The sequence below is a fragment of the Leucoraja erinacea genome, chromosome 8, assembly GCF_028641065.1.
Source record: "Leucoraja erinacea ecotype New England chromosome 8, Leri_hhj_1, whole genome shotgun sequence".
NCBI classification, from domain to species: Eukaryota; Metazoa; Chordata; class Chondrichthyes; order Rajiformes; family Rajidae; genus Leucoraja; species Leucoraja erinaceus.
In genome coordinates, this window is record NC_073384.1 from 67,898,933 (window position 1) to 67,971,021 (window position 72,089).

Here is a 72,089-nt window from a genome sequence, read left to right on the forward strand (position 1 = left end):
GACAGGCCCTTAAGGCTGCAACACTACCGCTGCGCCACCGTGCCGCTTTCGTGATCTAATTGCCCTTTGGCCTGTTGTTCTACTAAATACAATTGTATCTATTTAATACAATTAATGTGGCATTACCCACCAATACTCCACTTACTCACCGTAATGTATCTCACTTAACCTACAGCACGCTTTAAAAACCAACTCCAACATTGTCATTAAACCCATTTCTACACCTCACTATCTCCATCGTAAGTGACAGACTACTGACCGACATCTACTACAAACCCAATGACTCCCATGGCTATCTGGACTACACTTCTTCCCACCCTGCTTCCTATAAGGACTCTACCCCTACTCCCAATTCCTCCGTCTACACCGCATCTGCACCCAGGATGTGGTGTTCTATACCAGGGCATCGGAGATGTCCTCATTCTTCAGGGAACGGGGGTTTCCCTCTTCAGCTATAGATGAGGCTCTCACCAGGGTCTCTTCTATATCCTGTGACTCTGCTCTCACTCCCCAACCCCCCCCCCCCACCCACCCCTACGCGTAACAAGGGCAGGGTCCCCCTTGTCATCACCTTCCACCCTATCAGCCGTCACGTACAACAGATAATTCTCCGACATTTTCACCACAATAGATAATAGGTGCAGGAGTAAGTCATTTGGCCCTTCGAGCCAGGACCGCCATTCAATGTGATCATGGCTGATCATCCCCAATCAGTACCCCGTTCCTGCCTTCTCCCCATATCCCCTTACTCCGCTATTTTTAAGAGCCCTATCTTAAAATCAGTCGACCTTTCAGGTTAATGATTGAAAAAGTGAGAAAAACAAGTTGCAGAGAGAATATAAGAGATTTATTAGTGACAGGTGGAGATCAAAGTTGCTGATGCAACAACTACTTTCATACTGGCGGTTTTAGAAGGACGTGCAAAGAAAACTAAACAAATTGAAAGAAAAGTATAGCCTTGCCAGTGGAGGGAAAAGAAGAGAGGAGATATCTGACAATATTACATTTTATCCCATGAGCTGCAAAGTACCTTGATGGAATATTATACATTGTTCATCAAGCTTGGATTGACCATTGTTGGAGTCTAAAGACACGGAGGTTAGAGGGAGAGAGAAAAGGATAGAAAATTTAAAGTGAGAGGCGACTGAAAAGTCGGTTGCACTTGTAGCCTGAATGGCGGTGTTTCGCAAAGTAGTCACCCAAACTGCTATCGATTTTTGAATGTAGTCAACCACATTATGAGCCTCAAATGCCACGTTTTAGTTTTACTGTAGTTTAGTTTATTGTCACGTGTACCAAGGTGCAGTGAAGAACTTTTGTTGCGTGCTATCCAGACAGCAGAAAGACAATGCATGGTTACAATCGATCCATTTACAGTGGAAAATGGAATAACGTTTAGTGCAAGGTAAAGCTAGCAAAGTCCGATCAAGTATGGGCTGAGAGTCACCAAAGAGGTAGATAGTAGTTCAGCACTGCTCTCTGGTTGTGGTGGGATGATTAATTGGAAGAAGTGCAAATTAATTTCTGCTTCATCTGGGAGGTTCATTTGAGTCCTCTGATTATAACGAGGTAAAAGGGCAGCTGTTTGATCATACTTTTCATTATTAATCTGTTCTGTTTTACGTGGTTGCTTTGCTCTCTCAGCTACTACAACTAATTTGTTCCATGGTGATCAGTTGCTTTTTGGGCAATAATGAGCGTAATATACACTCACATTAATTGCGTTTTGCTCATGAAATTCTAAATTATTTAGTGAAATCACTAGTTGGATACGATTTGTTTTTGATAATCTCACATTACTCAACACTTGTTCAAGTGACTGTCAATTCTGTCCCTAGAGCGTACACTGGTAGCCTGCAATGCACTGCACCACAGCCCCGATTTGTTAACAGTGCTTAAGCCCCCCTCAAAACATTTTTGTGTACATAAACGCTTGTACTTAATGTCGTCTCGTTGGAGCGCTCATGAATTCAGCCTGATGCATGCATATTAGAAACCTGCAAAAGCAGAAACAAATCCAGCCGATTGCCAGTTGTGTTAGTTAGTTCCGAGTCCAATGTTTCTATTTAGCAATCCCTCTCACATCCACCAGGGCACATGTTTCAGCTGCCACTATAAGACAGATTCAGATTCGAACTTTATTGTCATTGTGCACTGTACAGTAAAGAGACAACGAAATGCAGTGGTCCCACCCACCAGGCCTTTTCTGCGACGATTTTAACCATTACCTGATCTCCATCCTTCGACATTTTAACTTCAATTAACTCATTCTTGGGTTCATGTACACTTTTTACTATTTCTTAGAGGGACCTGCTAAGTTTTTTCACTTCCATTACAGATAGGGTTGCCAACTGTTCCGTATTAGCCAGGACATCCCGTATTATTGGTCAAAAATTGTTTGTCCTGACTGCTCCTTTGCATATTACATCAAACACCTTGATTTCATCAAAACAAGCTTTTCCAAAATAATTTATAAACTCAAAATTAGTCATCTGTGAGTCTTGAGCAATATCTTTAAAACCTTCAGAAATACATCTTTATTAAGATTACATTGTTTGAGATTATTCCCCAGTTGTTCCAATCCATCCCCCAAAAATAACAAATTAAAATTTCTATACTCATCACAAATTCCCCAAATTAAAATTTCTTTCTGAAATGTTGGCATCTCATATACGGAATCGAGACACTCAGAAACACTTTAACCTGGATTCCACGTGGCCAGTATGGAACCTGGGTCTGTCTTTAAAATCAATTGAAAATGAAAGAATTAGGAAGAAAACAAGCAGACAAAACACAGATAAGACAAAACAAAACTGCATCTTTGCACCTCTCCTTCATTAAAACCTTTGTAAGAGCCAGTTAATTTCCACTTTGAAAGCTTCTAGCAAATGTCCTAAAAACAAAAGACGAATGGATTGGAGCGCCCCCCTGATACAAATTTCTTAAATGGACACTACCTCTTAAGACACAAGAGATAGAAACATAGAAGGTAGGTGCAGGAGGAGGCCATTCGGCCTTTCGAGCCAGCACCGCCATTCAATATGATCATGTCTGATCATCCAGAATCAGTACGCCGTTCCTGCTTTTTCCCCATAACCCTTGATTCCATTAGCCCTAAGAGAAATATCTAACTCTCTCTTGAATACATCCAGTGAATTGGCCTCCACTGCCTTCTGTGGCAGAGAATTCCACAGATTCATAACTCTCTGGGTGAAAACGTTTTTCCTTATCTCAGTCCTAAATGGCCTACTCCTTATTCTTAAACTGTGACCCCTGGTTCTGGACTCCCTAAACACATGGAACATGTTTCCTGCATCTAGCCTGTCTAATCCCTTAATAATATCATATGTTTCAATAAGATTCCCTCTCATCCTTTTAAATTCCAGTGAATATAAGCCCAGTCGATCTATTCTTTCATCATCCATCAGTCCTGCAATCCCGGGAATTAACCTGGCGAACCAACGCTGAACTGCCTCAAAAGCAAGAATGTCCTTCCTCAAATTATAGGACCAAAACTGCACACAAGACTCCAAATGCAGTCTCATCAGGGCCCTGTACAATTGCAGTAGGACCTCCTTGCTCCTATACTCAAATCCCCTCGCTATGAAGGCCAACATGCCATTTGCTTTCTCCACTGCCTGCTGTACCTGCATGCTTACTTTCAGAGACTGATGTACAAGGACACTTAGGTCTTGTTGCACCTCCCCTTTTCCTAATCTGACACCATTCAGATTATAATTTACCTTCTTGTTCTTGCCACCAAAGTGGATAATTTCACATTTGTCCACATAATTCTGCTTCTGCCATGCATCTGCCCGCTCACCCAACCTATCCAAATCACCCTGCAGCCTCATAGCATCCTCCTCGCAGCTCACTGCCATCCAGTTTTGTGTCATCCGCAAACTTGGAGATGTTAAATTTAATTCCTTCGTCTAAATTGTTAATATATACTGTAAATAACGGGTCCCAGCACTGAGCCTTGTGGCACCTCACTAGTCACTGCCTGCCATTCTGAAAAGGACCCGTTAATTCCTACTCTTTGCTTCCTGTCTGCCAACCAGTTCTGTATCCATGTCAATACCCTAACCCCCATTACCATGTGCTCAGATTTTGCACACTAATCCCATGTGCGGGACCATGTCAAAGGCTTTTTTGAAAGTCCAGATACACCACATCCACTGGCTCTCCCTTATCCATTCTACTTGTTACATCCTCAAAAAAAATTCAGAAGATTAATCAAGCATGATTTCCCCTTCATAAATCCATGTAGACTTTGACCGATCCTGTCACTGCTTTCCAAATGCGCTGCTATAACATCTTCCCCAATACCGATGTCAGGCTAACTGGTCTATAAATCCCTGAAAGGGCCCCTTTAATCCCTACTCTTTGTTTCCTGTCTGCTAACCACTTCTCTATCCATGTCAGCACTCTACCCCCAACTCCATGTGCCCTAATTTTGCCCACTAATATCCTATGTGGGACCTTATCAAATGCTTTCTGAAAGTCTAGGTACACTACATCCACTGGCTCTCCCTTGTCCATTTCCCTAGTTACATTTTCAAAAAATTCCAGAAGATTAGTCAAGCATGATTTCCCCTTCGTAAATCCATGCTGACTCGGATATCTTTTATAATTGACTCCAGCATCTTCCCCACCACCAATGTCAGGCTAACTGGTCTATAAATCCCTGTTTTCTCTCTCCTTACCTTCTTAAAAAGTGGGGTTACATCAGCTACTCTCCAATCCACAGGAACTGATCCAGAGTCTATAGAACATTGTAAAATGATCATCTATGCATCCACAATTTCTAGGGTCACCTCCTTGAGTGCTCTGGGATGCAGACCATCAGGCCCTGGGGATTTATCTGCCATCAGGTCCAACAGTTTACCCAACACCATTTCCTGACTAATGTGAATTTCCTTCAGTTCCTCCCTAGTATTTCTGGGAGATTGTTTGTGTCTTTCTTGGTGAAGATAGAACCAAAGTACTTGTTTAACTGGTCTGCCATTTTCTTATTTCCCATAATACTACAAATATCTTTCACATAGAGGAGCAGAATCATTCAGTCACATCCTATCCCACCTGGACTCGAGGATTCATTCAACATTCTCCCAGCCCAAACTAACAATGAATTTAACAATTGTTGAACTCTCTGACCATGCTTTTTCTCTCCTCCTTTCATGCAAATCAAAATTATCCAGCAAGTTGTCACAACACATGCCATATGCTGTCCCTCACAGACATTCACACACTTATAACATTCTGGTTGCCCATATCACCTATATCGCTGGTAATCCTTCAATGTGCGCAATGATATGCTGGACATGTTTTACAATACTGTGGCTGCAAGTGTCATTTTCCACGCTGTTGTCTGCTGGGGCAACAACATCAGTGCTAAAAACAGCAAGAAGTTGGACAAGCTGGTAAAACAAGCTAGCTCAGTGCTGGGGGTGGGTGGGGGGAGAGTGGACTCTGTGGTGGATGTGCTTGAGAGGCCTATGAGGTGTAAGGTGCAGGTCATACTCGACAACGCCGGGCACCCCCTCGATGAAATTATGGAGAGTCAAAAGAGCACACGGAACAACAACCGGCTCCTCTCCCTGTGCTGTAGAACGGAGCGGTTCAGGAGATCCTTCACCCCTGCAGCCATTAGATTTTATAATACTAACCGCTAGGCTGTATGGGAATGCTTTTACAACTTTAATAGTTATTTATTGGGTCTTTATAAGTATTTATTGCTTTCAGGTATTGTCCATATTGTATTTTATGTATTTTTTGTCTGCTTTCGTTCTGAATGTGTGTGGTTGTTGGTTGTTGGCTTCTGGACATCTGAATTTCGCTGAGGGGATCAATAAAGTATTTATTATTATTATTATTATTATTATTATTAATTCGTCACCTGTCAAACTGACTACTGAGCTATCAGAGCTAATGGGACTGCAGCTCATCTCTTTACATCTATGTCATTGGACGGGGATAGTCCATAATCCTCATCATACCCATCTCTATGTATCTCATTGTCTAATCTTCCCCAGTTAATGTCGTCTCTGTCCATTGACGAGGCAGTAGGCCACACAGCCGCAACCATCCTCCCGCAAATTTACTTTGTTCCTCCTTCAATGCACAATCTAACGCTGTTATTTTTAACTTTTGGTGTTGGTTCTTTGCCGTGGCGTGAGTATAATGACTCCATTTTCATATTCACGCTTCTCTTGTCCCTGCCACCAAGCTTTTTTCTCATTGTGGGGCGCTTCCAGATCGGATCTGTTCGCTATCATTTTCCTGTTTCTTTTTAATTTTAATTGTACTCTGGATCCCTCAGGCCTCCATTTCATGTCAACACCTTTCTTATCAGTAGCCATCCTCAGTACGTCAAGTGCCCTACTGATGCTTTAGACCAGTGGGCGGTACTCGTCAGCAGCGGCCTCTGCAGTCCGTCTGTTTTTTTATTATTTTTGTCTCGTTTCTATGTAGTTTTTATTTATTTTTTTTGTCGGGGTATGTGTGTGTGGTGGGGTGGGGGGGGGGGGGGGGGGGGTAACTTTAAAATCTTTCCCATGCACGGGAGACCCGACCTTTTCTTTGTCGGGTCTCCGTTGTCGTTGGGGCTGCAACGTGGAGCGGCCTCCAACAGGAACGACCTGGGGCTCCAGTCGTGGAGCTGCGGTCCTACTCACCTTCGTGGAGCTGGCCGAGTCCGAGCGGGTGGAACTGTGGTGGCGCGCTGCTGCGACCCGACCCCCGGAGATTCGGAGGCTGCAGCTGCAGGTCTGGCGGACGGCAACACCGGGAGCCCGCGGGTCCCTGGTGGGAGACCGCTTTTCGGGGCTTCCGCAGCGGCGACTTCTCCCGCCCGAGTTGCGGGGTTGAAGAGCACCTGGAGCGGGGCCTTACATCACCGCCCCGCGCGGCTTGGAATGGCCGCGGAACTCTGCGAGCGCACGCCGGGGCTCTAACACCAAGACCCGGTGCGCGACCTTGCATCACCCAGCGTGGCTTTAATGGCCGCGGGACAATCACCATAGCCAGCCGGGGGCTTTGACTTTGACTCTGACATCGGGGGGGGAGTGCAGGGGAGAGATAAGTTTTTTTGCCTTCCATCACAGCGATGTGATGGATGTATGTGTAAATTGTGTTGTGTCTCGGGTCTTTTTCGTTTTGTAATGTATGGCTGCAGAAACGACCATTCGTTTGGACCTCAATGGGGTCCAAATGACAAATAAATTGTATTGTATTGTATTGTATTGTATTTTTAAACCACCTTTGAGTTTCTCACCAACACAAGCTGTCCTTGTGGCTTACGTCACCGCACCAGAACCTGATATCTTACTAACTTGCTGTGTTGGTGCCTGCCATCTTATGTTACCTTTGAAACCGTACCTAATGTCTTACGCCTGGCCGCGTTACTACCTGCCATCTTATGTTACCTTGGCAACATCAGAATCAAAACCAGAATCAGATTTTATTCGCCAAGTATGTTTTACAACATACGCGGAATTTAATTGGCCAGGTCAGTCATACAATTAAAAGCAACAGATCACTCAAAACACATTTTAACATGAACATCCACCACAGTGACCCCTACCCATTCCTCACTGTGATGGACGGCGAAATAAAGTTCAAGTTCTTTCCTTTAGTTCTTCCTCGGTTGTGGACCCCGAACCCCATTGACGGGATGATCTTGACTCCCGTAGCCTGCGGCGTTCGGGCCCTCCACGTTGAGGCGATCCGCTCCCGCATCGGGGCGTTGTCAGCTCCCCCCGCTGGACAATCGAACCTCGTGTCGGGGCTGGACGAACCTTCTGCAGCGTTGGATCTCCCGGCTAGCCTCACCCGAGACAGCGAGCCCTAAGTCCACAGTGGTCACGGTGGGAGCTCACGGCAGTCCAAGGAGGCTTCCAGCTCCATTGATCAGCCGCAGATCCCGGAGAATGTGATCCGAAAAATTATCACATCTCCGGGAAGGTAAGAACCTGAAAAAAAAGTTTCCCCCCTCCCCCCCTCCCCCCACACAAAACAAACCGAGCAACATTAAAACACACTTGCAACAAACGCTAAAAATTTAAAAAGATGAAAAAAGAACAGATGGCTGGCGGGGCAGCCATCTCCCCCGGTTCCCCAGGGGGGACACACCTAATGTCTTACGCCCCACCGCATTAGCACCTGTTATGTTACGTTACTTTTATGACAGCACCTAATATCTTATGCCAGCCACCGCGTTAGTACCCAACGTCTTCCACTATCACCGATCTCGTCCAGTGAAGTCACTGCATTTTTCCTTTTTTATTTCTTTTCCTCTACATTGTTCTTATGATACTACATCTTACAGTCGCCCGACAACAATACAGCATTTGGGTGGTAATATTAAACATATTCACCCGATTAGGAGCCACATACTGCCGTTCGTCCTGTGTAGAATCCTGCCGACTACGCCATTTGTAGGAGGGATTGTGTGCTATACCCGTACCATGTATGGTTTTACTGTACAGCCATAAAACAGCTTGTCGATCTGTGGTGAGTTTATTGAACAAGTCGGTTTATTGAAGGCCTTGACAGTGCGCAACATTAAACACTCTGAGAGAACCCAAAGTGTTGCAAAGATTCACAATACCTACAGCATTTTTATATTCTCACGACCCAACTTGTGGATTTGAGATGTCATCATCGATCAATGTCTCTGTAACCTTTCATGTTTGTCTTTCCCCAGACTTATCTCCAACCTTATGTTTCCTGTTATTGAGGCCATGCTGCAAGATGCACTGAGCGATGTCCACTGGAATATGTTCCATGCAAGTTCCAATGATGTCAGTGAGTTCGCGGAAGGGTTAGCATCTTTCCTAATCAAAAACCCTAGGTGGACAGGTCCATTCGTGTTGCCTTGAATGCTCGCACCGCTGCCTACAATTCGAGCCTGGCATCCAGAAATATGGACGTCTACAAGGTAGAGTCCTACCGACTGCGATGGGCAGTGAAGGACGCAAAAAGGAGGTACAGGGACAAGATGGAGTCACAGATGGAGCAGCAGGACACCAGACGCCTTTGGTAGGGGCTACAGACTGTAACCAACTGCCGGAGCAGCCCCCCCTCAACCGGAAGTGCCGGCACCTCCCTAGCTGATGGCCTGAACTCTTTCTACGCGTGCCGGCTAACGACAACACAGCCCGCGCGCTGGCTAGCAAGGCTGGAGGGAGGTCCTCCGCTGGGGATGGATACACATTCTCGTTGTCCGAGCACGACGTGAGGAGGGCTCTGACACGTGTGAACATGAGGAAAGCTGGAGGCCCAGAAGGCATCTCGGGGCGAGTACGTAAGTCTTGTGCTACTCAGCTAGCTCCGGTGCTCACTACAATATTCAACCTCTCCCTGGACAAGTCCGTGGTCCCTGCCTGCTTCAAAAGATCCATCATTGTATCAAAGAATGCCTCCCCAGCTTGTCTGAATGACTACCATCCTCTGGCCCTCACCTCAGTGGCCATGAAATGCTTCGAGAGGCTGGTCAAGAACCACATCTGCGCCTGCCTCCCTCGCACCATGGACCCGTTGCAGTTCGCATACCGTCCAAACAGATCCACGGACGATGCGGTCTCCCAGGTTCTGCACACCACTCTCTCCCACCTTGACAGCCAGAAGGGGGGCTACGTGAGGATGCTGTTCATTGAGCAGTTCAGCCTTCAACACAATAGTCCCCACCAGACTTGCTCAGAAGCAGCTGGAATTGGGTCTGAACACCCCCCCTGTGTGCCTGGGTCCTGGACTTTCTCACTGCCAGGCCCCAGGTAGTCAAGATGGGAGGAAATACATCGAAGTCCCTCACCGCGAGCACAGGATTCCCCCAGGGTTGCGTCCTCAACCCCCTACTGTACTCTCTGTACACACATGACTGTGTGGCCAGGTTCAGCTCCAACTCTATAATCGAGTTTGCTGATGACACAGTGGTGGTGATCCTGATCTCAGACAACAATGAGAAGGCCTACCGAGTGGAGGTGGCTGATCTGGCACTCATTCGAGGACGTACATGAGGTGAGAAGGAGTTTCTTCCCCCCGAGTGAAAGACCTCGTGAGTCTTTTTAAGATTGCTGTTTGTGTACGAGACTGTTTTGTTTTTTTTTTTTTTTCCAAGTGTATGATCAAGATTTTAACCGAGTTCCCACATGTGTGTATAAGTTTGCCGTTTACTTCTCATTTCCGCGTTGTGTTAAGTTCCACCCCCGAGTTACCAAGTTCCTCTCCCGAGTTACTCTTGTTTCAAATAAGTTCCCACTTCGGACCCAAACTCATCGTTTCATACGGCCTTCCTCCCGTATTAGTGGAGTTGTAAAACAAGTATTAATAATTGTATTACGAAATAGGACATACGGGGTGAATTCAGTAGGTCAGGCAGCGTATGGGGAAAGAGGAATAGTCAGGGTTTCGGCTCTTCTGCTTCCTCGTCAAATTGGGAAACTACTGTTGGAAGGAACTGCAGAGGTTGCTCCCAGTTTGCACAGAGCTTGCCTTCCCAGTAACGAGACTGGGGCTGTTCTAGAAATTATAAAAGTACAGTAAGTGACGCCATATATATGAGCGGCTCCTGATGAAGTTTCTATCATGGGGACGCCGGCAACCTCAATAGAAGGTTAAGGGGGGACTTGATAGAGGTCTTTAAAATGATGAGAGGGATAGACAGAGTTGATGTGGATCAGCTTTTCCCTTTGAGAATAGGGAAGATTCAAACAAGAGGACATGACTTCAGAATTAAGGGACAGAAGTTTAGGGGTAACATGAGGGGGAACTTCTTTACTCAGAGAGTGGTAGCGGTGTGGAATGAGCTTACAGTGGAAGTGGTGGAGCAGGTTCGTTGGTATCATTTAAAAATAAATTGGATAGGCATATGGATGAGAAGGGAATGGAGGGTTATGGTATGAGTGCAGGCAGGTGGGACTAAGGGGAAAAAGTTGTTCGGCACGGACTTGTCGGGCCGAGATGGCCTGTTTCCGTTCTGTAATTGTTATATGGTTATATGGTTAATAGTCTTAATATTTGACTGACTTACGGAGATGCCCATGGAGGGGAGCACAGATTACATAGTGGCCACTTTATAAGCTTGAGCCTGTTCTCGCTCCCCTTTATAGGCTACTTTCCTCAGTGGGCCAACCAGTGAGTGAGACACTCATTTCCCAGAGCCTGCTGATCATCATTTGCTCTCCAATCTCTATTTTCTCCATGAGGAACTGCAAACCCATCTTTCAGGGTAGCCCATGAGTTTCCATATGCACATTTCAGCAGCATCTGCACATCCCTCGGCAGAGGGATTTAAATGCTGCACATCTGATTGCTGCACAACCAATTAAGAAATGCACTTGTTTTCTTCAAGGGATCTGGAGCTTCTGCAACCATGGCTCTAGCTTCAGCTGGGGCCCAGGGTTTCAACACAGGGACTTCTCCTATCATAATACGGGGGACTTTATCAGAGACTCGGGCTTAGACTCTTCCTTAACATTCAACACCTGGAGCTTTGTTTGCTCATCCTTCTTGATATCTATTTTATTTCTTCTCAATCGTGAATCTGGCCCCCTCCCATTGGTAACATCTGCTTCTTCTGGACTAGCCGGAGGAGCTGTGACTCCTTTAACGGTAAACCGATCCATCCGAGCCACCAGAGGTGGAAACAGAGCCTCAGCAACTGATGGGGCTGCAGCCTGTTCTTCCTCTATATACGCCGGGTTATAGGGAGGTTGGCGCTGGCGTAATGCGGCCGCCATCATCAACAGATCATTAAAATCATCCTCTACAGGGTGCCTTCTCTACAGGGTGTCGGGGATATTTTGCTTTCACTTGCTTTGTTATTATAGGCACAGTTCCATCATTTCCCTCTTTCTGCTTAACACGTTTCTCCTCCCCTAGGGGATTTTCCCCATCCCCGCCTATTTCCTTATTATTTTCATCCATTTTAACATATTCAGCACTCCAACTATCACTGATAATTCTACCTTTGCAAATACTAATTGTGCTCCCATCTCGCCAAAACCATTTTTTCAGAGATAAGTAGGACAGAGAAGGCTTATAACTTGCCCCCACCGGCCAATCTCCATTTGATCGATCAGCTAGACTACCACAAGATAATTACCGGACATTGGTCATCGCCGTTTATTTTTTATTACCACATCTGCTGGCGATCCCGGTGAAACAACTCCAGTCCCGTCCCGATCCCCTGGGAAACTGAAGGGAGCGACAATCAACTGCCACGGATACAAATGATGTCATACACAAGAAAGGGCAGATACTGATTGACAAAAAGTGAACACACGGTGGTGGAGTTACACAAAGACACAGCAGAAATTTGGAAATGTCATCCCGTCACCCATTCCTTCTCTCCAGAGATGCTGCCTGCCTGCTGAGTTAAAGAGTTCCCACGGTAGACACGAGATAATAAGATAAACGCACGGGCCACTACGTTCTTAAAACAAGTTTAAATGTTTCAATTTTTAACTTCAGCAGTACATTTTACTAGTGGAAAACTTTAAACATGTTTGAATTTTTCGGGAATTGATGGGGTCAGTTTATTTAAAAAGGCCATTAATTTCTGGGTATAGTGATAAAGACCAGATGTAATCTCAAAGTTGTAGCAAACCTAAATAGAACTGCAAACAACTATCCCCTCCCAATGGATAATGAAGCCTACATTTCAGCAGAGTGTATTTGTTTGAATAATTTTAATTAAGCTGTGATGTGAAAGCTAAATATATTGTTACATCTATTTACCTTCCTAACGTCCTATGTTGGACATTTTTTCAAGCATATCTCCCCAGTATTGTGAGCTCTGGGGGGTTTTCAGAGCAACCCCGCTCTATGATCTTTGATGGAGAAGTGGCGGGGTGGCGGGGGCGCGCACGGCGAGACGTGGCGGTGGCGCGCACGGCGAAGCGGGGAGGGGGCTTGGCGTGGCGGGGACGCGCACGGCGAGGGGTGGCGGGGGGCGCGCACGGCGAAGCGTGGAGGGGCTAGGTGTGGCGGGGGCGCGCACGGCGAGGTGGCGGGGGGCGCGCACGGCGAGGTGGCGGGGGGCGCGCACGGCGAGGTGGCGGGGGCGGGGGCGCGCACGGCGCGGAGGGGCGAGGCGGAGCCGGGCCGCCATGTTGGCGGTGGCTTCATATTCATGGAGATATTCGAGGGCAGCGTTAAAGAGTTGCTGAGGGCGGCTTCCGGAGATAAAAACAGGACAAAGTCGAAGTTAGTTGTCACGGAGCGGTGGGTGCAGCCGTCGGCCGTGAGGAGATGAAAGAAATGTCAGCGTAAGTGAGGGCTGGGCGAGGGCGCGCTGTTGGGATGGCGGCGTAGATACTGAGACTGAGGCCTCGGCGCCGAACCGACTCCCCCCCTTCACCTCCAGGCTCCCGCTCCCTCTCGCCGTCTCCACCCGAAACGTCGCCCATTCCCTTTCTCCAGTGAAGCTGCCTGTCCCGCTGAGTGAGCTACTCCAGCCCGTGGCCGCCCAGCCTCTCCCTCCCTGTCTGACACACACACACACACACTAAATGCCGGAGTCACTCAGCGGGACAGGCGGCGTCTCTGGACAGAAGGAACGGGTGGATAGTTCGGGTCGAGACCCTTCTTCAGACTGAGAGTCGAGGGAGTGGGAGACTGGAGATATGGAAGGGCAAGGTGCGAAAACGATAGATCAAAGCAGACGGCGATCAAGGAAATGTGGACTGGTTCGATGTTGGCTGAGTGAGGGGAAGGTGACATGGAGGCATACAGACAGTAACATCGATCAGGAGGAGAGTGAAACTAGTCGGAGAACCATTGTGGGGTGAAAGGGAAAGCACAAGGGTTAGTTGAAATTAGAGAAATCAATATTCACACTGAAGACAGACACAAAATGCTGGAGTAACTCAGCGGGACGGGCAGCATCTCTGGAAAGAAGGAATGGGTGATAGTTCGGGTCGAGACCCTTCTTCAGACTGATGGGTTGTAAGCTGCCTCCCTATTAGACCCTGGGCAGGTATCGTTGATGGGCAAACCTTCCGTTGGAAGTTAGGCCTCTGCCTCCAGCGGCTTCAATTGATAGGCCTTGACCTCCCATCCCAGCGCTTCCCTTCCCTTCCATGTTCACACAGGGAAGTCCCTAATATTCTTTGCAGCATTCTCGACTTGTGTGTGGCGTCAATTAAAAATAAATAATATCAGCTGCGGAGAGAACTGGTAATATAATGTTTTAAACCATGTTAATGCAGCATTCAATACACTGTTTACTGTGCTGATTAGTAATTGCTTTACTTATGAGGAATTATCTTTAACATTATGATTTTGTTTGGAGTTGTTAAACTATTTGATTTGTAAACTGCTTGTGTTGGGAACATCTTTGGAACGTTTTTTTAAGTGAATTTTGTTTGCATGGGAATCATATCTGTTACTTCCAAATCTCTTTTTGATCGAAACACTTTATATAACTGCAGACTTTTGATGTCCAGTGGCGGAGTTCTGTCTCCTGAATCTTTGACTACACTGCTAAACTCGGGGTTAGTATACTTTATTTCCAGGAAGCATTCGTAGTTTAAAGGATGGGATATATTTGAAAAATACCTTAAATGTTTCTGACCAGAAACGTTCTGCTGTTTCCATTCAAGTAGTTAACATAAATTTGTTTTGGCCATTGATCAATTTGCAATGTTTTTGTTCATTGTTTGAACAAGTGTTAAAAGTTTTCTTCTGCACTCACTGCCTGAATTGTGTGCATGTAGTGAAAGTATTATCTCAATTTACTTTTCAACTTTAATTTCAATAATTTTAAAATTCCATGATTTGTGCTGTATGTGATTGCTTAGTGACTCTTTGATGCATACGAGTGTTTTACCTATACCCAAATGCCTGCAATATTTGCCCTTTGAAATAGTTTGATTGGCAGAAAAAGTAGTTAAGTGGGATTGTATTCATTTACAGTGCCCTCCATAATGTTTGGGACAAAGACCTATCATTTATTTATTTGCCTCTGTACATCACAATTTGAGATTTGTAATAGAAAAAAATCATGTGATTAAAGTGCACATTGTCAGATTTTAACACGGGCCAATTTTATACATTTTGGTTTTACTACGAAGAAATTACAGCTGTGTTTATACATAGTTCCCCCATTTCAGGGCACCATAATGTTTTGGACACAGCAATGTCATGTAAATGAAAGTAGTCATGTTTAGTATTTTGTTAAATATCCTTTGCATGCAATGACTGCTTGAAGTCTGCTATCCATGGACATCACCAGTTGCTGGGTGTCTTCTCTGGTGATGCTCTGCATTGCCTGTATTGCAGCCATCTTTAGCTTATGCTTGTTTTGGGGACTAGTCCCCTTCAGTTTTCTCTTCAGCAAATAAAAGGCATGCACAATTGGGTTCAGATTGGGTGATTGACTTGGCCACTCAAGAATTTACCATTTTTTAGCTTTGAAAAACTCCTTTGTTGCTTTAGAAGTGTTTGGGTTCATTGTCTTGCTTTAGAATGGACTGCCGGCCAATGAGTTTTGAGGCATTTGTTTGAACTAATGCTAATTGTTTGAGCAAATAGGATGTGTCTATACACTTCAGAATTCATTATGCTACTACCATCAGCAGTTGTATCATCAATGAAGATATGCGAGCCTGTTCCTTCAGCAGACATACATGCAGGGCCCGAAATTAACGGTTGCCCGGGTGCCAATGGCAACCTTAAGTCCCGCCGGGCAACCTAAAAGCCGTGCCATTTTGCCCGGCTTGGCAAGCACCTGGGACAACTATTGTTCAACTTTGAGCGGGCCTCCGTCTCTCTTTCTTTGTCACTCTCCTTCTCCGCCAGCCATTCGTATCCGTGTCCAGGCCGCCGGTTTTCCTCTCTCCGCCTGCTCCTCATTCGTCGGCACATGCGAACTGCCACGTCCTGCACATCCTCCCCCTGCACATGCGCAGAACCACAGACATCATCGGCCATGGTAGTGCCCATGTGCTGCCTTGCACATGCACACTGTCATGACAATTGGTCGGCGGCGAGCACTTTCTCCCTCCCTTTGCATTGTGGGAGATTTGTCCGCCATAGCTGTCCGGTCACCACCTCGCCGCGACTGCTGAAAACCAACTCGGAATCACTCCCTGGAGCTGGAGTACCTCGTTTCCTGGTCCTCCAAAAATATTCCAAATGGAATTTAAACTGGAGTGGACCCTCCACCTCCAAACTGAAAAATAACAGCCTGTTGCACTTTATCTGTTTATTTATTGTGTATATATAGTATATAGACACACTGAACTTTTATCTCCTGTTCTGTATTATGTTTACATATTCTGTTGTGCTGCAGCAAGCATGAATTTCATTGTCCTATCTGGGACACATGACAATAAAAATCTCTTGACTTAGACTTAAGCAAAAAAGGGTTCTTAGGGGGGGAAAAAAGAGCTGCCTTAAATTTAGTTGCGTCTGGTTGGGTAACTATGGTAGGGTGAAGACTATTCCATGCTTTAGTTGTGCGGGGGAACTCCATGGAGCAGCCAGCATCTATGGATAGAATAAATTGGGTGATGTTTCCGGTAGAGACCCTTCTTTAGATTTAACCTGGTTTTAGTGTTTTTAGTTTAATTTAAAGATGCAGCATGGAAACAGGCCCTTCGGCCCACCAAGTGTACGCCGACCACCGATCACGCGTACACGAGTTCTAACCCACACATTAGCGCCGTGAGTCAAGAGTGTTTTATTTTCTCATGTCCCAGTTAGAACAATGAAATCCTTACTTGCAGCAGCCCAACAGAATATGTAACCATAGTACTCTGTAAACAATGTTATAAATGAGAAAACAAAACAGTGTATATTTATATATGAATATGTAACTCTATATTTTTGGCGACTGCGGAGGGTATTAAAAGGCGTCAATCACTGACGCTCCGTAGTCGCCGGAAAAATCGCAAAGTGGGACAGGCACTTTAAGGGAACAACAACAACAGAACAATTTGCAGCGGTGTCGAGTGCCTGAGCTGCTTGTTCCCTTTTTCCTTCCTTCCCCCCCCCCCCCCCCCCCCCTTCCTCACTTCTCCCCGCTCCACTCTTCTTCCCCTTTTCCACTCTTCTTCCCCTTCGCCACTCCCCTCACATCCCCATCTCTCCCTCTCCCTCCCTTCTTCACCCTTCCCCGATGCACCCCATTTGTGGACCCAGCCTGTGACGAGCAATCCCTCGCACACTATCCCACACGCTAGGGACAATTTATACAAACCTTTGGAGTGCGGGAGGTAACCCTAACTCCAGGTTGATAGGCTTGGTGTTTATAAATTGTTCCTAGCGTGTGCAGGGGATCGCTGGTCGGTGTGGGCCGAAGGGCACTGCATCTCTGAACTAAGTGTGACACAGGGGCCCCAGGGGTTGGACTCGAACCCCCAATATTCTGCATGGGAACTAAACTGTTCGTCACGTGTTGTCCCAGAGGCAGATCTCTCTTTCAATGGTCTCTCCAAACTCCCAGAGGCAGCGAGCTTTTCAACTGGGTACAGACAATGTTGTCAATGTACCAGTGCCACCCACCTGCTCCGGCCACTGATTCTAAATACCCACCACCCATTTTGAAGCAAGGTGGGGGGGGTGTTGTTCCCAAAGTCTGCATTTATCCCATAGTCAATGTTACTAAAACAAATGCTGTGGAGTAGACTTTGTGCTGTACTATTAGTTGGATCTAGCTGTCACAGGCTGGGTCCACAAATGGGGGGCGTCGGGGAAAGTGGGGGGGGGGGGGGGGGGGGGATGGGTTGGAAAATGGGAGAGAGGGGATGTGAGGGGAGGGAGTGGAGAAGGGGGAGAAGAGTATAGTGGGGAGGAGGAAAAGGGAGGGAAGAAGGAGGGAGGGGGGAAGAGAGGAGTGGAGGGGGGAGAGGCGTTCAATCTACACTCACTGAATCCATCCCTGTGACAAGTTAGAGACGGTGATTTGGATTAAAACTGAACACTTCAGACATCTTTTCATTTGCACAATTGATTTTATTGTATTAATTTTAATATATTAGTGTTTAAAATCCGTGCATTGAAGGAAGAATATTTTACAGCCCATCTGTGGGCCCTAACTGGGCGTCACCCGCAGGACAGCATACATCAGCGTGTGACAGGGCGCACGACACGATGAGACACCCAAATGTCGCCCCTAGATTTTGAGCATTCCAAAATCCTGGGGCGACAGGGAGACGCCATGCGTCTAGACGCGACAACCTCTTTTCAGGCTGTCGCCGAAGTGGGAAAGGCCCTTAAATCACTCGCCCCATTGGAGGAGGAGAGAAACTGTAAAGCGACCTGCCTGCGTTTGGTCCATATGCCTCCAAACCTGAACTATCCATATACCTGTGTCTGTCCCTGTCTGTCTCTGTCTATCTCTGTCTCCATCTCTGTCTATCTCTGTCTCTGCCTCTGCTCTTTCTGTCTCTCTCTCTGTCTCTGTGATTCTGTCTCTCGATTACCAGTTCTCCCCCACTTTTTCATCAGAAACCCACCCTGAAATTTGGGCATTGAAGTTCCCCCTAATGCTCCAGTGCAGTGCCAAGTAACAGCCTTGTTGCTGAAAGGGTTGTTGTGATACAGCATGGTGTTCCTGAAGTCCCACACCAGAAGTGTCACCCAACATCTGCACTCTCCTTGACCTCTTCCTTACCATACCGGCAAGTTCAGCTGAGGCTGAGGCTGAGCGAGGCTTCAGCTGGCTGAAGCAGCTGAAGACCACCATCAGAAGTTCCCTCCAGGATGATCAGGTGACGGACCAGCTCCTCATCATACTGCATGCCAGTAACATCAAGGACCTTGATCCTCAGCCAGCCATCAGCTTGTGGCATGCAGGAGGGATGAGTGCAAGGAGGCCTGACACAGGAGAAGACCCAGCTGCAGCATCTGCCTCGGGACCTCACCCTGACAGTGACAAGTCTGATGAGGATGCTCTGCTCGAGAGCGACTCAGATGACAATTAAAGTGACTTTACATGTATTTGAACAGCTCTGTCTTTACTTTGCTTTTCAGGAGATGGTTTAAATATCAAGCAGAAAAGTTACACAAGTTCTCACAAATATAATGTTTCTGTTCATTTAAAGTTGTAATCCCCCCCCCACCCCCCAAAACTTCAGCCATTTTTATTGCCCTTCTGGGCAATCTCACTTGGCAAGTTCCATGATTGATTCAATATAGTCACCTACTTCCATGACTCATCTTCTTGGTGGGCACAGAGTAAAAGAGGTACCATGTACATTCAAAAGTATGGTATAGGTCTGGTCAGGTAATAATAATAATACAGTAACAAGTATGTTACAAGAAAAAGAAAATCAAAGTACACTTCCATTCTCTTTATTTCTTTTAAATTACAAAATCCTAGAGCAGAAAGGATATATTATGTATCTATTTTTCCCCTCTTGATGTTGTTACTGTGTCTACCTTCAAAGGTGTCAAACAGATCGATTCAATTCTTTATCAACTTATTTTGCTGTGACTGGGCACAACAGAGATTGAAGATTCAAGAGGAAAAGACCCATGCTATGGCCATGTCATGATAATTTTCAGTCCTTCACAGAAAACATGCTTGCATCAATCTGTAGTGTGCATTGTTAAGCATATATGTTACCATGGTCCAGGATTTATTGACACGGGTTGATCATAGGCTGAATAATCCAACCACATTTTTGTTTGGAAGTGGAAAGTAATAATAGAAATTTCATTCATTGCAACATGTAAAAAGAGTTGAGGTACTGTATTATAATTTTGCTGCATGTCATCGTGGTATATATCATGTCTTGAGTGATGAATATGTTTAGTTTGTGACTTTATTTGAAGCTGAAATAATATGTGAATGCTTCATTGAGCATAATTCCAACTCACTTCGTCAAAACACATTATCACACGCATCATGGCAAGCCGTCTTAAATGACCACCTAAACTGTCATTTGGCAACCTAAAAAGCTGCCAACGTTGCCCGGCTGGCAACGGAGGAAAAAAAGTTAAGTGAGAGCCCTGACATGCCCAGGCTATAACACCCCCACCAATGTGTTTCACAGATGAGGTGGTATTCTTTGGTTCTTGGGCAGTTCCTTCTCTCCTCCATACTTGCTCTTGCCATCACTCTGATATGTTAATCTTCATCTCATCTGTCCACAAGACCTTTTTCCAGACCTGTGGTTGCTCTTTTAAGTACTTTTTGACAACTGTAACCCGGCCAACCTATTTTTACGGCTAACCAGTGGTTTGCATCTGCAGTGTAGGCTCTGTATTTCTGTTCATGGAGTCTTCTGTGGACAGTGGTCATTGACAAATCCACACCTGACACAGAGCGTTTCTGATCTGCCAGACGGGTGTTTGGGGATTTTTCTTTATTATGGAGAGAATTCTTCTGTCATCAGCTGTGGAGGTCTTCCTTGGCCTGCCAGCCCCTTTGCGGTTAGTAAGCTCACCAGTGCTCTCTTTCTTATTAATGATGTTCCAAACAGTTGATTTTGGTAAGCCTAAGGTTTGGCTGATGTCTCTAACAGTTTTATTCTTGATTCTCAGTCTCATAATGGCTTCTTTGACTTTAATTGGCACAACTTTGGTCCTCGTGTTGATAAACAGCTAAAAGTTTCCAAATGTGATGGCAAGACTGGAGGAAAGACTAGGTGCTGAGAGCTCTCTTCTACCTACATTAAGGAGACAATTAAACACACCTGAGCAATTACAAACACCCGTGAAGCCATGTGTCCCAAACATTATGGTGCCTTGAAATGGGGGGGACTATGTATAAACACAGCTGTAATTTCTACATGGTGAAACCAAAATGCATAAAAATGGCCTTTAATAAAATCTGACAATGTGCACTTTAACAACATGTAACTTTTTTCTATTACAAATATCAAATTGTGGAGTACAGAGGCAAATAAATAAATCATGGGTCTTTGGCCCAAACATTATGGAGGGCACTGTATTTTATGTTGCAACAAAATCTTAAATTTATCACTTTAGTTTGCTGATGTTTAAAAAATATTAATTTAAGACACAAATAAATTACATCCATAACATTTTAACTGTAGCATTACTGATGCAGTTGCGAACCATTTTTGCTTAAAACTTTTTTTAAGTGTTCATATTTGATGTAAGCGCATCCTGCAAAGTAGCTACTACTTCAACTCTTTTAACACTACACATCTGGATTAACAGGCATTATACAATTGAATCATCGATTCATGTTTTGAAAGGATCGGTGGACATTGGTTGTAACGGGAAAAGATAATTGGAACTCTTAGATTAATGGTGAATTTGGAAGTAAACCTGTGCTTGCTTGTCAAGTTTTCACTGACCGCAGCATGTTTATTGTTACCAAAGAAGAAATTTGTTTTGTGTGCTTTTTGGATCTAAGCTTTAAGTAACAAGTCTGTTAAGCTGACTTGTGACATTTTGAAAGTTTGTTTTAAAATGCTTTTGCTGTACTCCAATGCCCTTAGTATTAAGCATAATACTTGGGTATTAAGTTGACAATTTAAGTAGACCATGTGCATAGGCCCACTGGCAAATTATCTCTGCTTCATAAATCTTTTGTGTTAAATCTGCTAACACAATACCTGCTGGCCTTCTGGACAACGTGTTTCTGGTTTGCACGCTTTGGTGTGCAGTTTACTTGCTCAAAGGATCGATTTTGTTACCGGTTCCATTGCAGAACTATCTCTGCAATTGTTCCCACAACCACTGCTCCTTCCCCTAACATGTGTTGGTGCCACTATGTAGAAATTGTGTATATCTGGCAAATTGGTTTGCAGTTTAAGGGGAAAAAAGCAAGTGGAAAGATGACTGAAGAAATTAACTGTGAATGGGCAGCGAGAGTAATGTATTCAGAGTCTCAAAACCAAAGCAGGAAGTAAATGGAATACAGTAGTTAAATAAGTAAACATTTCATGGCCTGTGTGAGTGCCCATGGCTAAACCTTTAACTTGATGAAAGTGAGTGAAGTCAAATGAGAAGTTGTTGAGGGTGAAGGCAAGTTCAGCCAAGTGATGGAGAGTGTTAGTAGAGGGAAATTGGGTCTCTGTTCAAAGAAGGGCAGGAGGACCTTGAGACCTTCCTGTTGGGGGGGATGGACGTGTAATGGGACTGAATGTCTATTTATGAAGATGAGGCATTGATTGCTTGGAAATTGAAAGTTATTGGAGTTGATAAAGGTTGAAAAGGACCGGACCTACTCTCACTTTCTCTGTTTCTGCTGCGTCCGCCCCTATTTTGGGACATACTGGGTCATACAAGATGTCCTCTTTCTTTCATCAACATGGCTTCCCCCGTGCTGTCATAGATGGTTCTCTCACCCACTCTCCTCTGTGTCCTGGTTCTGCTCTCGCTCGCCCTCTCCCCTCCACCCTAGACAGAACAGGGACAGAGCTCTGAACTCGGTCCCTATCTTTCACCCCATCTTCAATGTGATCCCACCACTAGTGACATCATTCCTTCAAAGTCAAAGTAGCCTTTATTGTCATTCAGACCTAAAGGTCTGAATGACAATAACTTTCGGTCTGAATGAAATTTTGTTGCCTTGCAGTCATACATATAATAAAAATGACAAAAACACACAATAAAGACAAATTTAACATCCACCACTGTGAGTTCACCAGGCACCTCCACACTGTGATGGAAGGCAAAAATCTTAAAGTCCTTGTCTCTTCCCTCCTTGTTCTCCCTCTGCTCCGAGGCGACCTGTGAGCTCCCGACGAGGTCGGGTCGCCGCTGCCGCCGGAATGCCACAGCTCCGTTGTCGGGTCGCCACTGCCGCCGGAACGCCACAGCTCTGTTGTCGGGTCACCACTGCCACCAGAATGCCACAGCTCCGTTGTCGGGTCACTGCTGCCGCCAGAACGCCACAGCTCCGTTGTCGGGTCGCGGCGGAGACGGACACGGGGGATACGACAAGAGAAGTTGCATCACCCCGAAGGAAGAGACCAAAAAAACACAGTTCCCCCCCCCCCCCCCCCCCCCCCCCCCCACACCCATACACAACATAATAAAATAAAACTAAAAATTAACTAACGACAAAAGAATAAACAAAAAAAGAAAAAACAAATGGACTGCAGGCGAGCCGCAGCTGCTAAGGCAGCGCAGCCATCTTGAACGCCCCTTTCTGCCTTCTGCAGAGATGGCTCCCTCTTTGGCTCCTTGGTTCAATCATTCCTTCCCACCTGAACTACCCCCTCCCCTGGAACCTTCCTTTGCGACCGCAGCAGATGTAATACCCGTCATTGAATCTCCTTCCACACATCCATCCAGGAACCACAGCAGTCCTTCCTGGTGAGACAGAGGTTCACGTGCACCTCCTCTAACCTCATATACTGCATATGGTGTTTCCGATTTGGCCCCTTTTTTTACTTTTACGAGACCAAGCACAAATTAGACAACCATGTCGCCGAACACTTTCATTCGGTCCACCAAGACCAGTTGGATTTTTCAGTTGCTAACCACTTTAACTTCTTTTCCCATTCCCATAATGGCCTTTCTGTCCTAGGCTGCCTCCACTGCCAGAGTGAGAGTACCAATTTTCATAATTCTCCAATTTTGGGTAACTAATCTACAAACCTTATGCCCCCTTATTTATTTGTTCTTATTTTGTCGTCCTATCCATTCCACCTGGACCTGCACCAATTTCATTCCTTCCTCTGTCTTCACAATTTGCACCTCTACAATCCTTATCTCTGGCCTTTGCTGAACCAAAGCACCCAATCAACTGTATCCTATCACTTGCTAAGCATTGTACTGCCCCATATCTCTTCTAGCCTTCTCTCTTCTCTTCTTCCACCCCCTCCTCCGCAGTCTGAGTAAGGGTCCCGACCTAACCATCACCTGTCAATTTTCTCCGGAAATGCTGCCTGACCTGCTGAATTACTCCAGCATGTTGTGGTAATTGAAGTTCTGGAACACTCTGTTCATTTTTACCAAGAATACTTCAAGTTCAAGTGAGTTTATTGTCATGTGCCCCTGATAGGACAATGAAATTCTCGCTTTGCTTCAGCACACAGAACATAGTAGGCATTTACTACAAAACATATATCATTATATAAATATATACACATGTAATGCGTGGGTCTCAAAATGAGCCAAGTAGTCCTCACTTTAATTCCTCCCGGTTCAGGGGAAGACGAAACCAGGGGAAGATGGCACCCAAACCCTGCCTTTTATACCCTCCGGCTAAGGACCGCCTCCGGACTGCACCACTCCTGTGCCGAGGGGTTCGGCAGTATAATGGGACGACCCTTAGGAGCCGCCACAGGACCCCCCCCCCAGAAGCAGAGGCACAAAACGCACCGGCGGGCGCACGACCCGGCCGGCCCGCGTGCGGAAGTCAGCAGATCCCGGGGCTTGCGGGGGCGTAGGTGGAGGGACAGGTCGAGGGGCCGGCGGGAGGACAGGTGGAGTGACAGGTGGAGGGAGTCGTGAGGGGGGACGCCCTCGGGGCCGAGGTTGAGCAACCAGCACCGGCTGGTCAATGTCCAGGTGCGCCGGCTTTAAACGGTCAATCGACACGGCCTCCGGCCGGCCCCCCATGTCCAGGACAAAAGTCGACTGCCCGTGTTCCAGCACCCGGAACAGGCCCTCGTACGGCCTCTGGAGTGGCGTCCGGTGGGCATCAATGTAGTGCGTGGGTCTCAAAATGAGGCAAGTAGTCCGAAGTTTGAGAAGCACTTTACTTTAATTCCTCCCGGTTCAGGGGAAGAAGAAACCAGGGGAAGATGGCACCCAAACCCTGCCTTTTATACCCTCCGGCTAAGGACCGCCTCCGGACTGCACCACTCCTGTGCCGAGGGGTTCGGCAGTATAATGGGACGACCCTTGGGAGCCGCCACACACACATGAATAAATAAATTGATAAAGTGCAAATAACAGATAATGGAATAATAACAGATAATACTTGACTTTCTATGGGAAAATTACTTTAGTCAGGTTCTGTAGGATTATTGCAAAAATGAACCCTTTGTAGGATGATCAAACATTTGTATTTCTACAGATAAGGTGAGGCAGTTTGCTATATATCAACTGGTCTTAGCATTGGTACACTTCGCTTTACAATATGTAATGAAATCTTTACTTCCTTTTGCAGCGGCAATGTTATGCTGGGGCCTCAGTCTCAAGAGGCTCAGAAGCATTATGGGATCACTTCTCCAATTAGTCTTGCCCATCCCAAGGATGTAGATGATATTTCCACCCAGAGGCTGATTGAGGCTTTGAAGCCATTTGGAGTATTTGAAGAGGAAGAGGAATTAAACCATAGGTGGTAACTTTGATACAGTTTTTACTGGCTGATTTTCCATTTTGTTTCCAATTGAACAATAGTAATAGTTTCCTTTAATGTTTCAGATTTGTTGTTTTGGGTAAATTAAACAATTTGGTTAAAGAATGGATCTCAGAGATCAGCGAAACAAAGGTAAAGATCTTGTTAAAGTGAAATATTATAAATTATAAAATGTTATTAGTAGGTTATGTTACAAGTAATAGTAGTAAGTAGTAGTAGTGCTTTTGTATTTTCAATGAAATCTTCAGTTGTGGTTGATGTTATAACTTAGCTTTTGTGATGTTCCTTTATTTTGTTTGCTATTTTGATTCCAATACCACCTGCAATGCAGTTACAATAGCTAGCAAGTTCTCACTCCAAAGGAGAAATGTAACCTCTTGGGATTAAGTTTAGTTTTGCTGTAATTTTAAACAGCTAATAATTCTCATGTTTCTACGTAATTGTGTGTAAGAAGATTTGAATATTTTGATAAATGTGATTTTTAGATCGCTATTGCTTGTCACTTATGGGAAAAGGTATATCTATTATCACTAAATAGCTTTAGTGATTCCATTTTTAATGTTTAATGTCTACACTTTGAAGAGGAATATGATCAATTGAGTGGGATAGTGTGTAGCAGTTTAAAACATCTTGTGTTTGATGCAGAAATGCTCCTGCAGCCCAAGTGCGACTTCAATTACCATATGTTTTAACAGACAATGTAAATACATTTGAACACTCGTCCTTAAAGGATATTTAGCTATTGTGCATTTCCCTTTTTGATGGTATATTAAAATAATTATTTTATTACACAAATGTAGTAGAGCATAGCACCTGTTAACAAGTTTTAAATCTTATTCCCAGAATCTACCACCATCGCTTATAGTAAATGTTGGTGGGAAAATATTCACATTTGGCTCGTATCGACTGGGAGTGCATACAAAAGGTATACACAAGTAACATTTATTCTAACGTAATAAAATAGTAAGTACCAAATGCTATTTTTGCCTAATCTGAAACTATGGTACTTTCTTGGGTTGTTAATAACCTGCAGGTGCTGATATTGATGCGCTCTGTGTTGCTCCGCGTCATATAGAAAGGAGTGACTTTTTTCAATCCTTCTTTGAAAAGCTGAAGCAACAAGAAGGAATCAAAGACCTGCGGGTAATGTATCACATTTTTTTATAATCGGCTCTTTCCAAATTGATTTGTCTGTGGTTATCAGACTAACGTTTTCTGTATTTAGGTTATTTCTGTCTCAATATTTGTTTTTTGTGTTCTAGATTTTGAATAAATTATATTAATGTGATAATCGATTTGTCATCATGATACTTTGGTGTGAATCTTAGACCGACGTTTCATTTTTTGCCCCAAAGATAGAATGGTAATTGCTCATTTTTTTAAAAAAAACTGCAGACAACGGATCTCCAAAATATAAACAAAAAAAAGGCTGAACTTCTGAAGAAGGGTCTTCAAGCTGAACTCTTTTTCTCTTTCCATAAACGCTGCCTGATCTGAGTTTTTGTCCAAGTTTTTTCTGCATTTAATGGGAATTAATTGATGTGTTTTCTTTCTAATAATCCCCAAGAGATCATCTGAGGCTTTAATTGGTTAAGTTCCTTAATCATTTTCTTTCTAAGATTGTCAGGTATATTATGTCATATATTGTCCATGCTCACATTCTCATCTTGACTTCCAATATCCTCTGTTATTTTGCAATAATGTTATGGAGAGATGACAGTGCCATCTGTTTCCATTCTCTGTATCCATGTAAGTGCTCTTGCATTATGAAATTCCTGTATATTCAAAATAGCACCATTCCAATAATAGCTTCTCTTCCTGCTGTTATTTAGACATTGTATTTCCTTGGAGAGTCATCGTCCACATTAATAGTGACGGCACATGCATGATTCAGGACTATACCATCACTAGAGACCAGGTTATAGCCAATTGTATTGACACGTATCAATAAATGTCCGCAAGCATTAAACTAGGCAGAGGATATGGAATCGGATCACACCCTGGTAGTAATGCTGCAGATACACATCTCCAAATTAGCCAAATTTAAAGCTATGCTGTCTAGCTGCATACTGACATCTACTTGACTACATGGGAAATTAACTGAGTATATATTTCTGCTGAAAAGAAAATGAATAATCAAACCTAACCATTAATCTTTTACATCCGATGATATCGCCTTGCACCCCACTATCAATATCTTGGATACCAGGATACCAAAAACTGGACCTGACACATAGGGGTAATAGTTACCTGTGCTGCAAAGAGTGATTTGTCACCAAATTTCCCAAATCTAACAGCTGTGAGTGGAATAGAATTAGATTCTATTTGGATTAGTGCAATTCCAATGTTGCTCAAAACAAAGCAGCATTTTTGACTGGCACCCCATCCATTCCACTTTCCATTCACTCTCTTCATCATTGGCATATTGTCTGTATCCTCAACACAGTGCACTGCAGTTGCTCAATAACTCTACCTTGACAGCACCTGTCAAAGCTAGAACTTCTACCGTCCAATAAGGACGAGAAGAACAAGCCATGAAAAAATTTTGAATTGTAAAATTGTTTAGATTTTGGCAATTCAATAACACCCATCTATCAAGTTTAGATTGAGTAGTGTTTAAATTGATGTTAAATGTTTTGAGTCATATCAGTCTGTCCCTTTTGGCATGGCTCACACTTTATTCATGTCTGGATGACTTGCTCAGTGTTATTGCATATGCAATCCATGCCTGGTCAGTGTTATTTCATCTTAAAACAAATCAATAGCATGTTTTGGGATCTATTTCTATTGATCAGGGTGGTAGCAGTAGAGTTGCTGCCGACCAGCGCCAGAGACCCAGGTTCAATCCCGACTAAGGGTGCTGTCTGAAAAGAGTTTGTACGTTCTCCGCCAGCGTGGGTTTTCGCTGAGATCTTTGGTTTTCTCCCACACTCCAAAGACATACAGGTTTGTAGGTTAATTGGCTTGGAATAAATGTAAATTGTTCCTGGTGTGTATAGGGTAGTGTTAATGTGCGGGGATCGCTGGTCGGTGTGGACTCGGTGGGCCGAAGGACCTGTTTCTGCAATGTATCTCTAAACTAAACCGATGGTCAGGGTGGGGTTTGGGAAATGTGTACGAACTGGGGTTTTTGTACATAAACAAATTGATCTATTTTCATTGGTGGGTTAAATCCTGTTACTCCTTATTCAACAGTACTGTAGTGGTACTATCATGAGAAGCAGCTCAAAGAAGACAGCTCTCCTCATACTGTCGTAATTGCGTACACATAACCTGCCATTAAACTGTTTTCTTAACTTGCTTATTTTTCAATTATTGGGGATTTTAAATGTATTTTGAAAGTACATTAGTTTTGCTCATCTGCTTTTTTTAAGTATGCTCCCCGAATACTTTGGAATTGAATTAAATACTCTAGCTTTGTTGCTTTATTTAAAATCTATCATTGATTCTTCTACTTGTCTCAGGGCCTAAAACTTATTAACTTTTAAAAGGGTCCCTCATTCTATTTAATACTCTAATGATCACAGTCGTAGTGAAACTACAAAATTTATTTAGGTAAAGCAAGAGTTATTGAGGAGTAATTTCCTTTTTATTTATTGCTGCCTAAATACTTCAATATCATCTGCACTTTCACTCACATTTGTAAATACTGCCTTAAATTGAGAGCTTCATTCCATTCTATGGTCAAGGCCCTTGGTGCAAGTGTGTGGTAATATTTCTGTTCTGATTAATTGGTAGCATTGCCTTACTTATTACAACAGGAACATTGTCTACTACTTACTTTTGTTATCCTTTAGAGCCTCCTTCAAGTTCCAGGTGTGGTGTTATTAGTATTTATGTATGACCATCTTGGATCCACGACTTTGAACCATAGTTGCTAAAACACTCAATTTTATTCCTACTATTTTTACTGCATCTAGTGGTAGGAAATCTTTATACAATCTTCTTGGGCTCGACCCCTATTTGCCCAAATGTAGGTTCCGACAAAGTACCTGCAAGTAAGAATTTTGTTCATGTTCATTTTTCAGTTCATTTTTCATTTTCCCTTCAAAAGACAGTTAAACACTTTTGAAGGGAGGCACACTCTTTTCCACTAGCCAAATGGGAAGAATATTGATGTTTTAATTGAATGTTTGTCTTTTAAGATGCTGTGGGTGTTTTTGTGTTCATTTACTTCAACATTTTTGTGACATTAAGGCATTCTTTTGGGTGCCAACTATTGGTTTAAAAAAATGTAGAGATACAGTTCTGCAGGCTTTTTTGAAGATATTAGCCATGGAATCTGTAAACAGTTTCTTATTTCTTTCCATATGCAGCTTTAGAACAATTGATTTTTAAGTTATGATTAGTTATTATTGAATTTAAATTGATAATTTGGCTGCCGCCAAATATAATTGGGGGGAAATGTGAAGAATATGCAGTTACTTTGAAATTGACCTAGATTACTCTCTGAGTTTTTGTTAAAGGTTCCTTATTAATGATCTGCATATCTGACTTCTGCCCTTTTTAATTTGCAGGCAGTGGAGGATGCCTTTGTTCCAGTTATCAAATTTGAACTGAATAACATTGAGGTGAGGTTGTTTCCGACGGTTCAATTGCACCTATTTGGAAGAGAATTGAGTGTTTTTATTTCTAACATTTATCAGGATGACTACCTATTGTACAGATTTCTGAAGGCTTTTAATCCTGAGCCTCAAATTGGGATGTTTGGGACTTGTGTAATCGTTTATACGCCCATTCATCTTCATGAGAAACGCCTTTTAATCCGGTCAATATTCCAACTGAACTCCGCTGGATTGAAAACCTCTTGTGAATGGTAGATCCACAGTCTGTTTAGCAGGAAGATGTCGCCTACAATTTGCTTTTTTTAAAATGGGAATAATGCTTGCGTAAAGATTAAAGCTTCAAGCCTAATGTACTGTGTTAATCAAGTTGTATGCTCCGGCATTTTTGAGAGAATTTTGCTAAATTAACCTAATGTCCCAACTGTTGGCAATCTCCTTTTCGAGAAACAGCTACAGAATAAATAAGTTACAATACCATAATGATGTCAATCTCTCTTTTTTAACTTTCAGATTGATCTCGTTTTTGCTAGGCTGGCTTTACAAACCATTCCAGACAATTTAGACCTCAGAGATGATTCTCGATTGAAGAACCTTGATATTCGATGTATACGAAGTTTGAATGGTATGCAAACCACTGAATTGATGTCGACTATTAAATTAATCAGTTTGGACACTAAAAAGAATATCATCTGTCTTCTTTGTTTTAGCTAGTATAAAAAAAATGAGGAAAATATTGCAAAGGTATCTTTCATTCCAGTCTGCAGTAGGACTGGTAGACCAGTAATGACTGAACACCAGCCAACATGGCATCTTGCACTATGGGGATGGTCGAACCGTGGAGGATTTCCCCATAATCTTTACCCCCCCCCCCCCATAAATCCCCGGGTTTGTTGTGATAAAAAATACCCTGTTTAGTTGTTGATGCTGTTTACTGCACTTTTCTTGCAGTTGGTGCATGGTAAAGATCATATTCATTGTAGTGTTTTAAATAAACACCATGATTCAGCTAGTGCTCTTACGCTACTGCGAGGTGATAGATAGATCCATGCAATAAATGTTCTGGTGGCCAATAGAAAGGACACTTATGAGATGTTTCTCTTTCCATGTAACTGATCGTGTTGCTACCAAGATTCTCAGATATGCCCTCATCTGAGATGTGGGGGTTTGGGCTATGAGTTGGTGTCTGAAATTCCTCTAAGTTTAAAATGTTGTCAGAAAAACTGTGCTCCTGTGAATTTGGTGGTAATTTACATTCAATGCTACTTAATAACCATTTCATATCTGATAGGTTGCAGAGTTACAGATGAAATTCTTCATCTAGTACCAAATAAAGAGAATTTCAGAATGACTCTTAGAGCCATTAAACTGTGGGCAAAAAGTAAGTGAACCAGATGTTAAACTTAAATTATTTGTTAGATATTTGTGATTGGAAAACATGCTAATTGTACTGTAATAATCTAACCTAGGGCGTGGTATATACTCTAATATGCTTGGATTCCTTGGTGGTGTCTCATGGGCTATGCTTGTAGCAAGGACCTGTCAGTTGTACCCTAATGCAGTTGCGTCCACATTAGTCCACAAGTTTTTTCTAGTCTTTTCTAAATGGTGAGTAATACCTTTGAACTTGTCAAGATATTCTAACAGCTTCCATTTTGTTTTCTTGTTAATTTTGCAGAAAGTGAAATCTGAGCTTAAGGTAAAACTTTTAAAGTAAAACTCCAATGGCATGCTTGGATCTATGTGGGTGCTGGACTGGCACCTTTTCCAGACCATCTACAAACCTCAACACACTTTTAATTTTTTTATTAGATGTGATTATAGTAATATAATTTCCTGTGAACTCCAGACTGTGACCTTAGTCAGTTTAAAGGGAACATGGTAAGATAGGTGCTGAAAGATCAGGATTTCTAAATTCCAAATAGTCAGATTGCAGATTAATGGAGTTTTATTGTGGTATGTTATTAAACTATAATGAATGCTTGTGAGATTTTGTACCAGGATAACTAAAACAGCATGAACAAAATACATATTTTAGAATTTGAAATTTAACTTTTTAATGTGTCGCAGGCAAATTTAGAAACTTGGCAATGAAGATGGTGGGGACTTGTTTTTGGAGGGAATAGTCTTGGCATAACGAGTTGGAATTGGAGGAAAGTCTTGGCATGAGTTAGACATTTTGGATTGATATGACATCGCTTCACCTCAGTTTTGTAAATCTTTGATATTCCCCAAGGGACTGAGGGGATTCCATTGTTGACTACAGAAGGATAATATTGTTTTTGCACCAGTGGAGTAGACTATTTTCCTAAAGGCTGAATTACCAATTCCTTCTCCAATTTCTTATCATAAGATCATGTGATGGGAGTAGAAATAAGCCATTCGGCCCATCAAGTCTACCGTGCCATTCAATCATCCTCCTAACCCCAATGTTTTTATGTCCTGATAAAAATGTTTCAATTTCCCCTTGATTGTTCACATACATGCAGAATATACTTATTCCAGAACTTTTTGAAGTTTGAGGTGAATGAACAATGTTGCTATCAATTGGAATTATAAATTAAAGCCACAAGATTAATTCTAGACTAAAAATCATGTAATTTAGGAGGGTCCAAGGAGCACCAAAATATTGGTGAAAAACTAATTTGACATTGTGCTAGAATTATGTTTACATGCTTTCAAGAGAGAACTGATGCTTTCAAGAGAGCTAGATAGGGCTCTTAAAATTAGCGGATATGGAGAGAAGGCAGGAACGGGGTACTGATTGGGGATGATCACATTAAATGGCGGTGCTGGCTCGAAGGGCTGAATGGCCTACTCCTGCACCTATTGTCTTTTTGTCACTAATTTGGGGAATACCTAGCAGACTATTATCTAAATGGTGGCCGACTAGGAAAAGGGGAGATGCAGCGAGACCTGGGTGTCATGGTACACCAGTCATTGAAAGTAGGCATGCAGGTGCAGCAGGCAGTGAAGAAAACAAATGGTATGTTAGCTTTCATAGCAAAGGGATTTGAGTATAGGAGCAGGGAGGTTCTACTGCAGTTGTACAGGGTCTTGGTGAGACCACACCTGGAGTATTGCGTACAGTTTTGGTCTCCAAATCTGAGGAAGGACATTATTGCCATAGAGTGAGTGCAGAGAAGGTTCACCAGACTGATTCCTGGGATGTCAGGACTGTCTTATGAAGAAAGACTGAATAGACTTGGTTTATACTCTCTAGAATTTAGGAGATTGAGAGGGGATCTTATAGAAACTTACAAAATTCTTAAGGGGTTGGAGAGGCTAGATGCAGGAAGATTGCTCCCGATGTTGGGGATGTCCAGGACAAGGGGTCACAGCTTAAGGATAAGGGGGAAATCCTTTAAAACCGAGATGAGAAGAACTTTTTTCACACAGAGAGTGGTGAATCTCTGGAACTCTCTGCCGCAGAGGGTAGTCGAGGCCAGTTCATTGGCTATATTTAAGAGGGAGTTAGATGTGGCCCTTGTGGCTAAGGGGATCAGAGGGTATGGAGAGAAGGCAGGTACAGGATATTGAGTTGGATGATCAGCCATGATCATATTGAATGGCGGTGCAGGCTCGAAGGGCCGAATGGCCTACTCCTGCACCTAATTTCTATGTTTCTATGTTTCCTTTGTTGCAAATGGCAGCAACGATTACAATATTTATCCTGAGGAATGTCAAAACTAGGCAAATGTGCAATTTTGTTTGTTACTCTTTGCAAAATACTATTATTGTACAATTGTAGTATTAATACTTCACTAAGTCTATAAACCTGTTTTGTGTTATGATTCGCTGGAGTTCTAAGAACCCAGTATTTAAACCGAACCAATAATCCAGCAATTTTGATTGGAAATCATTGTGCGTTTATATTGCAAAACAAATTCAGTTGCGGGTTGGAGGAGGTAGTCTTGGACCATTGGATTTTGATATTACATAAATACAGTTCCAGCAGAATGTCAAACGCGTTTAACAAGTATTTTTGGTGTCCATTGATCCTCTCAAATAATTTAACTGCAAATATTGTTTTTTACAGCATTTAACAATGGCACCAACATTGTAATCTTTTATTTTCATGTTGATGGTGATCTATATATCTGATGGCGATCTGATTGGAGGCAGGCAGCCTACAGCAACTTTGCTGCGTTTGCGAATGTACATTCTTAGAAACCTAAAACCATGCTTACTATTGGACCTGTGATAGTGTTTGTTTTGTTATCTTTACTTATTGATCATTTAGTTATTTTAATTTTTTTTCCCAGGGAGTGGCCAAATCCAGTCTTGCTGAAGCAACCAGAAGATAGTAACTTGAATCTGCCAGTTTGGGATCCACGGGTATGTCTTGGCACAGTACAGAGAGTTGATTTAATTTAATGTTTATTGTGCGCTATTAATTTTTTTAATTTTTTTTTTAAATAGGTGAATCCATCTGACAGATACCATTTGATGCCAATAATAACTCCTGCCTACCCACAGCAGAACTCTACATTTAATGTATCTTCATCAACTCGAACAATAATGGTAGAAGAATTCAAGCAAGGTTTCGTTTTTTTCATTCTTAATATACTTTGCAGCTTTTGTACTGTAATATTAATGACTAGTTTCCTCTGGTTTGCTAATATAGGCTGCAAAGTCTATACATTTGAGCAATAGCTCTTTGAATCATTTGCAATTTACCATTATACTTAGGCTACAGATTTATCATGATCTACTTGGTGTTGAATGGTCAAGTTTTGGTCCTAGGATATTGCTGGCATGTGATTTAGAATATATTTTCAGTAAGTAGTGTGAGATTCTTGATTTGTAACTTGGTATGCTCTTTGAAGTATCAACTGAATTGATTCCACTTTTAATTTATTGCCAGTGGAGTATCTGATAGCAAAAAACACATTTGGAGTTTGGTCAGTGTATTTGACATTGGAGGCAGGAGTTTGTAGAGAGCACATTATTGAAGTAGTCTAAATTAGAGATGGGTTTAGTAAAAGGTGCTGATTTAAGGTACAATAATATTTTTGAACAAAAGTTAGATTATTACCTCTAAACACAACTTCATGTATTTAAAACTGTCATTTCTTAGAATAATCAATTTTGAAGTACAACTAGAGTTGTAGTGTATGTCACATTACTAAGTTTACGAGATGCTGCATGAGCCACTGAGTTATTCCAACACTTTGTGTTCTATGTGTAAGGAGGAACTGCAGATGCTGGTTTAGGGATGACGCCTGTACTGCTGAGTTACTCCAGCTTGTTGTGTCTATCTTTGTCTTCTATACAAGATTCCAGCATCTGCAATTCCTTGCGACTCCAGCACTATGTATAAAGCTGAAAACATACCAGTTGTAGATATATTTTTGAAATGAAAACTAAATATGAAAAGTTACAGGATCCCAATTTTATATATCCTATGCTGTTGAGACAAGATGAGAGGATGGTAGGAGAATTGACCATAAATTTTCAATCCTTGTAAGTTGTGCCAAGGATTGAAAGCTTGCCAGGGATGAATTATACTTAGCTGACGGCTCTCTTGAGACAGCAAATCCTGATGCCCTATTCATCACTGGCGACCATTCATGCAAACATCACGAACATGCTACCCAAATATCAATAGCATGTCTCCTGTCCCATGAAGGGTGTTAATACTCTAGATCACTTCTACACCACCAACAAGTACATCTATTGCTCCATCCCTCGACATCCAGTATTCACCTCCTGCTAGCTTACAAACATGAGGCACAAACAGATCAATAATGTTGGATAATCTTCTTCATTTAAAACATTTGTAGAACCTAAAGTTTTGTTAAATGTTCTTTATTTTATTTGCACTAAGTGTTGAAATTTATTCTAGTTTTATATTGCCGCTGTTAGGTCTGGCCATCACTGATAACATTCTGCAAGGCAAGACAGACTGGTCTAAACTTTTTGAACCACCCAACTTCTTTCAAAAATACAAGTGAGTGTACTATTTTTCAATGGCTACATTAAAGTTGTGGTGTTGTAATCCTGGGTGTTGTGGTGTTGTAATCCTTGCAGACTTTTGGGTGTTTTCCGTCTGCTTTGGAGAGATACTGAATCATTTCATGTAAACAGGTTATTCGGCTAATTTTGTGCATGCTAAATGAGCTAATACCACTAGCGTGGCACATATTTCTTCAAAGCTTTCCTATCCATCTACCTGTTTCTGGTTTTTTGTTTTAAATTTATCTGCCTATCATTTCCTCTGGCATCTCATTTAACTCTGTTAAAAGTTGTCCCTTTGCTCCTATTTGCATCTCTTTCCTCCCCCCCCCCCCCCCCCCCCCCCCCCCCCCCTCACCTTAAACCTAATACTCTCTAGTTTATAGACTCCCCTATCCTGGGAAAAGACTATGGCTATTCATCTTGTCAATGCCCCTCGTGATTTTATAAATCATTAAGTTCACCCTTCAGCTTCCAAGTTTCCAGAGGAAAAAAAGAAATCCAGGCTGTCGTTGTAACTCAAACATTCCAAACTGGGTAGTATCTTCAAATCTTTTCTGTGTCTTTTCTTATTTGGTGACATTGTTCACATAGCAGGACAACCAGAACTGCACACGACACTCCAAATGTGGCATTAACAACATCTTGTACAACTTTAACCTGATGTCCCAACTCCTGTACTTAATGTCCTAACTGATGAAGGTAAGCATACCAAATGCCACCTTCATCACCATGTCTATCTGTGTCGCCACTTTCAGGCATCCCTAGCGCTCTCTCTCGCGCTCTCTCTCTCTCTCTCTTTCTCTCTCTCTACCACTCCCCAGAGCCCTGCCATTTACTGTGCAATCCTCCTGCCCTGGTTTGTTTTTACCAAAGTCTAACATCTTGACCCAGCACTGACCCCCATGGCACACCACTTGCTGCAAGCCTCCTGCCTGAAAAAACAACCCCGAACTTCAATCTATTTTTGTATCCAGTTGTCTCGCTCACCCTAGATCCCATGTGATCTAACGTTCCAAAACAGCCGACCATGAGGCATTTTAGTCCTACCCAAAGTCCATGTAGTCGTTTACAGCTCTGCCGTCATCAATCGTTTTGGTCGCCTCGATTAAATTAGTGAGGCATGATTTCATGTGCACAAAGCCATGCTGATAATCCCTAATCAGACCACCAGTGGTGTAGAGCTTGCTGGTCTTAAGTTCCAAGGCGTTTCCATGTAGCCTTTCTTAAATAGAGATATAATATTAGCCCCCTGCTGTTTGGCACCAAGCCCATGGCAATTGATGATATAAATATCCCTGCCCGGTGGCTCTTTCCTAGCTTCTCATAACATCTTAGGGTGCACCTGATCAAGTCCTAGTAATTCATCTTCATTTGTGCATTTTAAGTCCTCCAGCACCACCTTGGGTTTAGGATTATTATGTACCAAGGTACAGTAAAAAGCTTTGTTTTTCCTGCAATCCACAGATCAGATATAACGTACATAAATACAATCAAGTCTAACTCCAGTACAATAGATGGAGCAGTTATACAAGTTGTAGAAAGAGGCAAGAGTGAACGTTGGACCGCTTGAGAAGGATGCAGGATAAGTGATAATGGGAATAAAGAAATGGCAGATTAATTGAATAACTTTATTGCAGTAGTCGTCACAGTGGAAAACACCAGCAACGTGGCTGAAATTCAAGAGAGTCAGCGGGTGGAAGTTAGTGGAGTGGAGAAGATGCTTGGGAAACTGAAGGGGCTGAAGGTGGATAAGTCACCTGGGCCGGATGAACTGCACCCTCGGGTTCTAAGAGGTGGCTTTAGAGATTGTGGAGGCATTGATAGTGATATTTCAGGAATCGCTCGTCAGGAGTGGTCCCAGATAATTGGGAAAATTGCCAATATTACCCCGCTGCTCAAAAAGGGAGCAAGGCAGAATAGTGGGGAAATATAGGGCAGTTCATCTGACTTTGGTGGTTGGTAAGATCTTAGAGTCCATTATTATAAAGGATGAGGGTACGGAGTACTTAGAAGTTCATGATAAAATAGGCTGAAGTCAGCATGGCTATGTGAAGGAGAGATCTTACTTGACAAATTTGCTGGAATTCTTTGAAGAAGTAAATAGTAGGACAGACAAAGGAGAGTCAGTAGAAGCTGTTTACTTAGATTTTCAGAAAGCCTTTGATGAAGTGCCACACGTTAGGCTGCTTAGGAAGATGAGAGCCCACGGTATCAAAGGGCAGACACTAGCATGGATAGCAGGTTGGCTGGATGGCAGAAGACAAAGAGTGGCAATGAAGGGGGCTTTTCGTAGTTGGCTACCAGTGACTAGCGGAGTTCTGCTAGGGTCGGTGCTGGGGCTGCTACTCTTCATGTTGTATATTAATGATTTGGAAGAGGGGAATGAAGGCTTTGTGGCATAGTTAGTGGATGATATGAAAATAGGTGGAAGGGCAGGTAGTGTGGTGAAAGCAGGGACTGCAGAAGGACGGACAGGTTGGGAGAGTGGGCAGAGAAGTGGTAGATGGAACGTAGGGTAGCAAAGTGTGGAGTCATGCATTTTGGTAGTAGGAATAAAGGCGTAGACTATTTTCTAAATGGAGTGAGAATCCAGAAATCAGAGGTACAACGTGACCTGGGAGTGCTGGTGCAGGATTCCCAAAAATTTAATCTGCAAGTCAAATCGGTAGTATAGAAACATAGAAAGTAGGTGCGAGAGTAGACCACCAGGTCCGTCGAGCCCGCACCGCCATTTGCTCATGGCTGAACACTAAACAGACACACTTACCCACAAACAGTAGACACAAGACACAGAACACAAGACACTACCCTCCCCCTTATACCGCTATCACCCCTCTCCACCCCAAGAACCTCGTGATCTCCTGGGGGAGGCAAAAAACCGGATAAAAACCCAGGTCCAATTCGGGAAAAAAAATCCGGGAAATTCCTCTCCGACCCCAATCCAGGCGATCGACACTTGTCCAGGAGATCACTCAGGTCTTACTATACTAACCATACCTAGGTCCATATCCCTGCCCTCTCCCCGTAGCCCCTTATCCCCTTGGCAGCTAAAAAACCATCTATTTTAGTCTTAAATATATTTAAAGTTTCTGCTTCCACTGCTCCCTGGGGCAGTGAATTCCATAAATTAACCACCCTCTGGGTGAAGAAGTTCCTCCTCATCTCAGTTTTAAAAGAGCCCCCCCTTATTCTGCAACTATGTCCCCTAGTTCTAGTTTCCCCGATCATTGGGAACATCCTCGGTGCATTCACCCGATCAAGGCCCCTCACGATCTTATATGTTTCAATGAGATCGCCTCTCATTCTTCTAAACTCCAAAGAGTAGAGTTCCAGCCTACTTAACCTTTCCTCATATGTCAATCCCCTCATTGCAGGAATTAATCTTGTAAACCTTCGCTGCACTGCCTCCAGGGCTAGTACATCCTTTCTTAAGTATGGACCCCAGAACTGTACACAGTATTCCAAATGTGGTCTCACTAATACTGTGTAACAAGAAAGTAAACTCTGCTAGCATTTACAGTGCCCTCCATAACGTTTGGGACAAAAACCCATCATTTATTTATTTCCCTCTGTACTCCACAATTTGCGATATGTATTAGAAAAAAATCACATGTGGTTAAAGTGCACATTGTCAGATTTTATTAAAGGCCATTTTTATACATTTTGGTTTCACCATGTAGAAATTACAGCAGTGTTTATACATAGTCTCCCCATTTCAGGGCTCCATAATGTTTGGGACACACCAATGTCATGTAAATGAAAGTAGTCATGTTTACTATTTTGTTGCATATCCTTTACATGCGATGACTGCTTGAAGTCTGCGATTCATGAACATCACCAGTTGCTGGGTGTCTTCTCTGGTGATGCTCGGCCAGGCTTGTATTGCAGCCATTTTTAGTTTATGCTTGTTTTGGGGGCTAGTCCCCTTCAGTTTTCTCTTCAGCATATAAAAGGCATGCTCAATTGGGTTCAGATCAGTGATTGACTTGGCCACTCAAGAATTGACAATTTTGTAGCTTTGAAAAAATCTTTTGTTGCTTTAGCAGTATGTTTGCGATTATTGTCTTGCTGTAGAATGAACCGTCGGCCAATGAGTTTTGGCATTTCTTTGAACTTGAGCAGATAGGATGTGTCTGTACACTTCAGAATTCATTATGCTACTACCATCAGCAGTTGTATCATCAATGAAGATAAGTGAGCAGTACTTTCAGCAGACATACATGCCCAGGCCATAACACCCCCACCACCATGTTCCATAGATGAGGTGGTATGGTTTGGATCTTGGGCAGTTCCTTCTCTCCTCCATACTTTACTCTTGCCATCACTCTGAAATGTTAATCTTTATCTCATCCCTCCACAAGACCTTTTTTCTAGAACAGTGGTTGCTCTTTTAAGTACTTCTTGGCAAACTATAACCTGGCCATCCTATTTTTATGAATGAATACATTTATTGGCCAAGTATTCACATACAAGGAATTTGCTCGTGCTCCGCCCGCAAGTGACAACATGACATACAATGACAGTTAAGAATGATACATAAAACATTAAACATTATTGATTAAATATGTGAATTAAATAAAATACCAGAACAAAAGGAGGCTACAGATTTTTTGGTTATTGCGTAGAGCTACTACTCGTGGGGGGAAAAAGCTGTTTTTTATGTCTGGTTGTGGCAGCTTTGACAGTCCGGAGTCGTCTTCCAGAGGGAAGCGATTCAATGAGTTTGTGGTCGGGGTGAGAGGGGTCAGAGATGATCTTACCCGCTCGCTTCCTGGCCCTTGCCGTGTACAGTTCGTCAATGGAGGGAAGGTTACAGCCAACAACCTTCTCAGCTGATCGGACGATTCGCTGCAACCTCCGGGTGTCGTGCTTGGTGGCTGAGCCAAACCAGACCATGATGGAGAAAGTGAGGAGAGACTACGATGGCCGTATAGAATTGGACCATCATTGCCTGTGGCAGATTGTGCTTCCTCAGCTGCCGCAGGAAGTACAACCTCTGTTGTGCCTTTTTGACTGGAGTCGATGGTAGCCCCCCACTTAAGGTCCTTGGAGATGATGGTTCTGTAGATTAGTGGCTCATGCTATGAGTCATGTTTTTGTAGTTACGCCCACTAGCTTATTAGCGTCGCGGTCTACTACACTCGTCAGTCTAAATTGAACTCTCAAGTGAGAACTTGTAGTTGTTTATTCTAAATAAACAGTGTATAATCTGACTTGACGTGAGGTCTTTATTATTAGAAGGACTCTAAATCAACATTTTTTGTTTTCAATCCATGGATCTCCAGGCAAGCTATTGACTGACAATGGCAGCCAGTTCACCAGCCAACAATTCAGAGAGTTTGCCAGACGCTGGAATTTTCCCCATGTCACCAGCAGCCCTGAGTATCCACAGTCTAACGGGCTGGCTGAACGGGCTGTCCGAAGTGCAAAATAACTCGTGGAGCGCTCTCACGGGGCCAAATCTGACATATTCCTGGATTTGCTCAACTTGTGCAACATGTCCCGTGACCCTGCCTTGGGTTCACCTGCTCAACGATTATTGTCAAAGCAGACCCATACCCTGGTGTCCGTCGCAGAACAAATGTTAATCCCACTTCTGACACCATGTTGATTTAGAGTCCTTGTAATAATAAAGACCTCACGTCAAGTCAGGTTATACACTGTTTATGTAGAATAAACAGCTACAAGTTCTCACTTGTGAGTACACTTTAGACTGATGAGTGCAGTAGACCGCAACGCTAATGAGCTAGTGAGCATAACTACAAAAACATGACTCGTAGCATGAGCCATTAATCTACAATGTTGATTTAGAGTCCTTGTGATAATAGAAACCTCGCGTCAAGTCCGGTTATACACTGTTTATGTAGAATAAACAACTACAAGTTCTCACTTGAGAGTTCACTTTTGACTGACGAGTGTAGTAGACCGCGACGCTAATAAGCTAGTGGGCGTAACTACAAAAACATGACTCCTAGCATGAGCCACTAATCTGCAGGTTCCCAGGAACTTCAAAGACTCCACAGTTGTGACCGTGGTGTTGTTGCTGGTTAGTGAGGGGAGGGGGAGCTCTCCTAAAGTCTACAATAATTCCACTGTCTTAAGAGCATTGAGCACCAGGTTATTGCGATGGCACCAGGAAGCCAGTTGTGACACTTCCTGTCTGTAGGCAGATTCCTCTCCATCCTGGATCAGTCCAATCAGGGTTGTGTCGTTCACAAACTTGAGAAGCTTGACAGAGGAGTCAGTGGAGGTGCAGTCATTGGTGTAGAGTGGGGAGAGTACACAGCCCTGCGGTGCTCCTATGCTGAGGGTTTAGTCCGAGATATGCTTTCCCAGCCTCACATGCTGCTTCCTGTCTGTCAGGAAGCTGGTGATCCACCGACAGAGGGGTTCAGACACAGTCAACCCGGAAAGTTTGGAGTGTAATAGCTCTGGCACAATGGTGTTGAAAGCAGAGCTAAAATCCTTGCTTAGGTTCCCTGGCGGTCTAAGTACTGGATGATGTGTCATCCACAGATCTATTGGCCCGATATGCAAACTGCAGAGGGTCCAGCGGGGGTTTGTGATATTTTTCAGCTTGGCCAGCACGCCTTTCAAGGGTCTTCATGACTACAGTGCGACAGGCCTGTAGTAGTTAAGACCAGTGGTTTGCATCTTGCAGTGTAGCCTCTGTATTTCTGTTCATGAAGTCTTCTGTGGACAGTGGTCATTGACAAATCTGTAAATGGCCCAGCCATTCTCACAAACATGGTATAACAGAGTTTATTGAAAGGCACTTACACTACACTACAGCATGTTGCTTCAGCTACGTCGCTGGCCCTGAAGAAATGAAGTGCGCTGAGCGTTTCGACTACGAGCCTGCAGTTCTGGATCACAACAACCAGATTGTAGTAGCTGCTGAAACTATTGATGACCCTGCAATCCTACTTGCTAAGTTCAGGCAGCTGTGTGACCTTCGTGCCAGCTCCATACTTGAACGTACTAAGTTTTTTTGCTCGCTACCAACGGCAAGGAGAACCTGCTGAAAATTTCTTTCACTATCTAAAACACATGGCTGCACGCTGCCATTTTGGGGTTTGTGTGAGGATCTCATCCGCGACAAACTGGAAGGAGGTCTGCTTAGTGATAAGGTACAAGACGAACTGCTCCGCGATACTGAACTGACCTTGGCCCGAGCTGAGCATGTTTGCAGGTTTGCTGAACTAACTGTTTCTCACACAAAGTCTTTGGGCCCTGGGCCACATTCCTCGTACAGTGTCAATGCTACCGACACCTATCATAACCGGCGTTCACAACCCCACGCACCACCTCGACAGCCTCGGAGATCTATCGAACGGTGCTCTAACTGTGACGGCTCCCACGTTCCAGGTCGTGAAGTCTGCATTGCTTTCAGAAGAAATTGCCACTACTGTAAGAAGATGAATCACTTCATGAAATGCTGTCATTCATGCATAGCTCGTTCGTTCTCAAGGCAGGCTGTGCACCTGTTAAAATATGAACCTACTGATAACGAATACCAGGAGCTGGAAGTGCCCTCTCCTGATCAGCTCCCAGAGCATGAAGATAACAGTTGTAACATCAACTTGCTGATTGCTTCCACTAACAAGCAACTTGACCCTGAAGTTTCTCTGCTCGTTAACAGCAACATCACCGTTGCAAAGATCGACACTGGTGCCAAGTGCAATGTCATGTCTTTATCTGAATTTAAACAAATCCGTAATGCCGAACGTATTGCAAACACTTCGGCCACTTTGCAAGCCTACGGGGGAGGGGAACTGCTCCCATTTGGAGAAACTGAACTGAATTGCTGCCTGGAGTCACAAGCTCACAAACTGAAGTTTTTCATTGTCCGTGGGAATTCTGCAACTCTGCTTGGCATTAACGCATGCCAGGATCTAGGACTGGTCACCTTTGGGCCAGCTGTCCATCAAATTTCTCCCACTGAGGGCTCCACTCAGCAGATACTTTCACAATACAAAGAACTATTTGACAACAAGCTTGGAAAGTTGCCCATCAAGTACAACATCGCCACTGATCCAAATGTCTTACCTGTGGTCCGAACACCACACTGTATTCCGCATGCTATGCATGACAGTATACAATGAGCTCTAGCGGATGGTGTCTCTGGGTGTCATTGCTACGGTCACCAACCCGTCTGACTGGGTTTCCACCATGGTGGTTGCAACAAAGAAGAACAAGGAAGAAATCCAAATCTGCATCAACCCCAGAGACCTAAACACAGCGATCAGTCGCCCACACTACCCGTAGAGGAAGTTGCTGCTCAGAGAGGCAGTGCATCCGTGTTCTCTGTTCTGGATGCCAAAAGTTTGTTTTGGCAGATCCCACTTCTGACACCATGTATATGACCCAGTCATTCTCACAAACATGGTACAACAGAGTTTATTAAAAGGCACTTACAGTACACTACAGCATGTTTCTTCAGCTGTGTAGCAGCCAAATAGACTAACAGCACAGGCTGGGTTACGATAATATGAACAGTGTAGTAGGCAGAGCTTCTAATACTAAAGCACTACAGTGTGGAGTAACCAATCTACAAAATCCATAGTGACATTACTTCAATTTCTGAGTCACGCAGGAAATCTGTGATAGGTTCCAGGGCACACTTTGAGAGAGTACCTCATGGTATTTAAAGTTATAATGGTAGAGGTTGCAGTGGGTTAACAGTCAAAACACCAGAAGTGATTAACAAATATTCAGTGACGTGAGAAAAATACTAATATGCAACAAGTGGTAGGGTCTGGAATGTAAGATCAGCAATGAGAGTGTAGGCAAATTTAATTGCTGAGTGAAGTACTTCAAAATAAAATTTCAGATAATAGGGAGAAGGCCAAAGAGTAGCTCTGGCCGGATGGTACCTGCATAGTACAAGCATGCACATGTAAGGTTGAATGGCTTCATTCCATGCTTCAACTTTCATGTAACTCTGTGAAGTGCAGGGCAATGTGTAATCCAAGCAGCGAGTATGAAGACAATAACATCTGAGCTAACTCCTTGAAACTTGTGGCAAGTCCATTTGAAATGTGAGATTATTTTAGTTAATTAAAGGACACTAAAACTCTTTTATTTGATTACAGGCACTACATTGTATTAACAGCAAGTGCATCCACTGAAGATCATCACTTAGAATGGTAAATATCCTGTTAATGTACACAAAGATTTGTTAGCTTATTTCACTATTAAATTTAAATATTTTCTCTTTTTTAGGGTTGGACTTGTTGAGTCTAAAATTCGTGTACTTGTTGGAAATCTTGAGCGAAACGATTACATCATTCTTGCCCATGTAAATCCTCAATCATTTCCTGGCTTAAAGGAACAACATAACCTGTAAGTTTTGGTGTTTAACTTTTTTTTTTAATTGCTTCATGGCATAAAGATGTTACATTTGTCAGTCATAGAGCATGGAAGCAGGGCCAACTTGTCCATGCTGACTAAGATGCTCCATGTATGTTAGTTCCACTTGCCTGTGTTTGGCCCATATCTCCCTAAGCCTTTCATATTCATATATACCTGAACAAATGTCTTAAAAATGTTGTTATAGTATTTGTCTCAACTTCCTTCATAGGCAACTCATTCCGTATACCTTCCGTCCTCTGTGTGGGAAAGGTTTCCTGTCTAGTTCCTATTAAACCATTCCCTGCTCACCTTAAACCTGTATCTTCTGATTCTTGATTCCTCTTCTCTGGGTAAAAGACTACATTCACTCTGTCTATTCCCATCATAAATTTGTACATCTCTATAAGATCAACCCTCAGCTTCCTACACTCCAAGTCCTAGCCTCTCCCTATAGCTCAGGCCCTCTAGTCTTGGTAATATCTAGTTTTCTCTGCACGCTTTCCAGCTTAATGACATCCTTTGCATACCAGGGTGACCAAAATGAACACAATACTCCGAATGTAGACACAAAGTGATGAAGTAACTTGGTGGATCTGGCAGCATCTCTGGCTAACGTGGAGAGGCGACGTTTCTGGTTGGGATCATTTTTTAGTGTGAAACGTCGCTTATCTATGTTCTTCCAAGGTGCTGCCAGACCCGCTGAGTTCCAGCACTTTTTTTGTAAACCAGCACCCGCAGTTCTTGTGACTCTACAATACTCCAAATATGGCCTCACCAATCTCTTGTACAACTGTAACATAACATCCCGACTTTTATACTCAATACCCTGATGGATGAAGGCCAATGTACCGAAAGCCTTCTTGAACATCCGATCTACCTGTGACACCACTTTCAGGGAACTATGTGTCTATCCTCCTAGATTATTCTGCTGTACAACACTCCCCAGGGCCCTACCATTTACTGTGAAGGTTCTACCCTGCCTTGACTTTCCAAAATGCAATACGTGGCACTTATTTACACTAAACTCCATTAGCCATTCATTAGCCCACTTGACTTGCCCAGCCGATCAAATCCTGGTATAATTTCCACTGTCACCAACTTCAGTGTCATCTCCAAACTTACTATCTTCTCATCCAAAGCATTGATATAAACCACAAATAGTAATGGGGTCCACCACCGCTAGTCACAGTCCTCCATCATCATCCTCTGCTTCCTTCCCTGAAGCTAATCCTGTATCCAATTGGCGAGCTTTTGCTGGATCCCATGCTTCCTTTCCATGCGGAAGTGTACCAAATGTCTTTTTAGTTTATTGTCACGTGTACTGAGGTACAGTGAAAAGCGTTTGCAGCCCATCTTCAATAGAAGCACAGCTTTAGCCAGTACATTAGATTAATCCAGTGTTGTAGTGTTCTGACACACCCAGCACAATTATCCTATGATAAGTAAAGGTAGAACTATAACCGGTTGGTTTGATATTTTGTCAAATGTTGGAATGCATCATTTAATACTTACAAGCTAATTTTAAACCTAATGTGATTCGAAAGTTTTGTGAAAAATTGTGTGAAGGGAAATTAAAATAAACTTGCATTTCAATGCTGCATGTTCCCAATCCGATGTTCTTCAGCAAATGTAACCAGTAGATATAGTATGTCTGGATCTTAAGAAGGTATTTGACTGGTACCACACAAATTTGCAGGAAAGACCTTGAATGGGTGGAGATAACAAATCAGCATACATAGAGGTCAGAAAAACATAATTTTGGATTGTAGCTTGAGGTGCCACAGCTTTTCATTCTGAGATTTTGAGTACTTGCTGTTTGCATTGGACAACCCCTTGCCAGAGGCAGACGAGAATCAAATGTAAAGCTATGTCAGTAAGTTAGGAACTTGCATGTTTGTTTGTGAATGCTAATTATTTTGGCACTTGAGCTGAGAATGATGGGCAGTTTGCGCAGAGCTCCCACATATCCCAGATATTTCTAGTCTAATAACTAAGATGAAAAAGTTATTTCTAAGTTTTCTGAAGTACAAATCCCCTTGGGAATATGAGCGGAGAGAAGAATGCAAGACTCTGGGAGAACTGTGCCTCTGGTTTCTGTATTGAAAGGTGCCTAACCTTGCCATGGAGTTGACTCGGTATAGATTAATGTGGTTGATTCTTCAGATGAGTGATTATGATTGACAATACTCACTGATTAACAGGGTAGTGCTGAGAGACTATGGATAGTTGGAGACTCCAGGGTAGTGGATTGGTCATTGGGCAGCGATTGTAAATCATTGGATTCCATGCCTCACCAGAGGGTTGGGGCTGTGTTGTGTATATTTTTGTGACTGACATTGATGATTTTGGGCCTGAAAACTGAACAATAAAATATGCAAGTTTGTTTTAAAAAGACAAAGATAGTGTTCAGAATAGACATGCTGGGTCTGTTGAGACTTATTGGAACATTGTTGGAGTGGTAAGAGTCTAGACACACTGAAAGAACAAATTCTAACGCTGGGGAGGGTCACAGATACAAAGAACATTCATAAAAGATAATGAAACCTTCACTGTTTGTCTCCATTGAATACTAAAAGCTCTTGGTCTGACTCATTGGAGGTATGCCTTCATTTTTGAATACCTTGGAAGTATGCAGCATAGATGCACTAAAACTTATGTGACAAAAGTGTTGATCTGTTAAAGTGTTATATAAATTTATTCTGAATTCTCCAATTTAGACCATTGAGATTGGGGCAGTCAGATGACCTATAAATGAAGTAAAATAGATCAACCAGGATCTTGCATAATGGTGGAAGCGGCTTGAGGGATTGAATGACCTTCTCTTCCAGTATGCTTCGTGTCACTATATTGTAAACACAAACCCATGATGTTGTATTTAATGATAGTTATTGGTATGTATTCACTGTGATCAAATAACTTCTAAAGCCTTTTGCGTGTTATTTTTCTTTTTTAGGGATAATTATGTGACCATCTGGTTTATTGGGATTATTTTTAAGAAGGTGGAAAATGCAGAAAGTGTAAACATTGATCTGACGCAAGATATTCAGTTGTTCACTGACACAGGTAAGCAAATGATTTATTTTGCACATCTCAGCATTTTCACTGCATAGATACTATTAAGTTCTACAATGAAAAATAATATTGTTACATCTTCCCTTTCTATTAGTTTACCTAAAAAGATCAGCAAGTAGGTCTGTGGCAACTTTGCCAAAAGTTGTGTGACCTAATTTTAAACCAAAAGTTGAAGCTTTGATTTGGCAATTTCTTCTAACTCAATGTTGATCACGTGGAGTTTCTAGTTATAGAAACTTGCAATTCGCTGTCCACTTAGTCTTCACACAAATTGTTACTGTAATTTGACATTGTATTCTACATCCTTCTTCAATATAATAATTCACATTTTTGGGATGTTTTCAAATTTTCATATTCTCTATATATTTTTTTTTAATTTTAATTTATCATCTTGTCCAAAAAAGTAATCTGTTCCTTGGATCGTTTTGTGGTACTCCAGCTTATGTCTAGGAAAGAACTGCAGATGCTAGTTTAAATAGAAGGTAGACACAAAATGCTGGAGTAACTCACCGGGACAGGCAGCATCTCTGGAGAGAAGGAATCATCAGAGATGCTACTTGTCTTGCTGAGTTACTCCAGCATTTTGTGTCTATCTTCCAATTTATCTATTCTGCAATTTTTCAATGTCATTTCATCCATGCCTTTTAAAAGGTGCTATTAATCACATTTCTTGAGCAACCTTCTAAAATGTTGTGTACACAATAGTAGCATTTAGTTGAACAACATTCCTCTGCATCAGTGAATGTTTGTAGGGTAGGCATTTACAATCTATTGATTTTTGTCACGCTTTATCATTCCACTTCTTATCACGTATGCTTGTCAACCTATTTTATCCGGCTTCCTATTTGGTGGTTTTACCTTCCAGATGCCCCATTTATTAGGATACAACTATGTCCCCATGCTAGCGGAGAGAAAGTAAAACTTTCAGCTTGTGCTAAGTCTCTGCTGCTAGGGCAATTTGTGACATTGTGTATTCCAGAGCAGTTTAGTTTAAAAAGCACTTAAATTATGGTTATAGCCGTTGGAGAACTAAGTAGACACCTGTAGATCTTCTGAAGTGAATCAGTAATTTGTAACACGGAGCTGTAGATGAAAGGTTTATTTTACTTTTCCTTCATCAAAACTTTGTTACATTGCTCTTGATCTTGAATCAGGATATTTATTTTGTCATTTGCTCTTCATGAGATTCTTTTTTTTGAAGGATGGTAAATGTGTCAAAGTATAATTTTAGATGTAAAAACAAAGTGATAAAGTATCATATTTTATATCTAAAATTATAAGATACTTTATCACTAGGCATCTAGTAAGCGTGCATGTCACCTTAATCCTAGACTTGACTATTATTCATGAATTAAAATTTTCAGCCAGTAAAACACTGAAATATCTAATTGCTTTTTAGATGTAGGAAACATGAAAATCTTGCTTTTAAGAGTGTGATGGTGAGAGTTCAAAGCGTGTTCCTGATAAAGGGAAGGGTAAGGCAGGCGGGCATGAGAAAGACTGGGTCATGAGAGCGATTGAGATTCTGGTCAGGAAAAAGGAGGCATGTGCATGGTATAAGCAGCTGGAATTGAGAGAATCCCTGGAGACGTTTAGGAGACTGAGGAGCATACTTAAGAGGGAAATCGGGATGACAAAAAAGGAGGCAAGAGATAGTTCTGAAAAGTAATATTAAGAAGAATGCAAGGTATGTTATAATTACAGTAAAGGGAAGAGGATAACCGAGATAATAGGGCCCATTAGAAACCAAAGCAGTCATTTCTGTGAGGAGTTGCAAGAGAACGAGCAAGGTACGGAAAGAGTATTTCCCCTACGTTTACTGTGGAGAAAGACAAAGACTAATCACAGGCTGATTAGGAATAGTCAACCTGGTTTTGCACGTGAAGAGAATGTGTTGCATGAATTGGAGTAGAAGTAACCAAGAAGGTTGACAAGGACAAGACCAGAGACGTTTTCTACATGGACTTCCGCAAGGCTTTTGAGGTTCTGCATGATGGGCTACTCTGGAAGGTTGGATTGTATGGAGAGCTAACGACGTGAATACAAAATTGATTTTGTGGAAGGAAGCATGGTGTTTGTGGTGGGTGATGGTGTTTTTGGACTGGGGGATTGGGACTAGTGGGGTGGCTCGGTGCTGGGTCCATTGCTGTTTGTGATTTATATTAATGATGTAGATGAAATGTGCAAGGCATTATTAGTAAGTTTGCAGATGTCACTAAAGCATCTATGGAGCAAAGGGAAAAAAAATCTAGGCTATAGTCCATTTCTGCACATAGTCTTCAGACTATTGTCCCAGTTGAGTCAACCAGCTTCAGCAGTAAGATTCCTTTTTCAGAAAGCCATAAATTAGGACATTTATTGATGACCGTTCATTTCTATTTGCAACTACTTGAATGAGTGGCAAAAAGTAGGCACTCTGCTAGAATCTAGATACCATTCAAACATGAGCTGATCTGTGTCAGATAAGTTGCATCAGGAAATGGCAATGAAACAACTAACTTGTTATTGGGGTGGGTGGAAATGTTACTGCATTAATTGTACAGTTTGATCTTGTGTGCAGGTCAAAATATATTCTGGGGCTAATGACTCAATGTCAATATAGTTATGAACTTTGGAGTATCACTGATGGATGAACATTTCAATATTTTGGGGAAACCTTTTGGAAGTATTTGCTGCATTCAAATTAATAAGCTTTTTATCAGATTCTAAGGTAGGCAAAAATGCTGGAGAAACTCAGCGGGTGAGGCAGCATCTATGGAGCAAAGGAATAGGTGACGGTTTGGGTTGAAACCCTTCTTTAGATTCTAATAACTGTATATCTAACTCCCAACAGTCGAGATGCAGACTCTCCTGCATTGTATAATATTTTCAAAGTTACAGTGTATATATTGAACAAACTGGGAATCTATTGATAGTTTACCAAACACTGGTTTCATTTTGCTGTTATGTGGTGCTTTTTACTTCCCTTCCATGTTTCATTATAAATTGTGATGTAATTATTTTGAAGAGTCATTTTATATTTGCTATTAAACGAGATTGTTCATTACCTTGCATCACGAAACAGTGCAGATTAAAATCTGCAGTATAATACTTAATTTCGTAAGATGAAATCTATACAAGGAGCAATGGAGTAAAGGCTATCAATTAAACTCTGCAAACTACAGTTGCCCTTTTTATTTATTTATGAAATATCCTTGCTCTAGCCTGGGAACAGTTCTGGTTTATTTATATTACAGTGTACAGACAAGCAAACAATATTAACATGCTAAAGGAAAAAATGAGAATAGAAGCGACGCATGTTAAAAAGAAGCAGCTTCATCAGTATTTGCCAGCTGAATTTCTACAGAAGAAAAAGAAGGTAATTGTGGAAAATTGCAGTGAATTCATTTGACCTTTTGCTACAAGTGTTTTTTGAGGTTTTTTTTTAACATATTTTATTTGTCTTCCAGCAAAGCATACCTGACATTAATCGAAACTCTACTGGAAGTGCCGGTAATCTAAATCGTACCTCTTTGGAAGGGAATACTTTGGATAGTTCAAGAGACACCGATGTCGGCACTCCGTTTAGCTCCCCTGTTGAGTTGCAACAGTCTTCCAAACCAAATACTCCAGGAACAGGGGACTTGCAGGAGTATGTAAAACATGATGTCAGACTTGCTCTACTAGCATTCTATGTTGTGTGGCGATCAAAATTAAACTTTTCTGTTTCTTCATTAGAAACAATGTTTCACCAGAGAAAACACAAGCCTCAGATGTATCCAAACTAACGCCTGATGAAAGTGCTTCACCAGAAACCCAGTTTTGCCAAGGGAAATCCATACCTGTTATTGGTGCAAGTATGTGAAAACAGTTTTTGAAAGCTAATTTTCAGGGTTATACTTTGACTTCACAATCTTAATTTGCCTTTTTTGTTCCTTGTAGAGAATGATGTGGTTTCCACTGCAAATCCTCCCTCTTCTCAGGCAGTCTGTACCATTCCCACTGTTGTTGGACGCAGTGTAATTCCTCGTTTAACATCTTCATGTAACCAGCCACTGCCAAATGGGACCAAACAAAATCGTAGTCCAAACAGCTCAATTTCAAAAAGACCTCATTCTCCTACGTTAGAAGAATCTCCAAAACGGGTTAAAGACATCCAATTGGTAAATACTTTAAGATTTATCAATGTTTCAATCTTTGGTACAAGTATTCATTGTTTTATAAATAACTACTAAGGGAGAAAGATTATTGAATTCAAAATAGTTGATTAAATTATTTACCTGGAGTACTTTTTATCTTTGAGTGCACTTTTTATTATTCATTTCCACCTAGTAATACTGAAACACTATATTTATTGGGACCCATCCTCCTTGGAATTGCCCTTGGTATCAACACACACGGGATTACCATGCACTTGTTTAATCTAGTACTTTTGTGGTATTTAAGTATTCTGGATTATTAATATGTTGTTTTCCTTTCCTGTCCATGTAGATATGTGCTATTGAGCCAAATAATTCTGCATTCAATCAACCTCATTCATCAAATGAAGTGGATGGACAGAAATGTCAGAAAGATGGACAGGTAGTGGTAACTACAGCTGAGGTTAACCACACTTCTCACTGGCTAATTAAAAAAATAATTCACTTGCATCTACAAATGAATAATTTTATCTATGAGACGTGTGTAATTGACAGTATATGTATCCATTTATTAATTTTGTGTGCAAGTGTCAATTTTTCAGCCAGCTTTTTTTATCCTAGAAACATTGTGGTTAATTATCAGTTTTGCATACTTAACAAATATGGCACATGCCTGGAAGAAGTATGAGAGTGTACAGTAGCTTTACAGTACAAGTGTTGTCTTCTGCTCGAAAGGCAGTGTAGATGATACACTTCTGATTTTACAATCAGCATTGGATTTTGTGCAAATGCACAAACACCAGTGTTTAAGGCCATAAATGCTTGAACACTGCTTAGAAATTAATATTTTACTTAGTGTGACGTTTATAGTAATAATATTAACAGGAATTAGATGGCATTTACATGCACTTTTTTTCTTTGCCACTTTTTTTCCCTATGGGGAAGTGTGTGTGCTGGTGGAGCACTTCACCACGCACCACACTCTGACTGGTTGAAAGCTGATATGAAATACCTCAAATAGCTGGAGCACCCAGAGTAAATCAGTAGATATTCAGCTTCTTTAAAATGTCTAGTTTAACTATTTGCCAATTTGAGCATTAGTATTAAGATTATGAATGCATTCATTAAAATTTTTTTTTTTTTTTTAAATGAGCATAAAGGACCTGTCCCATTTACGCAATGTTTTTCGGCGACTGCCGGCATCTGTCATAGTTGCAGCAGGTCGGCGAAAATTTTTAACGTGTTGAAAATCCAGCGGCGACCACAAAAAGGTACGACTCTTTGGGTGACTACTTACGACCATACAGGCATCACCCCCGCGACATGTTGCCGAAAAAAGTTGCGTAAGTGGGACAGGCCCTTTAACTTGCACATTTGGTTCTATGTGTTTATATTGGGGATTTGATTATGACACTTCACCCATGGGTGTTTGTGTGAAATGTATTTTGCTTCAATTGATTAAACTGTTGTCTGTATGTAACAGGACAACCACGAAGATGTGAAATCCATGCCCATTCCAACAATTGACACAAGATCACAGGTACTACCTATTAAACCTCTTTCTTCACAGGAACAATGATACTACAAGTAAGGTCTCCATTCAAAACATTATGGATTCTTAAGGATACTATAATTTGTATTAAAATTAAAACACCTTGTAACTCTAGAATTAATCTTTTAAGTACAGTGTAACATGTTTCTTTCCATCCTTGTTTTTGGTGCTACTTTTCTTGCAGAGACTACCCAGCAAGGAACTGCCAGACGCATCTTCTCCGGTCCCCACAAGTAGCATACGAGTGATAAAAAATTCCATCAGACTAACACTTAATCGGTAACAACACTGTCTTGTCAGGTAAATTTAATTCTTGAACATTCTAGCATATCAGTTGAATTTTGTTAACAGATAACCTGAAATGAAAATGGAAAACTGCTCTGTAATTATTACCCTAACTTGGTGATGAAGCCAAAAACTGGGTTGGCCAAGGCTACTCTACTATATCTTGCAGAACAGATACGCTGGAAAACCAGAATTATATTTTGGTTTTGCACTTCATGGCATTTATGTACTAATTTGTCTCCGCTGGTTAACCAATGTACATGAACCTGAGGCCTTAAAAGAGACGGGGCAGAAGAAAAATCGAAGCCTTAAATGGATGAAATAGTTTCTGGCCTCCTAGACCAGCCAGTGTCTCTGGACACCTATCTCTTTGATGCCCTGAATTATGCATTGCATTCTATGTGTGTAAATATTTGTGAATGGCCTTTTATTGAAAAATCAGTATTGCATTGACACTCTTCATAAGGCTGAAGTGTAATTTTAATAACTGTAAAATAAAAAAAAAACTTGTCCTGTGATGTATTTTTGTTTCTCCTGTGCCCTCCCCACTTCCTAAGACCCTATCCCTTTGAAACCTTGATCCATGTTTTATGTATATAACAAAAAAAACAAAAAATAGTAGCCTCTTTTAGTTAACTGGTATTGGGTTTTGTTAAAATCTTTAGAGTTGCAAAATTGCATCACTTCAGGAAACAATTTACAGATAACTGTTTTGGATTACTTCTGTATGCTAGTCACTGTTTCAGTGGCGACCACTGGCCGATGACAAGTCTGCTGATTTCTAGTGTATGTGTATTTAGCACTGCATTTAAATTGTCCAAAACAGAATGAAAAATTTAGTAATTGCCTAAAAATGTCTGCTTTTTCTGCTGTAACTCTCATTGTCATTGTGATAAACATTTTCCAATGCATTCAGTTGATTCTGTTTTGTAGGCCTAAAATCCATATGTATTTGAAAGAATTATTTTTGTATCTACTATATTAAAAGTAAAAAAGAAAAATTTTAAAGTATGTTTTAGCGTATTGCTAATTTAGTACTAACCCAAACATTATCGAGAGTTAGCCTGGAAATTTTGGCCCAGACTCTTATTAACATTGCTTTTATATTATGACAATCCTGTTCTTCAATTTTTTTCATACATTAGCATGCAACCCAACATGTAGGGTAAAAATTAGAAATCTGGTTTGAGTGCGAATGAGATAAGAGAACTAAATGTGAGTGTTGACTCCGTCAAATCTCAAATGATGTAGCAAAGCATTGTTCATGTAGAAACTGCTACATTTAATTAATCGAGCAAACTTAATCCAAACTTCTGGGGATGCAAAATGTTTCATGTGCTATGCAACATACTGTATTTGTGAAATTAATCTGGTCATGTTTTAAGATTAGAGTAAATATTTTTATATGACATTTAGTCAAAATAAATATTTATCCCTAACATACAAGATTAAAGGTGTTTTATCCTCGAAGGGAGAGTACAATACTACTTAAAGGTTTCAGCACATAGAGCATGACTTCAGTTACACTATATTGGAGTAAGAATTGGTGTGAAAACCAATACTCAAAAAAAATAAAATACTCTAAATGTGGCCTCATTCCAAAATGTTGTACATAATGCAACATAATGTCCCATCAACTTTTCTCAATACCCTGACTAATTAAGACCAATATAACAAGAGCACCTTGACCACCCTGCACCTTAACACCATTTTTAGGAAACTACATAAATATAAATAGCTCTGCCCTAGAGCACTCTCCAGGGCCCTACCATCCACTGAGGATCCAGCCCTGGTTTGACTTCCCAAAATACAACAACTTGCACCTATCTGCAATAAACTCCATTAGCCATTCCTCAGCCCATTTTCCCAGTTGATCAAGATCCTATTTTTTGATAACCATCTTCACGATCTACAATACCACCCATTTTAGTGTCATCTGCAAATTTACTAATCATACCTTGTGCATTCTCAAGTTAGCATTGATATAAACCACAAACAGCAATGGGCTCAGCATCTATGCCGAAGACAGACCACTGTCACCCTCTGCTTCCTTTCATGAGGCCAATTCTCTCACCAGTCTGCTAGCTCTCCCTGAATCCCATGCGATCTGACCTAGAGCAAAAACATACAGGTTTGTAGGTTGATTAGTGTAAGAAGGAACAGCAGAAGCTGGTTTAAACCGAAGATAGACTACTTCTTGCGTATGGCGTGCACAGCCTAAACTTGTTCTATTTGATCTATTTGTTTGTGCACGTCGGGTTGATTGCATTAGTCAAAACAGGGTGGACCACGAGAAGGTTGCAATCTTCCACCCCGAAGACTGACTCAAAAAGTCGTAGTAACTCAGCGGGACAGGCAGCATCTCTGGAGAGAAGGAATGGGTGATATTTCAGGTCCAGACCCTTCTTCAGACTGGGGTCTGAAGTTACTCCTGCTTTTTGTGTGTATTGTAAGTTGATTAGCTTGGTATCATTATAAATTGTCCCTAGTGTTGGTGTGAGGGGAATGCCGTTCAGTGCGGATTTGGTGGGCCGAAGGGCCTGTTTCCACACTGTATCTCTAAATTAAACTAAATGCAGCCTATTATGCTGAAGTCCATAAAGACAATGTCTATGGCTTTGGCCTCATCGCCCCTTTTGGATACTTCTTCAAAAAAATCAGATTCGTAAGACACAATCTCCCATGTCCAAAAACATGCTATCCCTAATCAGCCCCATCTATCTAAACGCATGCATATCTTATCCCACAGAATTCTCTCCAGTAACTTGCTGGCCACAGATGTTAGGCTCATTGATCTATAGTTCCCAAGTTTTCCTTGCAGCCCCTTTTAAATAGAGGCACAGCATTAGCCACCCTCCAATCTTATGGCACCTCACCAGTGTCTAATGATTTGCATATCTTGGCCAAGGATCCTGTAATTTCTTCTCTAGCTTCTTGGTGTCCTCGGATACTACTGATCGGCCCAGGAAATGTATCTACCTTCATACACCTTGGTGCCTCCACCACCTCCTTGACCATAATATGAACTGTCCTCAAGATGTCTCCATTAATTGTTCGAAGGCCCCCAGTCATCATGTCTTTCTCCACAGTAAAAGCAGAGGAATAATATTCATTGAGGACCTTGCCCATAGTCCTGTGGCTCTACACCGAGAAGACCACCTTGGTTTATATGGGGCCCTGATCCCTCTCTAATTATATTATTTCCATTCCATTTGTATTCTCTTTGATATCATCTGCTAGAGTTATCTTGCTCCCCCTACTGTCCTCCTGGTTTCATCCTTAAGTATACTTCTCCGAGCCACTTTACTCTGAATTCCAAAGAACAGTGGCAGCTTTGAGTAGAAAGTGCGTGGATTGGCTAGAGCAAGGGAATCTCAGGTTCGCTTCAGTGCGGGGACTTTACAAAGCCCACCCAGGGTTAGCTTTGCCCACTTAACTCAGTTCGGGAGAGGAGCGGTAGCTTTCAGCAGCAAGTGCGTGTATTGGTTGGGACATCCAAATTAGTTAAATGAATAGCATATAAAAGTAAGGCAAGGTGTAGCGGAGTGACTGTATTGGGGAGAGGCTGTGTTGAAGGTACGTGTGAGTCTTCGGCGAGAGGCTATCAGCAGCATATAGGAGAATAAGGTTCAATCAACTCTGAGTGAGTCATTATATAATTATATAATTTGGCTGCAAAGAGGTAATGGCAGGAAGGTTGGTGCAGCCCGTCGCGTGCAGGATGCAGGGTGTGGTCACCCCCGATGACCATATCTGTGGGAATTATGTCTAGTTGCAACTCCTTAAGGAAAGTTAGGGAACTGGAGCAGCAGCTGGATGACCTAGCGGACCATCTAGGTAAATGAGAGCTTCCTGGACAGGACCGATAGTGAGGTTGTCACACCGAGGGTACAGGAAGAGAGAAGATGTGTGACTGGGCAAGGAATTCAACATGGAGTGCAGGTGACCCCCAGTAGCTGTCCCTCTTCAAAACAGATACACCCTCTTGGGAGCTGTCAGGGTAGCAACAAGCTTGCGTAGTAGGCAGGGCTGTGACACCAACCTTGGCGTTGAGACTCAACAGGGAAGGGCGATGTCGGGCAGAGCCATAGTGGTGGGCGACTCGATAGGGGTACAGGCAGGGAGCTAGGATGGAGTGTTAATTTAAATTGCATGTATTTTACTGCAGGTAAGGCAGATATACTTGGGGCATGGATGGGTACGGGTGGGACAGGACTGGCAGCTCAATGTTCCAGGATACAGGTGTTTCAGGAGAGACGGGTTCAAATCCCTGCAAGCTTGCCCCTCTGCCATTTCCACCAACCTTATAACTCTTATATCTCTGAATTCATAATTCTTCGTTCTGAGTTGGGAGAGAGATGAAGACAGGGGTGGGTGCAAGTTTAAAAACCTTGAAAGGAAGTAGTTTGTTGTCAAATTGCATTTTCTTAAGTTCATGGTGTTAACCTACGGTTTTGACTTTAGGAATCCAGACCCGTATGTCGACCTTTCTGTCCTTGGTCCATTGTCAAAGTGAGGCTAAGCGCAAATTGGAGGGACAATATCTCATATTTCACTCGGGCAGCTTACAGCCCAGTGGTATGAATATTGATTTCTTTCACCTCGGGTAGCCCCGGCATTCCCTCTCTCTATCCCTCCGCTGCCCAAGTCACACTAGCTTCTCGTTTTCACCCTGCAAACAGTTAACAATGGCTTGTTTCCTTTATCAGCGTTGCTTTTTTGCATATATTTTATTCATTGTTCCTTATCTCTCCACATCAGTGTCTATATCTTTCCCTTATCCCCAACCAGTCTGAAGAACAGTCTACCTGTAACATCATCCATTCCTTCTCTCCAGACCTGCCTGTTCTGCTGAGTTACTCCAGCTTTTTGTGTCTATCTTCGCCATATGCAGTCATTGCACATAGATTAATAAAAAAATGTCTGTCAGCAAAACTGAACATGCCGATACATTTTCAACTTCCAAGTACTGTAGCCTGAATGATAATTTGTGCACTTTTTCCCAGGGTTGATGTTTAGTGAGCCTTGTTCCTTGAACGAATACTGAATATGACAAGGTAGAGGTGCTGAGCCCTATTGATTTGCAAGAAGGGATCAAGTTAACTAACTTGACGATACCATGGAATGAGAGCAGTCTGCAGAGAGGCTTCAAGGGGGATAGCGGCAGACTTTGTAAATGGCCTGGACCACGGCTGATTGAAAAGTGTTCAAGGAAACTTGATATTGTATACAGTGTGGAAACTAAAAATTAATGTGCTGGTTCAGCAAACAATTAGGAAGGCAAACAATGTATTGGCCTCTAGCGTAAGAGGCATCTCACTGCACTTACACAGAGTAGAATTTTGTCGACAGGTCTGATTCCCTCGCTAAGGATGGACGTATTTAGAAGGATCATACCTTTAATAGCAAAGATTCACCCAAATTATTTTTGGGATTAAGAAGGTAGAGGAAAAGAGCATTGAAGCATACAGAATTTTAGATGGTGCACACCTATCCCTATGTGGCAGGCATAATTTTAACATTCCACACAAGATCGTCTTGATTCTTGAGCAAAGAGATTGAAGGAGGAACTCACCAGGTCAGCATCTTTGGAAGGAAATGGGTAGATGATGTTTTGGATCTGAACCTGCTTTCAGACTAATGGAGAAGAGCGGAGACACAGTAGAACGAAGTGAGGGTTAAGGATTGTGGAAAGAGCTAGCATGTGATGGGTGGATCCTGGTAAGGATGGGTTGATTGGTAGATGTATCAGGTGGAGGGAAAGACATGTGGAGATAGTAATGGTGTAAAAGACAAAGGGATGTGACACTGATAAAGGACAGTAGGGAGCGAAATGCAGAACTAATATATAGAGGTTTGAGTGGCGACCAGGTGGATGGGGGTAAAGGGAGCTCTGAGGGAGTGGAAGGAAAGATGTGTGGAGAGGATCTGGATAGATGATTGGGGGGGGGGGGGTCAGACTGAACAAGGGTGCTCACCTGAAATGCTGTCCATTTCCTTCCACAGATGCCACCTACTAAGTTCCTCCGGTAGTTTGTATTTTGCTCATGAATTCCAGCATTTGCAGTCTCTTGTCTCCATGATCGTGATGCGAGGATTGTTGTCATAATGCTTGCTGCATCTACTCAGCCACCAAAGACTTCATCTTTTCAGTGTTAATTGTGCTACTAGTGATGATGAAACAAAATACCTGGTCTGTTTTATAACAATGGTACTATAACATTGTGACATTCCATCACATATGGTATAACAGTATGGGGAAACTGGATTATTAAATTACAGGAATGGGTGGAAGCTTACAAATTGCTTCTAGTTGATGTTATCCTCAAAATAAATGTTGTGGCTAGCTGGTGTTTCTAAAGTAATGTGGCTCATTAGATGGCAGGACCGGAAGGAAGGGAGCTGGCGACATCGAACGTGAGGAGCAAGGGACGGTAGGAGGGTCGGTAGGAGGGTGAAACGGGGTAATGCCTCTGGCACCATCAAGGTCAGCTGCAGGAGGCGCCCCCAGAACACAAGATGGTCAGAAGGGTCGACAGGACTTTTGACTTTGAATAATGGTGCCAAAAATGGCGGTGCCCGCACATGTGAAATATGTAAACGGAATTTCACGGCAGTTGCGTATGTGACTAATAAAGTACTATTGGCTGCAGGCCCTCTGACAACATAGAGACACAGCACAATGAGAAACCTTCTTTTAGGTTTACTTTTGTTTAGAGATGATTTTGTTTAGAGATGATTTAGAACTGGAGCTACAACCATTTGAATACACCGATCACAATCTACAGGATTTGGAACATGATATAGACCCGGACAATAATTTTTACTCCAACTCTAACGACAATAATATCTGCTGCTACTACACTGATGAACAGTATAATCAGAACATTAAATCAAAAGGCAAATTATTGATTATCCACTTCAACAGCAGGAGCCTCTATGCGAATTTCAATAACATCAAAGAGTATATACACAAATTTTCACAACCATTCAACGTTATTGCAATATCTGAAACATGGATCAACCAGGAAAAAGGAATCGACTTCGAGCTGGATGGATACGACCTTAATTACATTAACAGAAAAAATAAGGGTGGAGGAGGGGTAGCACTATATGTGGATACAACTCTGAACTATAGGATATTAGATAATATGACAACCGTTGTTGACAATCTGCAGGAATGCATAACTAGAAATATACAATGGTAGAAATAAAAATGCCATCATTAGCTGCATATATAGGGCACCGGGGTCAAGTATTGAAATCTTCAGGGGCTGGATGGAGAGTATGTTTTCAATAACAAGTAGCAAATCAGTTTTTTTATGTGGAGATTTCAATATCGACCTACTAAATCCTAACCAACACAACCTTACAGAAGACTTTGTCAACATAATGTACAGTATGAGTCTATTTTCCAAAATCACCAGACCCAGTTGAATTACTTCCCATTGTGCTACACTCATTGACAATATATTCAACAATGACATTGAAAACAAAACAGTAAATGGATTATTAATCAATGATATAAGTGACCACTTGCCAGTTTTCATAGTTTATGATTACATCCACAGGAACAACAAACTAACATAATATAGACGTGTGAGATCGGAGGAAGCTATTAATGCACTAAAAAGGGCTTATTGGCACAAAACTGGGACATAATATACCAAAAAAGAGACATTGACAGTGCTTATGAATCATTTATTACTATGTTTATCACTATATGATAAAAAAAACTGTCCAATCAAAGAATATAACAGAAAATCAATAAATACTAAATGTCCATGGATTACAAAGGGATTACGAAATGCCTGCAGAAAAAAAATGCACTATACAGAGATTTCATAAGACAGAGAACTAAAGATACAGAAAATAAATATAAAAATTACAAAAATAAGTTAACTTATATTATAAGAACAAGCAAGAAAGATTATTATAAGAAAAAATTAGATGATAACAAAAACAACATAAAAAGAATATGGAGCATACTTAATAGTATTATCAGAAATGGCCCGGGGAAAATAAACTACCCAAAGTATTTTATTGATAAGGACAATGAAAATTATAATATGGCGGATGTATCTAATAGCTTTAATAATTTTTTTGTAAATGTTGGACCAGACCTGGCTAAACAAATCCCTGATCCAGGGACATCTGGAGAAACTCCTGAGAACTTAGTGGAGAGAAATCCCTGCTCTATGTTTCTTATGGCAGTAGATGAAAAAGAACTGTTGGACATTGTTAAACATATAAAAACAAAATGTCTACTGATTTCAACGACATTGACATGTCGTTAGTTAAGATGGTCATTGAGGGGATTTCCAAACCTTTAACATTCATCTGTAATTTATCTTTCCAAACCGGTACTTTTCCAATCAAAATTAAAATAGCAAAAGTCATACCAATATACAAAACTGGGAACAAGCATCATTTCACAAACTATAGAACTGTTTCTTTACTCCCTCAATTCTCCAAAATACTAGAAAAAATGTTCAACAATAGACTAGACATATTTGTAGAAAAGCATAAATTAATCACTGAAAGTCAATATGGATTCAGATCAAACAGATCAACATCACTTGCAATAATAGAATCAATTGAAGATATCACAAACGCTATTGACAATAAACTATGCAGCTGGGATATTTATTGATATAAAGAAAGCATTTGATACGATAAATCATGATATTTTATTTAAAAAATTAGAAAGGTATGGCATCAGAGGTCTAGTACTGGATTGGATAAAAAGCTATTTAAGTAACAGGCAACAGTTTGTGAAGCTGGGTAGCTACAGTTCTACATGTTTGGACATTGCTTGTGGTGTCCCCCAGGGGTCAGTGTTGGGTCCAAAACTATTCATCATGCATATAAACAACATTTGAAATGTGTCCAATGCCTTGAGGCTGGCCTTGTTTGCAGACAACACAAATATTTTTTGTTCTGGGGAGAATTTAAAACAACTACTGGACAAAATAACAAAAGAAATGGGCAAACTGAAAACATGGTTTGACAGGAACAAAATATCATTAAACTTGAGCAAAACCAAAATAATATTATTTGATAATTGCAGAGCAATTACACAAGCAAATATAAAGATAAATGGGGTTGAAATTGAACGAGTTCATGAAAATAAATTTCTTGGGGTTATAATGGATGATAGAATCAGCTGGAAATCACACATTAAACATGTACAATCCAAACTGTCAAAAAGCATTTCTGTATTACACAAAGTTAAGCAGTTTCTGGATCACAAATCACTCCGCATTCTCTACTGTTCACTAATCTTACCCTATTTAAATTACTGTGCCGAAGTCTGGGGCAATAACTATAAAAGTTCGCTACATTCATTACCTATTCTGCAAAAAAGAGCAATACGTATTATTCACAAAGTCAGGTATCTGGGTCACACTAATCCATTTTTCTTACAGTCAAAATTATTAAAATTAGAAGATTTGGTTGCATTTAAAACAGCACAGATAATGTTTAGGGCCAAAAATAAAAACTTACCTGGAAATATACAAAAATTATTCAATGAGCGAGTGGGGGGTTATAATTTAAGAAGAATATTTAATTTTAAGGTACAAAGCGTCCACACGACCAGAAAAACCTTTTTGTATTTCGGTCTGTGGAGTAGGATTGTGGAACAGTTTGAATGTGGAGTTAAAGCAATGTCCAAATATGAATCAGTTCAAAATGACATACAAAAAACTTTTTTTCACAAGGTACAGGGATGAAGGGGATGGTTGACAAACAGGGCTTAATGTTTATTTATTATTTTATTTATTATTAATTTATGTTTTTGGTTACTTCATACATATTACTTGTATGTGTATATCAGTTGCATGTATATATATTTCTGTATGCATCTCTAAAAATTGTCCGGGGTATTATTATTAATTAATTAATTAATGATTAAATATGGGAGAAGGGTTTAGGGCGAAGGGGTGAGATTGATTAAGTTATTCTTCTTCTCACTCCTTTTCGAGTGTGTAAAGAAAAAGTGTTGGACATTTAAATTTTGCTTTATGCTTTTCATTGCTTTGCAAATATTGCCTGGAATGTCCAATTGTTTGACTACTTCGATTTTGCTGTTGTTATTTATTCCTATTTATGGCTTTACTTGTTCGGAACAAATAAACAAATAAATAAATAAATGATGCAGCATGGAAACAGGCCCTGTGGCCCACCAAGTCCACGCTGACTAGACTTTCAATTACCTGTTCACTCTAGTTCTATGTTATCGCTACATACGAGGGGCAATTTCACAGTGGGCAATTAACCTACAAATCCGCACATTTTTTTGGGACCTGGGAGGAAACCGAAGCACCCACAGTAAACCCAAACGGTCACATAAAATGTGCAGACTCCACATAAACAGCGCCTGAGGTCAGGATGGAAGCTGTCTCAGGTGCTGTGAGGCAGCAGCTATACCAACTGTACCACCCTCAGGCAATATAGTTAGAAACATAGAAATTAGGTGCAGGAGTAGGCCATTCGGCCCTTCTAGCCTGCACCGCCATTCAATATGATCATGGCTGATCATCCAACTCAGTATCCCGTACCTGCAAATAGGATGGCCAGGTTACAGTTTGCCAAGGAGTACTTAAAAGAGCAACCATTGTTCTAGAAAAAAGGTCTTGTGGAGGGATGAGATAAAGATTAACATTTCAGAGTGATGGCAAGAGCAAAGTATGGAGGAGAGAAGGAACTGCCCAAGATCCAAAGCATACCACCTCATCTATGAAACACAGTGGTGGGGGTGTTATGGCCTGGGCATGTATGGCTGCTGAAGGTACTGCTCACTTATCTTCATTGATGATACAACTGCTGATGGTAGTAGCATAATGAATTCTGAAGTGTAACATAGAAATTAGGTGCAGGAGTAGGCCATTCGGCCCTTCCAGCCTGCACCGCCATTCAATATGATCATGGCTGATCACCCAACTCAGTATCCCGTACCTGCCTTCTCTCCATACCCCCTGATCCCCTTAGCCACCAGGGCCACATCTAACTCCCTCTTAAATATAGCCAATGAACTGGCCTCAACTACCCTCTGTGGCAGAGAGTTCCAGAGATTCACCACTCTCTGTGTGAAAAAAGTTCTCCTCATCTCGGTTTTAAAGGATTTCCCCCTTATCCTTAAGCTGTGACCCCCTTGTCCTGGACTTCCCCAACATCGGGAACAATCTTCCTGCATCTAGCCTGTCCAACCCCTTAAGAATTTTGTAGTTGGTTTAAAAAGTGATGAATATCAGTTCAACTTTCCTGAGTTTTGGTTGATATTTTGCAATTGAAAACTTTTACATGCTTTCATTTCTATGTCATTCCACAAGTTCTTAACGGTGGCCTTTGTTCATTATAAATAAGGTGAACCCTATTTAGTACGGCTGCTGTTATTTATTTGCATGTACAGTTGACGGGTGTAGAGCGAGCTCGACTTCCCATTGTGGGAGAAAAAAATATTTACCATGCCTTAAGATCTAGCCCCTCCTAGCTTTTATTCTTGCAGCAAATGGTTTCAGACCATGCGTTAAAGGGGCTAGTCATATCTAGTAGTTGTGCTTCAATCCATCCACAACTAGATGTAAGTTTGCGTAATTTTGTGCTCTTGATCGTTTACTTTATTATATAGCGATAGTATTTTGAGGTCCAATCACAATACTAGGTCCTAAATCTCCCGACTTTTAATCCTGCTAGGAAATTCCAGATGACTTGAAATGTTATTTGTGAAAATAGCAACAAAATGCTACAAGGAGGCGCTATTACTTCATTTTTAAACGAGCAGCTCAATATCCACCGCTACATCATTGATAGTGCATAAGAGGAGAAACAGCGTGCTTGCCCGGTGTCCCACGACCATCAAGTTAAATGAATCCTAGAGCAATCTGTGTGTGGTAAGATAGGTTTCAAGTCTGGCGCTAGATTTCAGTCTGAAGAAGGGTCTCGACCCGAAACGTCACCCATCCTATCTCTCTAGTGATACTGCCTGTCCCGCCGAGTTACTCCAGCATTTTGTGTCTGTCTTCGCCCAAAAATATGCTTTGGTTGGCGACGAGAATTTAAACATGTTGATCGAGTATGTTTTAGTTTATATAGATACAGGCCCTTCTAACGCACCGACCAGCGCTCCCCCATCACACGAACACACTAGGGACAATTTACATTTATACCAAGCCAATTGACCTACAAACCTGTAAGTCTTTGGAGTGTGTGAGGAGACCGCAGACCTCTGAGAAACCCCACACGGTCACAGGGAGAACGCCCTATGTGGACAAACTGCGTGAATTTAAGAAACCAAAAATAATAATCACTCGGGTGAGTGGTCCGAGCTGATGCTGGCCCGCCCCCGTTTATCTGTGGCTGCAACGTGCAGCGCTTGGAGATCTCCCACCAGCATGTGGAAACTCCGGGGAAGCGGGGGTGGGAGAGTAGAGGGGACAACCTCACGCCACTCACCATTCACGGTCATGCTCGCTATTTACTTCATTTGCATGGCGATTGAAATTTACATTTCTCAGCTGTGGTAACCACCCTTCATCCCAAGGAAGTATCTAGCTGAGAAAAGTCACCAGGGTTATCTAAGATTAAATGATATTGAAATATATGGGCCACTTGCTACAAATATTTGCCTCGGGCATCTCTGCTGGTAATTGTGTGGTCGCCAAGTAAATGAAAGTACCGTTCGCCTCTCTGTGGTGTGGCGAGGGCTGAGCTTATCGGCAAGCGGGCAGGGAGAACACAATGTGACGAGAAACAATGTCAGCAGTGACTCCGGTAACTGACGGTCGGTAGGCCGACCACCCAGCCCGGATAATTCAGTGTATCCCGATGGAATGTGTGTCTGGAAATTAAGGGTCTCGACCAGAAACGTCACCCATTCCTTCTCTCCAGAGATGCTGTCTGTCCTGCTGAGTTTCTCCAGCATTGTGTGTCTACAATCAATTATGTATATATGTGCCCCACTTATCTGAAAGGTAGGAAATGTTAAGCGAGTGTAAATGTCAAACCCTGACTTGGGTCAAGGCTCTGAAAATATTGCGGAGAGGGGGGGTGGGGTGACGGCAGGACTGATTTTGGGGAGAGAGATGATTAGAATGATTATTATATTTATATTCACTGAAGTTTATTTCTTGGGAGCAAGGTGGTACCCAGGGGAAGAGTGGTTTATCTTGGGAACCAAAGGTGTGTGGTCCATGGAGCCAGGACAAGTTAGCGATGTCCATCGCAGGAAAAATGTTCCCAATGTTGGGCGAGTCCAGTCAGGAAAAAATGTTCCCAATGTTGGGCGAGTCCAGAACCAGGGGCCACAGTCTTAGAATAAAGGGGAGGTCATTTAAGACTGAGGTGGGAAAAGATATTTTCATCCAGAGAGTTGTGAATTTGTGAAATTTCCTGCCACAGAGGGCAGTGGAGGCCAAATCACTGGATGGATTTAAGAGAGTTAGATAGAGCTCTAGGGGCTAGTAGAATCGAGGGATATGGGGAGAAGGCAGGCAGGGGTTATTGATTGGGGACGATCAGCCATGATCACAATGAATGGCGGTGCTGGCTCAAATGGCCTCCTCCTGCACCTATTTTCTATGTTTCATCTGTGCTCACTAAGGAGACGGACCTTGAAGATTGTTAGTGGGTTATGTAAATTATCTAGAGCAGATCAGTTTTAAGGAGGAGGAGGTGTTGAATGTCATTGGATGCATAAGTGTTGAAAATCCCCAGGGCCTAATGACATCAATCTCAGGTTGCTATGGGAAGCAAGAGAGGAGATAGCTGGGGCCATGACATAGATTTTGCTCAAGAAATTATTGGGGGAAAATGCTAGATCAATGTATATTTGAAAATGCAGGTGCTGATCAGGGATAGACAGCGTGGCTTTACGATAGTCTCACTAATTTCATTGAGTTATTTTGAGTAGGTGACTCAAAAGCTTGATGAAGCCAGGTCTGTGAACAATGTCTATATACAGTAGACTTTATCAAGACATTTGACAAGGTCCTACATGGCAGGTCGGTCCAACGGCAAGACACATGGGATCATTAGGGCTAAATGTGTAAGAAGAAACTGCAGATGCTGGTTTAAACTAAATATAGACACTATAAAGCTGGAGTAATTCAGCGGGGCAGATGGGAGCCTTGGAGAAAAGGAAGAGGTGACGTTTCGGGTCGAGGTCCTTCTTCAGACTGAGAGTCAGGGGTCAAGGGGAAATGAGCTATATAGATGGTGATATAGAGAGATATAGAACAAATTAATGAAAGATATGCAAAAAAGTAATGATGATAAAGGGAATGGGCCATTGTTAGCTGTACTTACTTATTTACTGCCTATTATGCCTCCTGGCATTTAGGGCAGCAACAAAGGTCCTCCACTCCTGTCTGTTCTGGGCTAGCTTCTGGACACTACCCCAGGTCACATCCAGTAGTTGATTCCTTCAGTTGCTGTTTCCGTAACACATTTGTTTTACGAGACAGGGTTGTTAGCCCTGTGCTCAACCCCCAACCTGGAGGACCAGTGGATCGCTCTTCATCTCGCCTCTACCCTTCGACCCGTCCAGCATGGGAGACCCTAAGAGGAGACGAATCTCCCACTGGCATAGCTCTAGGGGTTACTGAGACACACAAGCTCCCCAACCACGACAAGGTTGCAATCCATTGTTAGCTGTGTGCTAGGTGAAAACGAGTTATACAGACAATGAAACTAACTAGGACGACAGTGAAACTAGTACAACTAGTCAACATGGCTTTTTCCAGGGGAGGTCATGTCTTATGAACATGGCTGAGATTTTTGAGGAAGTGGCAAATATAAATGATGAGGATAGGGCAGTGGATGTTATATACAGGGACTTTACTAAAACTTTACATAAAGTTCCTCTTAGTAGGATGATCCAGAAGCTTAAGACGCGTGGCATTTATGGGGACATGGTGGATTGGATTCCAAATTGGCTTGACCATGGAAGACAGAGGGTAGTGGTGGAGGGATGTTATTCTGACTGGAGGGCTGTGATTGGTAATGTTCCAAAAGAATCGGTGCAGTGACCTCTGTGAAATATATAAATGATTTGGATGAAAATACAGGCCGATTAGTAAGTTTTCAGATGACACAGTGAAGAAGGTTGTCATAGGATTCAGCTGGACATGGAACCATTTGGAAATACGGGCAGGGTAATGGTAGATGGAGCTTAATCCAGATAAGTATTTGGGTGGCCAAATGTACGAGGAAAAGGCGTGACCCATTGGAGCATCGATGTACAAGATGATGTTGGGCTGCAAGTCCACAGTGCCCTGATAGTGACAACACAGATGCACACAGTGTTTCAAAACGTGTACAACATGTTTACTGTCCTTAGTTGGGGTATTGACTATTAAAGTTGGGAAGCCATATTGTAGCTAAATATAAAATGTCAGTAAGGCAACCTTTGGAGGCTTGTTCTATTAACTACATTACATGGGGTGGAAGATTGCAACCTTCTCGTGGTCCGCCCTGTTTTGACAAATGCAATCAACCTGGCGTGCACAATCAAATAAGATCAAATAGAACAAGTTGTCCTACAACTTCAAGCGGTGCACGCCATACACAAGAAGAAGAAGCTACATTATATGAAGGATGTGGAGAGGGTGCAAACAGATTCAGCAGGATGTTGCCTGGGTTAGCTGTAAGGAGAGGAAGGACTAACTAGAATTGTTTTCTCTAGAGCATCAGAGACTGATGGAAGACCGGATAGAAAGTATATAAAATTATGAGAGGCAAAGAAAGGGTAGATAATGATTGAAAAATGATTCAGTCTTTTTACCAAGGTGAAAATGTCATAAACTAGAGGGCACAGATATAAGGCGATAGGGGAAAAGTTTAAGAGATTTATACTGCGTTTATTACATAGAGAGTGGTAGGTGCCTGCGACAAGCTGCCAGAAGATCTACTGAAAACAGATGTAATAGCAACATTTTAACTGACCCGGAAATTAGAAAAATATACATCACGTGCAGACATATGTTAATTTTAAATTGGCATCATCTTCTGCACAGACATTGTGGCCCAAGGCCCTGATCCTGTGCTGGACTGTTTCATGTTCTATCTTTCAGAGACATTTATTCAGCCATTTAAATAGGCAAAGCTATTGTGGGCAAAGATGATAGTGTAAATGGGGAAATAATTTGGAATGAACATGCTGGGCTGAAGGGCCTGTTTCTGTGCCTCACATCACAAACTGCATTACTTGATCTTCTTGCAGTCTTCAGTCTGTTGACATTTCTGCTTGAAGTTTTTGTAGCTGGCTGCTACATATCCAGCAAAACAACATATCCAGCTGCCGGAGGAACAATAGACAATAGGTGCAGGAGTAGACCATTCGGCCCTTCGAGCCAGCACCGCCATTCAATGTGATCATGGCTGATCGCCCCCGTTCCTGCCTTCCCTCCATATCCCTTAACTCCACTATCCCTAAGAGCTCTATCTAACTCTCTTGAAAGCATCCAGAGAACCAGCCTCCACCGCCCTCTGAGGCAGAGAATTCCACACACTCACAACTCTCTGTGTGAAAAAGTGTTTTCTCATCTCCGTTCTAAATGGCTTACCCCTTATTCTTAAACTATGGCTCCTGGGTCTGGACTCCCCCAACATTGGGAACATGTTTCTTGCCTCTAGCGTGTCCAAACCCTTAATAATCTTATATGTTTCAATAAGATCCACTCTCATCCTTCTGAACTCCAGAGTATACAAGCGCAGCCGCTCCATTCTCTCAACATATGACAGTCCCGCCATCCCGGGAATTAACCTTGTGAACCTACACTGCACTCCCTCAATGGCAAGAATGACCTTCCACAAGTTTGCAGACCAAAACTGCACACAATACTCCAGGTGTGGTCTCACTAAGGCCCTGTACAACTGCAGGAGGACCTCTTTGCTCCTATACTTAACTCCTCGTGTTATGAAGGCCAACATGCCATTCGCTTTCTTCACCGCCTGCATGTACTCAGCGGGTCAACCCAACAGACATTAATGCCGGTCACAGCATGGATGACATGATCATCTTTCTGGTCCATTCGCAAATTATGATATAATCCAGGAGATACCAGTGTTTGAACTGAGTGTTGCCATGATTTGTATTTGTCCCTCTCATGAAAGAGGGTTTTATGTCGAGACTGAGATCCAAACATTTTGGCGATACAAAGATTCCTCTAGAATTATTTCCCCAACTATTTTGTTGGCAGTCACATCCTCCCAGGGTTTGCAATCCTTTCCCACCCAGGCATCGATATACCCAGGACTTTGAGATGCCTAGCAGGACTTTTTAAAGGTCAAAGCAAAAGTTGTTCTTGGCCTGCCCTGAAACCTCCAGTTTTGGGACATGTGCATTTCACCCAACAGACCACCATTCTATACCGGCCTGATGCAGTCACGGTTGAAGGTGTGTTCCCAGCAATAACTTTCCATAAAGCACAGATGGTGCAGCAAGACCCAACTGAATGGAACATTGTTCGGTAATAATGTGAAGCCCATCCTTTGCAATGTCGGGGACAGGTAGAACCACACCATTCATTGACATTGGGTGTTTGCCTTCTGAAGCTTCATGCACAACTCGATGCAGCCTCACACAAGGGTGGTCAACAGTATGAGTGTTATAGAATCATAGAGACTTACAGCGTGCAAACAGGCCCTTCGGCCCAACTTGCCCACACCGGCCAACATGTCTCACCTACACTAGTCCCACCTCCCTGGTTTTGGCCCATATCCCTCTAAACCTGTCCAATCGATGTACCTGTCTAAATGTTTCTTAAACGTTGTGATAGTATTTTGTATTTGATTTTGTACACCTCAATAAGATCTCCCCTCATCCTCCTGCACTCCAAGTAATAAAGTCCTAGCCTATTCCACCTCTCCCTACAGCTCAAGCCCTCGAGTCCTAGCAACATCCTCATGAATCTTCTCTGCACCCTTTCCATCTTGACAAC

General features: G+C 42.2%; 1 protein-coding gene across 2 annotated transcripts; it reads left to right on the forward strand.

Annotated features, from left to right (window-relative positions):
* The first annotated feature begins 13,093 nt into the window (after positions 1-13,093).
* Positions 13,094-54,986, forward strand: LOC129699800 (poly(A) polymerase gamma-like). 2 transcript variants are annotated; one of them, XM_055639893.1, is made up of 23 exons: positions 13,094-13,271; positions 14,436-14,498; positions 25,052-25,222; positions 25,309-25,375; positions 26,087-26,168; positions 26,277-26,386; positions 29,761-29,814; positions 30,319-30,430; positions 31,097-31,186; positions 31,275-31,413; positions 34,071-34,143; positions 34,228-34,348; positions 35,674-35,758; positions 44,862-44,915; positions 44,992-45,111; positions 48,074-48,183; positions 51,429-51,550; positions 51,642-51,823; positions 51,910-52,028; positions 52,114-52,334; positions 52,663-52,758; positions 53,794-53,850; positions 54,047-54,986. In XM_055639893.1, the coding sequence occupies exons 1-23, from the start codon at positions 13,255-13,257 to the stop codon at positions 54,143-54,145; spliced, it is 2,364 nt and encodes a 787-aa protein (XP_055495868.1). In that variant the 5' UTR covers positions 13,094-13,254; the 3' UTR covers positions 54,146-54,986. The 2 variants fall into 2 exon arrangements, with proteins under 2 accessions (XP_055495868.1, XP_055495869.1); XM_055639894.1 differs by having other exon boundaries at positions 52,663-52,752.
* Positions 54,987-72,089: the final 17,103 nt, after the last annotated feature.

Bases quoted from the DNA above. Each gene is read 5' to 3' on its own strand.
- LOC129699800 (XM_055639893.1), top strand. The intron at 14,499-25,051 runs GTTAGTATACTT...TTCCTTTTGCAG, and splicing joins ACTACACTGCTAAACTCGGG to CGGCAATGTTATGCTGGGGC. The intron at 25,223-25,308 runs GTGGTAACTTTG...TTAATGTTTCAG, and splicing joins GAAGAGGAATTAAACCATAG to ATTTGTTGTTTTGGGTAAAT.